This window comes from Schistocerca gregaria, chromosome 2, assembly GCF_023897955.1.
Source record: "Schistocerca gregaria isolate iqSchGreg1 chromosome 2, iqSchGreg1.2, whole genome shotgun sequence".
NCBI classification, from domain to species: Eukaryota; Metazoa; Arthropoda; class Insecta; order Orthoptera; family Acrididae; genus Schistocerca; species Schistocerca gregaria.
Window position 1 is genome coordinate 143,668,420 of NC_064921.1, and position 72,089 is coordinate 143,740,508.

The 72,089-nt window shown below is 43.6% G+C and overlaps 2 protein-coding genes and 1 non-coding gene across 3 annotated transcripts in view; all 3 read left to right on the plus strand.

Moving 5' to 3' along the window:
* The first annotated feature begins 5,050 nt into the window (after positions 1-5,050).
* LOC126336549 (uncharacterized) lies at positions 5,051-16,391 on the plus strand. The gene is made up of 3 exons (XM_050000382.1): positions 5,051-5,144; positions 10,450-10,642; positions 15,933-16,391. The coding sequence occupies exons 1-3, from the start codon at positions 5,127-5,129 to the stop codon at positions 16,052-16,054; spliced, it is 333 nt and encodes a 110-aa protein (XP_049856339.1). The 5' UTR covers positions 5,051-5,126; the 3' UTR covers positions 16,055-16,391.
* Positions 16,392-45,675: 29,284 nt separating this feature from the next.
* Trnas-cga (transfer RNA serine (anticodon CGA)) lies at positions 45,676-45,750 on the plus strand. Its single transcript has one exon. It is a non-coding gene; the product is annotated as a tRNA-Ser (tRNA).
* Positions 45,751-59,725: 13,975 nt separating this feature from the next.
* The window catches only part of LOC126336550 (uncharacterized), a 15,953-nt gene continuing 3,589 nt past the window's right edge, over positions 59,726-72,089 (plus strand). Inside the window, exons 1-2 of the mRNA XM_050000383.1 lie at positions 59,726-59,754; positions 68,231-68,423. Of these exons, the coding sequence (XP_049856340.1) occupies positions 68,231-68,423 (193 nt within the window). The 5' untranslated portion in view covers positions 59,726-59,754. The remainder of the gene's footprint in view (positions 59,755-68,230; positions 68,424-72,089) is intronic.

Genomic DNA, 72,089 nt, shown 5'->3' on the forward strand with positions numbered 1-72,089 from the left:
GTGTGTGGTTGGAGCAGCGTGCTTATTATAGCGCCCTCTCAGTTCTCGCAAGAACAGTTAACCAAATTGGCTGGTTAATTTCTCCACAGTTGGAGCAAAATGTTGCTACAGCTAATTTCTAGCTGAAGTGCAGCCGCTGTGAACACAGCGTTCACACAAATTTCTTCTCTGCATCGTACAGCGCGTTAAGCTGCATTTGCAGCCAGTTTAGAGAAGAGTCTCCCAGAAAATTTCTTTCTTGTCCTACTCATGGCAGAACTGCCTCCCTCCTCTTGTGTTTCTTTTTCACGTCACAGCGTTTTTGACCAATAGGAATGTTCCTCTCATTTTGTAGAAATTCTCTCTACCAATCGAAATGTCCCTTCTATTAAACTGCGTCAAAACTTCAGTATTTTTCTCCTTCCTAGTGCGTTTCCGTCAATCGGGCGTTTTGTGTCAGTTCTAGACACCTAAAGTACATTGATCTTTTTGTGTGTCACACCCGCCAGACAAAATACATCACTGACTTTTGTTCGCATCCCGTTGGAATTCCAAAACACTGCATCCTAAAGATTTTTTCTATGTCCCTTGTGCAGTCCACCAGACCGAATCACCTGGCCTGGAGCCACTGACCTTCCTCCTACCATCCCTTTAAGTGGTTTTTATCATAACCCCTGCAGCGCGTCTTTGCTACGCTGTTGTACAGCTGGCTTTTCAAAACTAAAAGCGACTTGCGTTGCCTGTTCCACCTTCTGCTAAAAGACATGCATTATATAGGAACGGTGTATTAATTACCGTCCCTTTTTGCATTAAATACTGATAGGCAAATCTTATCATACCGCCAAATTACGTTAGGTATCTTCACTTTCGCATTGCGATGTGCGAAGGTCTCATGTAAGGTGCAAATCTGACCATTTATTCTGCCACCTTACACATTCACCTGAACTTACAGCGCTGCGCAATGAGTTCCCACATACAACTTTTGTTGTTGCTGTCATTACCGAAACTGTTTAGTTGCAGCTCTCCACTCTGCTCAGTCTTGCACTTGTTGTTTCACGTCTATGAAACCACTAAAACCTACATCCATTTAAAGCTCCTTACAGTGTGCAAGTGTTGATGTCCATCTACAGCTTTTACCTCCAACATTTCCCTCAAATACCAGGTTAACCATTCTTTGATGTCATTGGATACTCTATCAAAAAAATTTCTTTTTTAATTCAAATTATGCCCTAAATTTCTTTTTCTCCGTAGATTTGTTAGTTGCTCGGTCTACCCACCTAATCTTCAGCATCCTTCTGTAGCACCACATTTTAAAATCTTATATTCTCTTCTTATGTGCACTGTTGTTCGGCCACATTCTGCTTCAATATAAGGTCACATCCAAGACAACTACTTTCAGAAAATACACGGTCCAGGCACATTAATCTGGCCATCGCCCATGTTCGACATCAAAATGCAGTGGCCACTTATAGATGGCACGTAGCAGGACTAGCAGAGGATGGCACAGAAGCGGAAAACGATGCAGTAGTTGTCGTAAAACGGAAACCGAATTTATCTGACGTGCCTGGATTACAGGCGCACGTTATATGGCAATGCTTCGGCATCTCTTCTAAGCAAAGTTAATACTCTGCAGTACCGTGTCACTCCTGTGAATGCGCTTTTGGTGGAAGCAAGGAAGATGCGTGTCCTAAAAGACTTTCTCACTCCTACATTTAGTTTGTAGTATAACGTACTACACTACCAGCCCACAATCTTCTATCAGCCCAGAGGGTGTGATCGAACTTTCACTGCTTCTACTGGCGTTTCCGATTTCATTGCATCAATGTAGCCCTCATTGGTCAAAATAATCACTGACGGCCCCAAAACAAGAAAGGGTACAGGCTTTGTTTACTTCTGCGGAGTTCCACTATCTTGGGCTATGTTTAAGCTAACAATGGAAGCCAGCATCTTCACTGCCAAAGTCCTTGCAATTGAGGAAGCCCTACAATATGCGGCGAATCAGTTCAATGACATCCTTATTGTCACGGATTCAGTGCACTCGAAAACCTGGAAAAGCAGCAGTGTTGCTCCAATGGTAACCGCCATGCTCTCGATGTAATTTACTCTGTCAGTGTGAAAGTCAATACAAACTTGTCCAGTTATTATGGATCAAGGGACACTCTGGCATCTCATGTGACGAGATGGCTGTCCACCTGGTAAAACAAAGTGTGACTGATGGCCAACCTTACTACACCTGCCTCCTACATACAGATTTTGTTGCTGGCTTGAAAAAAAGGTTCATCAAAAATGGTCACACACGCAGGAAATCTGCGAAAAACATTGTTCTCCCAAATAAAGCTAGCTAGATGTCATACCGCTACCATGACTCGAATCCAGCTGCATCACGACTGTCACATTAATTGACTGGAGAATGTACTTCCTAATGTTTAAGTGTATGGTCCCTTCCCTACTCTTTAAACCAACAAACGACCTTAAGTTTATGTTCTTAGTGTGCCCTTCAATACTTGCATTACGTGAATTTCAGTTCCAGGTTTGCTTGCATCACCCATATTCTCGAAACCAGATTGTGCATACGTGCATCAGATTGCCAGCTCCGCCTCACGTACTGGTATGCCTTGCGGTAGAAGCAAGGTCAAGTTTGGTGGTCTTTGCAAGCCACACACTTGGACAGTAGTCGGGTGTTCCCCGCGATCCAGATAGACACCCGTCCCAGGCAGCTGTCCGGTATAGCAGGCTACAGAACAGCACCAGACCCCTGTGGTCGCGTAAATTAGCGACATGGGAATAACCGAGAACTGACATGTCCCTTTGTATCTGCGAGCCATTAGCCATCGCGAGTGTATGTGAAGGGTAAGAGGAAAGACGGTAGCAGGTCAGTTTTTCTCTTAATCCAGTGAAACACATTTTCAACTTCACTATTTCATGTAGAAGCAACGTACAGCTGCAATGACATAAAATACAGAATAACTGAGTGCTTCTACACCGACGGAAATGGGGAGTGTTACCTTATGAACACCTTATAATGCTTATCACATGGGTGCATAATGAACAGAAATAAAACATCTTCATTCGAAATAACATACTCCAACACGCATGCTAGTGAATCGTTGCATTTTCCACAACGAAATTTGGTCGTCATCACTTCAAATAATCAATATTAGGTAGCTTCTAATCACACAATATTTCCTCAATCACGGAAATAAATATGTTCTCAAAGGCAGCTTAGATCATGGCTAAAAACAACCCATCCTAGCACTTCGTCATTGCTGTGTTGTTGGTTCCATATGGGCTGTGACTTTGTAGAAATGGAGGACAGACCGGCTGACGTGACGTAGTAGATAAAAGTCACTGGACGATTAATTGGCAGGACTTTGGTTAAAATCCCCTTCCAGTTATCGAGATTTAGGATTTCCGTGATTTCCCTAAAACGCTTAAGGCAGATGCCTGAATGGTTCCTTTGAAACCGGCCGACTTCCTTCCCCAATCCGAGCACGTGCACCATCTTTAATAATACCTTTGTCGACGGGTCGGAAACCCCTAGCTTTTCCTTTTTACATCGAAAGACTCGATTTAGTTAAGAACGACAACGTCGTTTAAGTTCCTGATCGATATTTGTAGGATTATCGCTTGGTCCACTACGCCTAACATTTCTAATTCTTTTTCTCGGAAATGGAGGTCAACTTTGGCTGTGATATACGCAGGATAATGGCTTCCCACATTATTATCCTTGAACTTATGGGATATTGCTGATATTTCCAACCTTGACGTTCATCATAGTACGTCAAATGTTGATGTTCCTGCGAAACTATTGCTGATCGCTTAAGTGGTCTCTTTGGTGCACAGGAAACAATTATACCAACCTGGTATATGGTTTATGTACTCATGATCATGAAAATTAACTCGAAATAATCGATCTAGCAAAAGCGTACCCAAGACGTGAACTAGTGGAAGGGGATGATACTTCATATTAGTTTTGTACGAGGTGGAAAGGCGGAGGAAACAATGCACCATTTCTTACACAATTATTGAAAACTTTGTGTCCAATGCACCATTTCTTACACAATTATTGAAAACTTTGTGTCCAAAGATACTAATGCCACCACTTTATTACAGGTACCTATTGCCTACAATGTAGGGTCAGAGATTTTCTCTGCCTCGTAATGACTGGGTGTTGTGTGGTGTCCTTAGGTAAGTTAGGTTTAAGTAGTTCTAAGTTCTAGGGGACTGATGACCATAGACGTTAAGTCCCATAGTGCTCAGAGCCATTTGAACCTACAATGTAGTATACTTCATTGAGAGCGCATACAATATAAATCTTTCATTCTACGGCGGAGTATACACTGTATCGAAACTTCCCTACAGATTAAAAACGTGTGGCACGCCGTGACTCGAATTCGCAACCTTGCGTTTCGCGGGCAATGCCCTTACCGACTGAGCTACTAACGCACGACTCAGGACCCACCCACACATCTTTATTTCTGCTAGTACTTGTATCCCACACTCCAGACTTCACAGAAACGTGGGCGGCCAATCACTGCGTACATGTTTGCCCAACTCTTCAACTGTGGACAGCAAGTTCTCCGACTTTGCATGTAGTCCCTCTTCTAAGATACTCTTCTAAGCACCTAAAGCTGTCTAGGTTCCAGTATTGGCCCTGTATAGGCTGTGCTTAGATTAATTTTCAACGAGATGAACGCCAGTGTTTCTGGAACAGTATTTATTACAGCTGCTAGCAGCGGTTGTGTTACTCTTTCGCAATTGATTTGTGTGATGTTGTTCAGTTCGCGCGGAAGTAATCTTACGCCTACAGTTTGCTCCTTCCCCCCCCCCCCCCCCCCTCAAAAAAAAAAAAACTCCTTTGTTGCGAGCAACTGTTCACGTGTAGTCCGGAAAAGGAAAAAGTGCTTGGGAAGAAGAACGACTGAGAATTTCCTCGGACATGGTAGCCCAACGAACTCTGTCAAGGTCAACAAGACGGTGTAACAGGTAACGCAGCTGTTACAACGATTAGTGGTCTCGGTGTATATATACGCCAGCGTGCGCCGAGGACAAGCAGTTTTCGAGACGACTTCTTCAGGGTGAGTCAGCATTGGAGGTTTTCTTCACAGGGTCGCAAGTGTTCTATAGATTCAACAGTATGGCATTGCATGTTTAAAAATATGAAGGTACACTCGAGTTTCGAATACATTCGCTTTCCCTAATACCGATTTTAAGCTATCGTTCCATTTCACTTCGCCTTTTAGTATTACTTCTGAATACTTACATGAAGTTTTTTATTGTATTGTATGTAAATGGGGACCTAGAAACGACGGAGAGGCGTCGTCCCCGCCGTAGCTCTCAGCGGCCTCAGTGGTTCGCAACCCCACAACAGGTTACAGCAGTCCACTCACCCACCGCCGCCCCACGCCGAACCCAGCGTTACTGTGTGGTTCGGCCTCCAGTGGACCCCCCGGGAACGTCTCACACCAGACCAGTGTAACCTCAATGATTGCGTGGTAGAGTAATTATGGTGTACGCGTACGTGGAGAAAGTGTTTGCGCAGCAATCGCCGACATAGTGAAACTGAGGCGGAATAAGGAGAACCAGCCGGCATCTGCCGAGGCAGATAGAAAACCGCCTTAAGAACCATCCACAGACTGGCCGGCACACCGGACCTCGGATGTCGGGGACCGGCACTCCTTTCCGCCTGGAAGGCAGTGCATTAGACCGCACGGCTAACTGGGCAGGCTTACACTTACTTATTTAGTTATGTTCCATTTATCATTTAAAAAGATTAACACAGGGTATTCGAAAATTTACATTACAAACGTCTAGGATTTGTAGAGGGGAGTTAGTACACAATATTTTGAATAGGAACCCATATCCGTAAACTTATCGTTTCGGTTCAACGACGGTTTCAGTTCACTTGTTTACGTCATCCACTTGCGTTCGAGGAGCTGAACAAAGGCGTGACGCAGTACAATTGTTAGGTAACAATTGGAAAGGAAACGTAACGAACATCAATTTATCAATGAAGCAAAATTGTTTGTAATTACACTTAAAGATTGCGTGTTTTCATCATTCCAAAACAAAAAAGAACCAAGAATACTGTACGTACGGAGCAGTACTGATGTATTCCAACAGCGGCTCAGCGTGGCGACCACCAATGTTGTTACAGGCATGTTCTGGCACACGCTCTCCATCCCACCTGGTGTCTCTTCAGTTTCTAGTGCAGCGGCCAGAACTCGTGCCAGTAGATCTTCCTCTGTCTCTACAGGAGTCAGGGAAATTAAAGTCTGCATATGGCTGCACAAGAAGAAGTCCAAAGGAATTGAAACCGGCGATAGCGGTGGCCACGAGGTTGGACCAACTCGACCTGACCACATTTCACCATATCGGTTGTTGAGATGTCTCCGAACCGCACGTGAGAAATGGGGTGGTGCACCACCATGCTGACAACATATTTCCTGATGGATATTCAGCAACACAGCTTCCAAGAACGGATCCAATATCTGTTGTAAGAAAATGAAGTATGCAGGCAGGACCATTTAGCTTGAGTGGAAGAAGGTATGCCGGCCGTTGTGACCGAGCGGTTCTAGGTGCTTCAGTCCGCTGCTGCTACGGTCGCAGGTTCGAGACCTGCCTCGGGCATAGATCTGTGTGATGTCCTTAGGTTAGTTAGGTTTAAGTAGCTCTAAGTCTAGGGGACTCAGATGTTAAGTCCCATAGTGCTCATAGCCATTTGAACAATTTTTTTGAAGAAGGTATGGCCAAATCACATGACAGTCGAGAACACAGTTCTTAGTGAATTTACATTCACCTGTGAAGACAACTCGCCATGAACAGGGGTGTGCCGGTGCATTGGTGCAGGGACCATGTGCTGCAAGCAACGCGTTGTGTAAAATCGGGTGGACCCATAGCGTGTACCCCTTGTAAGTGGTACTGATGTAACTGTTACTCACATAGAACGTCCTAGGCGATACTATGACGAACACCCATTGCCTGTGCAATTGTTCGAGTAATCCTTGAAAGGCTCGCTTCATCTCGATGCAGTACATCTTCGTATCCTCGGGTGCGGCGTTGCCGTGAGGCACCTCACTCCTGCCTCCTCACGGTGACGGCACCTGTTTCTCGGAGCCGCTGCGTAACTTGGGCAAAAGATTTGTGCAGTGGCGTGCTACGTTGCGGAAAACGTCCGTGATACAGCCGGCTAGTAGCTTTTCCTCTACCTCGAGCTTTTCTATGCACAAGCAGCAAGTCTGTGGATTCCGAAAACGTGTACCGAATCCTGTTTACTGTGTCGGAGATGCACAGGCATTGAAGAAGTCTCGCGGGAAGGCATACGTTAAGTGACATCAGGTGACCATCTGACGTAGTACACGCCCTCCTGTCTGCCCTATAGCATGCCAGGACAAGCAACTCGGAGACTCTAATCTAGGATTCTTTCCCTCAGCTGGTGTAGACGCGTTACACATCTGAGTTTGTAGGATTAAAAAAAGTAACAGCTCCTCACTTCCTTCGAATACAGAGAAAATCTTCATAACGGAATACGTTTTAGCCAAAAAGTCGCAAATAAGTAGTGAAGAGGGAGCATATGTATTAATGTGGTGCAGTTGGAATGAATCGTTTATCACAGATACGAATGTCTCCTTAAGCCTCCATCGTAGCCTTGCAGTTTTTCAACCTATTCCTATATTAACGATATCTCTGCACGAGACAGATTAGAGTTGCATTTACTATAACCCGATGTTCATTGAGAAGTCCAGCAAAGTGCTTGGACATTTATAATTTTACTGTTACTGGTTTTTCAATTGAGGAGATTGACAGTGAGAGGAAATACAATCCTGGAAATTGAAATAAGAACACCGTGAATTCATTGTCCCAGGAAGGGGAAACTTTATTGACACATTCCTGGGGTCAGATACATCACATGATCACACTGACAGAACCACAGGCACATAGACACAGGCAACAGAGCATGCACAATGTCGGCACTAGTACAGTGTATATCCACCTTTCGCAGCATTGCAGGCTGCTATTCTCCCATGGAGACGATCGTAGAGATGCTGGATGTAGTCCTGTGGAACGGCTTGCCATGCCATTTCCACCTGGCGCCTCAGTTGGACCAGCGTTCGTGCTGGACGTGCAGACCGCGTGAGACGACGCTTCATCCAGTCCCAAACATGCTCAATGGGGGACAGATCCGGAGATCTTGCTGGCCAGGGTAGTTGACTTACACCTTCTAGAGCACGTTGTGTGGCACGGGATAAATACGGACGTGCATTGTCCTGTTGGATCAGCAAGTTCCCTTGCCGGTCTAGGAATGGTAGAACGATGGGTTCGATGACGGTTTGGATGTACCGTGCAATATTCAGTGTCCCCTCGACGATCGCCAGAGGTGTACGGCCAGTGTAGGAGATCGCTCCCCACACCATGATGCCGGGTGTTGGCCCTGTGTGCCTCGGTCGTATGTAGTCCTGATTGTGGCGCTCACCTGCACGGCGCCAAACACGCATACGACCATCATTGGCACCAAGGCAGAAGCGACTCTCATCGCTGAAGACGACACGTCTCCATTCGTCCCTCCATTCACGCCTGTCGCGACACCACTGGAGGCGGGCTGCACGATGTTGGGGCGTGAGCGGAAGACGGCCTAACGGTGTGCGGGACCGTAGCCCAGCTTCATGGAGACGGTTGCGAATGGTCCTCGCCGATACCCCAGGAGCAACAGTGTCCCTAATTTGCTGGGAAGTGGCGGTGCGGTCCCCTACGGCACTGCGTAGGATCCTACGGTCTTGGCGTGCATCCGTGCGTCGCTGCGGTCCGGTCCCAGGTCGACGGGCACGTGCACCTTCCGCCGACCACTGGCGACAACATTGATGTACTGTGGAGACCTCACGCCCCACGTGTTGAGCAATACGGCGGTACGTCCACCCGGCCTCCCGCATGCCCACTATACGCCCTCGCTCAAAGTCCGTCAACTGCACATATGGTTCACGTCCACGCTGTCGCGGCATGCTACCAGTGTTAAAGACTGCGATGGAGCTCCGTATGCCACGGCAAACTGGCTGACACTGACGGCGGCGGTGCACAAATGCTGCGCAGCTAGCGCCATTCGACGGCCAACACCGCGGTTCCTGGTGTGTCCGCTGTGCCATGCGTGTGATCATTGCTTGTACAGCCCTCTCGCAGTGTCCGGAGCAAGTATGGTGGGTCTGACACACCGGTGTCAATGTGTTCTTTTTTCCATTTCCAGGAGTGTATATCTAAGGTAACTTGACGTAAATTAGAGTTTGTGCTACTGCTATTATAAGTGTTTTCGAAATGAAACAACTAGAGCATTATATACTTTTGCCATAAGCTTATTAAATTTTAAGCTGATTTGCTTATTACTTAGGACTGTAATTTTATTTGGGCGTTATAAGGTCACGGGAGTTTCGAGATATAGGATGGTGTCTAGCAATAACGCGAAATTGCTTTGAAGTATATCTCATGAAACTTTGGCTGTATGTCCCAGCGGTTCCAAATTGAAACAATCTCCTTGAAATAATCAGTTGCTCATTTTCGTTGCTTACTATGATAATAAAAGTCAATCTTGCGAAAAATTCAAAAATTAATATTTTTGTGTTGTTGGGAGTCAAAGAGTTACATAACCTCAGCTCGAAGGATCATTTGAACAATGCAGCACTTAACCATGGACCTTAGGACCGTCAGTGGATAAGTTTTAGGCTACCAGCACAAAGGTCTCAGGTTTTCTCATTAGCTCGTCCTACGATATATTAATTATTGCCTCTTTATCTAACAATGAACACTAAATACGAAAATGCTAAGTTGCACTGTTGTTGAATTCGGAGGTCGAAGGACGACAAGGGCACACCACCTGAAAAATGACCACGCCCTAGGAAAGAGCTACTGAGTTGGAACATACTTTCGGATTAGGGAGAGATTTCCTTTACAGACATTTGTCAGAATGTCTTACCAGTTAATTTTAAAAAATTCCTAACAGTAAAAGTTTTCATAGTTGATCCCTTGTCGGTATACAATAACTACCAGTCCAGTGATAATATTATCTGAAACAATATGTCCAACATGTCCCAGTGATCGAACGAAGTTGAACCACCGTTTCACTTATACTTTATACGATAAACAAGATACTTCAAATGGCTCCAAGCACTATGGGACTTAACATCTGAAGTCATCAGTCCCCTAGACTTAGAAATACGTAAAGTTAACTAACCTAAGGCTACCACACACGTCCATGCCCGAGGAAGGATTCGAACCTGCGACCGTAGCAGCAGTGCGGTTCGGGACTGAAGCGCCTAGAACCGCTCGGCCACAACGACCAGCCAAGAAAGATGTTTCCAGTCATATCCCTCTACAGTCCTCCCAATATCTGAAATTTTGGTTTACCAGATTAATGTTGTTTGCAGATTTCATACTTGTTGTCCACGAAGATACCGGTTTGGTTCCTTCACTATTATTTTGTTCCAGATGTTCGGGAAGCTGTTTGCAGCGCTAGTAGTGGTGGCGCTTGCTCAGTATGCGAGAGCCGCCGACGTGAATTGCGACGACATACGCGTGAACTGCCTGCAGATAGACCCCAAAGTGTGCAGTGCGCGCGGTGGCGTCTTCATACCCAGGGGCGGTTTCTGCGGCTTCTGCGACATCTGCCCCAAATACGTCGGCAAGTTCTCCACATTTCCTTCATCTCCGTTTCCTAATCACATTTCACCCTCTGGGCTAGTGAATACTTTTTGTAACATATCACATCCTTGGCTGTGCTCGTCCATGCAGTTATTGTGAGAGTCGGGGGTCAACTTCCGGGGAAGTAATCTATTACTCTTCATGGAGAGAACGGGGCAGTCATTCCTTAATCCTGCTAAATCGGTCCCGGGAAGCCTCGGAAAGATTCAGCTCTTTGCTACGTTCTAGTAGAAGAAACTAGAAATGGCCACTGGAAATGTTTGAATTTTATTCCTGAGGGTAGTTAGCCCGAGAGGCCCGAATATTGAAATACACTGTAAGAGAAAAAAAAGACCCACGCACCAATAAGGAGTTATCCAGATTGGATGGGACTAGGTAGATGTGATGTACATGGGCAGACAAACAAATGGTTATAGTTTCAGAAAAATTGGTTGATTTGCTCAAGAGAAAGAGCTTCATAAACTGAGCGAGTCAATAACGCGTTGGTCTACCTCCGGCTGTTATGCAAGCAATTATTAGGCTTAGCATTGGCTGATGCAGTTGTTGGATGTCCTCCTAAGGGCTATCATGCCGAATTCTAGATTTCCGGAAAGCTTTTGACACCGTTCCTCATAAGCGACTTCTAATCAAGCTGCGGGCCTATGGGTATCGTCTCAGTTGTGCGACTGGATTCGTGATTTCCTATCAGGAAGGTCGCAGTTCATAGTAATAGACGACAAATCATCGAGTAAAACTGAAGTGATATCAGGTGTTCCCCAGGGAAGCGTCCTGGGACCTCTTCTGTTCCTGATCTATATAAATGACCTGGGTGACAATCTGAGCAGTTCTCTTAGACTGTTCGCAGATGATGCTGCAATTTACTGTCTAGTAAGGTCATCCGAAGACCAGTATCAGTTGCAAAGCGATTTAGAAAAGATGGCTGTATGGTGTGGCAGGTGGCAGTTGACGCTAAATAACGAAAAGTGTCAGGTGATCCACATGAGTTCCAAAAGAAATCCGTTGGAATTCGATTACTCGATAAATAGTACAATTCTCTAGGCTGTCAATTCAACTAAGTACCTGGGTGTTAAAATTACGAACAACTTCAGTTGGAAAGACCACATAGATAATATTGTGGGGGAGGTGAGCCAAAGGTTACGTTTCATGGGCGGGACACTTAGAAGATGCAACAAGTCCACTAAAGAGACAGCTTACACTATACTCGTTCGTCCTCTGTTAGAATATTGCTGCGCGGTGTGGGATCCTTACCAGGTGGGATTGACGGAGGACATCGAAAGGGTGCAAAAAACGGCAGCTCGTTTTGTATTATCACGTAATAGGGGAGAGAGTGTGGCAGATATGATACGCGACTTGGGATGGAGATCATTAGAGCAAAGACGTTTTTCGTCGCGGCGAGATCTATTTACGAAATTTCAGTCACCAACTTTCTCTTCCGAATGCGAAAATATTTTGTTGAGCCCTACCTACATAGGTAGGAATGATCATCAAAATAAAATAAGAGAAATCAGAGCTCGAACAGAAAGGTTTATGTGTTCGTTTTTCCCGCGCGCTGTTCGGGAGTGGAATGGTAGAGAAATAGTATGACTGTGGTTCGATGAACCCTCTGCCAAGCACTTAAATGTGAATTGCAGAGTAATCATGTAGATGTAGATGTATAATTCTGTCCAGCTGGCATGTTAGAAGGTCAAAATCCCGCACTGGTTGGAGGGACCTGCCCACAATGTTCCATACGTTCTTAAGTGGGCAGAAATTCGGAGACCTTGCTGGACAAAGTACGGTTTGGTAAGCACGAAGAAACACAGTGGAAATACTCACCGTGTGCTTGCTGACATTATATTGCTGAAATATAAGCCCAGGATGGTCTTTACTGTAGATACGTCCAGCTTGTTGCTCGAAGACTGCTGTCGGAATTAAGAGCTCAAAACTCTCTTATTTACGGGCTACAAGACATTTTCTCCAGATCTCTACCATAGGTAGCTACCACCTTACCCTGTCTACTTATGTGCAATCTTTCAGTTCCCAGCAGCTCCCTGTTATGTCGTAATTTGCGTTGCATCTGTCAGTTTGGTAGTTTTTTATTTTCTCTTTGTTTCCTGCCAATGAAGACTGGTTTGAAGAAGTTTTTCACAAAAGTCTGTATTGTAGAAGTTTTATCCATATCTGCATAAATACTGCATACTACATTTATTTGAATTTGATTTATAATGAAGCAGTCATATCCGTCTACTATTTTTATTTCCCCACATTACCAATATAACTTCCGCTTGATTCTTTTGGATGTGACATATCAGTCTATATCTTCTTTTAGTCCAGTTGCGCTTTTAGTTCTTTTCTATAGATTTGTTTCAGTACAGCCTCATTAGTTATCTGAGCTGCCCCCTAATCTTCAGCATTCATTTGACCCACCACATCTCAAAACTTTCTGCCCTCTTCTTACTTGTACTGCTTATTGTCCGCATTTCATTCCCACGAGCTAGAGAAGTACTATCTGATAAGACTTCCTAACACGTAAATTTATTCTCAACCAGATGCTACCCACAGCTGCGTTCGTGTATCAGTAGTTTTGTTTTGATGAGTGATGGCAAGTAAAGCAAGCATGCTACAGTATGTGCCATAACATCAGCTACCTTCATGTGTCTGCCTGTTTGGATAAGCATGGATTGCAATGTGCGCCCCACTCTCCCCCCCCCCCCCCCTCCCAAGTTGTCCCAACACACGATGCGTTGGCATGCGCAGCGTCACTTCCGAGCAGTGCCTACAGAGGACGTGGGCAGGAGTACACATCTATGCACTGTGCTACTGAAGCAGCTACACGTTATACACCATGTACTTTATGCAACAAAGAGTGTGGAAGTATGAATTAAACACAGTGAAGATTAATAACCTTTACATTCATTAGTTTGAACAGTGTCATGTAGCACATATGAACCAATAAAAGCATTTTCACAAATGTGACAAAGAGCAAAAGTCTTAGCGTAAAAGTCTTTTTCAAAGTCTTAATATCTTCCCTGTTTCGCGTAATATTTTTCAAATCAACACGTATCTCGTACCAGACACTTCTCATAGTAGTCTATATTCTCCCCCAGAGTTCATCTACCTGCAAACCATATTTCATGGAGATCGAATCAGTGGATTACTGATAAAAATGTAACGAAGAGTTACTTTCTCAATTATACTATTAGTAAGGATACCGATAAAACTTTTAGTTAGAATATCTTTTTTCTGTGATCCGGTTTTAATGAAATAAATCCTACTCATGAAAATTCCATGAAGGAGATTATCGTGTTCAAACAAACAGGCAGACACGACGATTTCATACGAAACTTTAAATCACGATAACCTTTTTTCCGTAATCTTTTTTTGATTAAATAAAACCTACAAGGCGCCCAAGCTATGCCAAAGATACCTACGAAAAATCCATGAAAATTCGTCCAGTAGTTTTGGAGATTAGCGTGTTCAAACAGAGACTCAGAGAGACACGAAGGTTTTAAGTAAAAGTTTAAATTACGGTATACTTTTTTTCTTGATCCTATTTTGATGAAATAAAGTCTGTATGGTGCCCCAAGCTATGTTCGAGCTACCTGCGGAAACCGCATAAAAATTCATCTAGCAGTTTTTGAGAATCGTGTTCAAACAGACACGACAATTTTTACAGATTTATTTTTAGTATAAATCTTAATGTATTTATTTCTCAGAAAAGTTTAACTTGTTATTGGCAGTTTACATTTTATATCTTATGCCGTCGTTAATAAGTTTACTACTGCTTTCAGTTTCTCTTTTAGGTATCTCACTGCCTCGAAATGACTTAATTCGACGACATTCAAATAGATTTATTTCAATTTTATCGATGTTCTTATAATCACATCTTTTTTGGGCACTATCTTTCCGTTGTTCGAAGACTTTTGCCTTATCTTACTTAGGCCACCCGTAGGATCTCGTTTATCTCCTTTGGTTCTTACACAGCAGGGAGTGGACAAAAATTTGAGTACACCATAAACACATTACCATGCCTAACACGGTGTACGAAAATCGTTGGCATCGAAAACAGCTTAAATTCGTCTCTGATAAATAAAGGTCCCGTGAAACAGTGGCAAACCCAGGTTATTATGATGGAGATACATAGCGATGACGCACCCTTCTCTCCAAAGTGGAACACGAAAACTCAGTGACATTGACAATGCTCAGGAAACCGGCTCTGGACGATGCAAGTTGTGTGAACAGAGGCCCTGCCGTCTTGGAACACAACATCACCATTGGAGAAAAAACATCTTACCATGGGATGGGCCTAATCAGCTGAAATAGGTCAAATAAGCCTTGGCAGACCAAGGAGCCCTTTGAATAATACAATGTGGCTATCCAGATCATCATCAAACCAACGTCACGTTTCACTTTCGGTACGTAAACTCGGCCAGAAGCTCTAAACAAACAAGACTCATCCATTGCATGACATTATTCCGTTGCTCCGTAGTCCAGATTTTTGGATTTGGCAGCAAGTGTTTTCATTGTGGGCATGGTATCACTGATGTGTTGTTTTGGAATTCAAGCTCGCCTTTTAATTCCCCACATCTGGAGCTCCATTCGTGTTGTTTTCGTGCTGGCAGGGTTTACGAGTTCGACATTCAGTTCTGCAGCGACTTCTGTAGCTGTCTTCATCTCAGTTTTTGTCACAATCCCCTTCCATGACTGGGTGTGTCACGATTACTCAACATACACTTTCGTCCACGTTGTACTTTCCCTGTATGCGGTATAAATCTTCAGTATGGTATCTCTTGGACACCAAACATTCGGATCACTTCGTTACGGAAGCTCCAACAATGATCCTATTTTCTAATTCACTTACCTCCGACATACTGCTCTCATAACTAAATACAACACTGTTATGAACACTGCTGAAACTTGCAACGCATTGAGGACATTGCAGAGATTCTGTTCATTGTAAACTGCAGGCTTGGCTGTCTTCTGTATTTATGATCAAGCATGCATGTTTCCATATTTCTGTCCAGCCCCTTCAACTGCCATCTTTATTCTGTAGACGTTATAGTTAACATTCTTTTCGCTGCAATTTTCCCCTGACAACTCTTGAATTTCAAATAGTCTATTCGAACATCTTTCTTGTAAATCTGCTAATTTTCTTTCTCCAAAGTATCTCCTAAGATGAGTCATAATGTAACTAGATACTTTATTTGGAATCCACTGCGCACATATCTTGATAAGAGATTAGAACTTAGTAGCTTATCGCAGATGTAAACCAGAAATCGTCATTTGTTTAGATGTGGGGCAGTCTTGCAAAGACGACGACCCGTATCTGCCACCAACGCCCACGTGCAAAGAGCCCTTAATCTGCGATCCAGCCAGCAAGAAATGCGTGGCAGCGCCTGCAGGTGGCAAGTAAAGTGACTACGCGTCGCATCTCAGCTCTACGGTTATTGTGCCTGAAGCAGCACTGCATACCAAGGTGGTGTCGTCATCGAACTGACATTCTGAATTTTTACACTTAAGCTAAAGAGAATCAACACTTAAAATTAAATAAAAAAATTAAATTAAATTAAATTAAACACTTAAAATTAAATTACCGTAGGTCAAATCATGAACATGTTATTAATTTGTGTTATAGAAATTCAATACATGTTGCTGAATGAGTGTAGAATGTACTGCTAAAGGAAACAGTGTACTTATTACATGCCAAGAGAGGTCAAATTCCACCAATTTTCGCTTGAAAAATAAAGGTTTCACGCAAATTAAACAGTGTGGTATTTTTTTGTAATAGCTTTCCGCTATCTTTCTTAAGAAAAACATAAGAGCATAAACTGTTAGATATTCCCACACAATAATTGGTTTGCTGATTCTAATTACTGCTGATGGCGTAATAAAGATTTGTGGCTTATTTTACATTAAGCTACAAGAAACAAAACACTTTGTACACTCTAATGAGGAACTGGAATAGAGACTGTTCTTGTGTTGGAGAGACAGAGCTGTTGACTCCGTTGCATGTGGAATAGTACTGTTTGTCATGTGGATGGTATGACGTCAGACCTTGCACTGACCTACAATGCGAAAGTCGAGTCCAGAGTGGGCAAGACGCACAGTGTCGTCGAGTTTTATGGGTGAGAGATCCTGGATACACGGCGTAAGGGGCGCTCTGTTTCCATGCAGGCACTGAGATTCTCACATGTCATTGTGTCAAGGGAGCAGAGCTTGGCCCATACCTGTGCAGATGGTATGGTGGGATAGGGGACATTGGAAAGTAGTGGTGGGGGTTGCATTTCACGTGGCCACTGCTCAGTAGGGGAGGTGCAGTTCAACAGCTGAAACCTGTTCACATGCAAAACTTATCAGTTATAAGCTAGTGAGTCTGCACATGTCAACACGTTATGACACTAAGACCGACAATTCAACAAGTCAGTAAGTGACTCTCTGAAATGGAGTCACTCAGTGCTCAGAACGGCACAGCGTTTCTGCGCAGTGTCCAGATTAATTTGTACGACCTCTGTCACAAGAACCTCAACTCGGCAAAACCCTATGCTGTACGGTACAACTGTTGTGGACAACAACATGTTGATGAAAAGCGTTGACGTTGACTAACGTGAATAGTAATAATTGATAGTGCTGCAAATTTCTCACCAATAGACTTTTGGGCCACTGCAAGTAGCCAACAATTACGTCTTCCAGAAACACATACTGTGTGGCTTCCATACCACCACCCTGTACGTCTGCCTCACTTCACCACACAAGGCATGGAGTTTACGATGAAGAGAGGATCAGTTCGATGTATTTAAGATTGCCATGACTGAATAGTTTCGGTACACAGATATGGCAGGGTATGAGTACTTCGCAAACGATACATGTATGCAGAGGTATTTGTGTGTGCCACCTCTCATTCGCTATCGATACTGGAATGTATTGTCAGACCATGTGTGTCCATTTGTTCGCCTTGAATACCTTGCAGCTGTACCGCCAACAAGACAAATGCAACACTCCATCGCTCTAGAGTTCACCAAAGTACTTTTAGAAACATTCCACAGACGTGAGTATTGTTTTTATTTAGCCCCTCCCTGATACCTAGGACGCCTTCAGACGATATTGTGTGAGCCAGCCCAGACCAGAATCTATGAGTCTATGACGCAATTCTAGCGAATTCACCAACTTTAAACGTCGCTCTATATATGTAAAAGACTACTTCAGACGATAGCCTCTTTGTTTATCATAAGTTTTCGCTTGATAAAAGTGCTCCTGAGGCAACAGACATTTTCGGCTAATACACAAAAATTGCTGCAAATTATCTGTCTCTTTTCATATCAACCTTTTCCTGTATACTTGATTTATCAGCTTTCTTCGTGTAAGTGTAGTTCTCGCAATTTGTTTCCCTTTTAGAAATTATCCGCAACATTATTAACATGTCCCGGAAGTCAGAACCATCTCTTAATTCGCAATGATATAATAAGATTTTTGGGGGATAGCTTCCGTGATATGATCCTTCGCCTAAAAATCATTCTGAAGAAAATGAAGTAACGAGTCAGTGTACAAGGTAATGATATGATTTGACATGTAGTTTGCCCCGACTGAAATAAGATTTTCGAATTAAGATTAATTAATTAAAGCATCAGTAAAATGTACCGATAGCTTTCGAAATACTTTGCCCTTGCATAGCAATCTATGAATCAAATGCCGTCTTCGGATGTACAGAGTAGTTGTATATCTACAACGACTTAGATATACTTTGGAATGTAAGTAATGCAATTCTATGACGTCAGAACGCCCGGCCCCCTCGTCAGTGATGTCATCACTCTTGTCAGTGACGCCATCAGCATTTCAATAAGATCATCACCATCATGATCGCCATCACCATGTCACAGCCGCCTCCCTCTTTCCTAGTCCGCTTCCCTCCCTCCTCCCTACAAGTCTCCTTGAATCACATTCTAGTACTTTACAAGCCATTACAATGAAACAGCCAATTACAATGTACATCTAGAACAACCGTCTAGACCATGCTCAGAAGTATCTAAGCGATCTGATTGTTTTCCCTTCATGTTCAAAAGTATTTATGTAACAATTACACACAGAGTGTAACTCGCATTATTTCCACAGCTAAAATAGGCACTGGGTGCACCCGACTGAAAATTGTTGCTCATGTCAGCACCAATGACTCCTGCCGTCTGGGTTCAGAGGACATCCTCAGTTCGTACAGGCGGTTGGCGAAATTGGTGAAGGGGGAAAGCCTCGCTCGGGGGGTGGAATCAGAGCTAACTATTTGTAGTATCGTTCCCAGAACCGATCGCGGTCCTCTGCTTTGGAGCCGAGTGGAAGGCTTAAACCAGAGGCTCAGACGATTCTGCGGAGAGCTGGGGTGCAAATTTCTCGACCTCCGCTATCGGGTGGAGAAATGTAGGGTCCCCCTGAATAGGTCAGGGGTGCACTACACGCCGGAAGCGGCTACATGGGTAGCGGAGTACGTGTGCAGTGCACATGGGGGTTTTTTAGGTTAGAGAACACCCTCCCTAGGCCCGACAAGACGCCTCCTGAGACGCGGCAAGGTAGGAGTAGGCAAAATGCAACAGGGAATAACAATATAAATGTGCTAATAGTAAACCGCAGGAGCGTCTATAGAAAGGTCCCAGAACTGCTCTCATTAATAAACGGTCACAACGCCCATATAGTACAGGGACAGAAAGTTGCTGAAACCAGACGTAAACAGTAATGAAATCCTAAACTCAGATTGGAATGTATACCGCAGAGACAAGCTGGACAGTGAAGGGGGAGGCGTGTTTATAGCGATAAGAAGTGCAATAGTATCGAAGGAAATTGACGGAGATCCGAATTGTGAAATGATTTGGGTGAAGGTCACGGTTAAAGCAGGCTCAGACATGGTAATTGGATGTCTCTATAGGCCCCCGGGCTCAGCAGCTGTTGTGGCTGAGCACCTGAAGAATAATTTGGAAATTATTTCGAGTAGATATCCCCACCATGTTATAGTTCTGGGTGGAGATTTTAATTTGCCGGATGTAGACTGGGAGACTCAAACGTTCATAACGGGTGGCAGGGAAAAAGAATCCAGTGAAATTTTTTTAAGTGCTTTATCTGAAAACTACCTTGAGCAGTTAAACAGAGAACCGACTCGTGGCGATAACATATTAGACCTTCTGGTGACAAACAGACCCGAACTATTTGAATCAGTTAATGCAGAACAAGGAATCAGCGATCATAAAGTGGTTACTGCATCGATGATTTCAGCCGTAAACAGAAATATTAAAAAAGGTAGGAAGATTTTTCTGTTTAGCAAAAGTGACAAAAAGCAGATTTTAGAGTACTTGATGGCTCAACACAAAAGTTTTGTCTCAAGTATAGATAGTGTTGAGGATCAGTGGACAAAGTTCAAAACCATCGTACAATATGCGTTAGATGAGTATGTGCCAAGCAAGATCGTAAGAGATGGAAAAGAGCCACCGTGGTACAACAACCGAGTTAGAAAACTGCTGCGGAAGCAAAGGGAACTTCACAGCAAACATAAACATAGCCAAAGCCTTGCAGACAAACAAAAATTACGCGAAGCGAAATGTAGTGTGAGGAGGGCTATGCGAGAGGCGTTCAATGAATTCGAAAGTAAAGTTCTATGTACTGACTTGGCAGAAAATCCTAACAAATTTTGGCCCTATGTCAAAGCGGTAGGTGGATCAAAACAAAATGTCCAGACACTCTGTGACCAAAATGGTACTGAAACAGAGGATGACAGACTAAAGGCCGAAATACTAAATGTCTTCTTCCAAAGCTGTTTCACAGAGGAAGACTGCACTGTAGTTCCTTCTCTAGATTGTCGCACAGATGACAAAATGGTAGATATCGAAATAGACGACAGAGGGATAGAGAAACAATTAAAATCGCTCAAAAGAGGAAAGGCCACTGGACCTGATGGGATACCAGTTCGATTTTACACAGAGTACGCGAAGGAACTTGCCCCCCCCCCCCCCCCACCCCCTTCTTGCAGCGGTGTACCGTAGGTCTCTAGAGCGAATCGTTCCAAAGGATTGGAAAAGGGCACAGGTCATCCCCGTTTTCAAGAAGGGACGTTGAACAGATGTGCAGAACTATAGACCTATATCTCTAACGTCGATCAGTTGTAGAATTTTGGAACACGTATTATGTTCGAGTATAATGACTTTTCTGGAGACTAGAAATCTAATCTGTAGGAATCAGCATGGGTTTCGAAAAAGACGATCGTGTGAAACCCAGCTCGCGCTATTCGTCCACGAGACTCAGAGGGCCATAGACACGGGTTCACAGGTAGATGCCGTGTTTCTTGACTTCCGCAAGGCGTTTGACACAGTTCCCCACAGTCATTTAATGAACAAAGTAAGAGCATACGGACTATCAGACCAATTGTGTGATTGGATTGAGTAGTTCCTAGATAACAGAACGCAGCATGTCATTCTCAATGGAGAGAAGTCTTCCGAAGTAAGAGTGATTTCATGTGTGCCGCAGGGGAGTGTCATAGGACCGTTGCTATTCACAATATACATAAATGACCTGGTGGATGACATCGGAAGTTCACTGAGGCTTTTTGCAGATGATGCTGTGGTGTATCGAGAGGTTGCAACAATGAAAAATTGTACTGAAATGCAGGAGGATCTGCAACGAATTGACGCATGGTGCAGGGAATGGCAATTGAATCTAGACAAGTGTAGTGTGCCGCGAATACATAGAAAGATAGATCCCTTATCATTTAGCTACAAAATAGCAGGTCAGCAACTGGAAGCAGTTAATTCCATAAATTATCTGGGAGTACGCATTAGGAGTGATTTAAAATGGAATGATCATATAAAGTTGATCGTCGGTAAATCAGATGACAGACAGAGATTCATTGGAAGAATCCTAAGGAAATGCAATCCGAAAACAAAGGAAGTAGGTTACAGTACGCTTGTTCGCCCACTGCTTGAATACTGCTCAACAGTGTGGGATCCGTACCAGATAGGGTTGATAGAAGAGATAGAGAAGATCCAACGGAGAGCAGTGCGCTTTGTTACAGGATCATTTACTAATCGCGAAAGCGTTACGGAGATGATAGATAAACTCCAGTGGAAGACTCTGCAGGAGAGACGCTCATTAGCTCAGTACGGGCTTTTGTTAAAGTTTCGAGAACATACCTTCACCGAAGAGTCAAGCAGTATATTGCTCCCTACTACGTATATCTCGCGAAGCGACCATGAGGATAAAATCAGAGTGATTAGAGCCCACACAGAAGCATACCGACAATCCTTCTTTCCACGAACAATACGAGACTGGAATAGAAGGGAGAACCGATAGAGGTACTCAGGGTACCCTCCGCCATACACCGTCAGGTTGCTTGCGGAGTATGGATGTAGATGTAGATGCGTCAGTAATTCATACACACACACACACATACACTGTAAAAATACGTAACCGTCGCTGATATGCGTCAAATGTTGTTGTTGTTGTGGTCTTAGTCCTGAGACTGGTTTGATGCAGCTCTCCAAGCTACTCTATCTTGTGCCAGCTTCTTCATCTCCCAGTACCTACTGCAACCTACATCCTTCTGAATCTGCTTAGTGTAGTCATCTGTTGGTCTCCCTATACGATTTTTACCCTCCATGCTGCCCTTCAGCACTAAATTGGTGATCCCTTGATGCCTCGGAACATGTCCTACCAACCGATCCCTTCTTCTGGTCAAGTTGTGCCACAAACTTCTCTTCTCCCCAACCCTATTCAATACTTCCTAATTAGTTATGTGATCTACCCCTCTAAACTTCAGCATTCTTCTGTACCACCACATTTCGAAAGCTTCTATTCTCTTCTTGTCCAAACTATTTATCGTCCATGTTTCACTTCCATACATGGCTACACTCCATACAAAAACTTTCAGAAATGACTTCCTGACACTTAAATCTATACTCGATGTTAACAAATTTCTCTTCTTCAGAAACGCTTTCCTTGCCATTGCAAGTCAACATTTTATATCCTCTCTACTACGACCATCATCAGTTATTTTGCTCCCCAAATAGCAAAACTCCTTTACTACTTTAAGTGTCTCTTTTCCTAATCTAATTCCCTCAGCATCACCCGACTTAATTCGACTACATTCCATTATCCTCGTTTTGATTTTGTTGATGTTCATCTTATATCCTCCTTTCAAGACACTGCCCATTCCTTTCAACTGCTCTTCCAAGTCCTCTGCTGTCTCTGACAGAATTACAATGTCATCAGCGAACCTCAAAGTTTTTATTTCTTCTCCATGTATTTTAATACCTACTCCGAATTTTTCTTTTGTTTCCTTTACTGCTTGTTCAATATACAGATTGAATACCATTGGGGAGAGGCTACAACCCTGTCTCACTCCCTTCCCAACCACTGCTTCCCTATCATGTCCCTCGACTCTTATAACTACCATCTGGTTTCTGTACAAATTGTAAATAGTCTTTCGCTCCCTGTATTTTACCCCTGCCACCTTCAGAATTTGAAAGAGAGTGTTCCAGTCAACATTGTCAAAAGCTTTCTCTAAGTCTACAAATGCTAGAAACGTAGGTTTGCCCTTCCTTAATCTATCTTCTAAGATAAGTCGTAGGGTCAGTATTGCCTCACGTGTTCCAACATTTCTACGGAATCCAAACTGATCTTCCCCGAGGTCGGCTTCTACTAGTTTTTCCATTCGTCTATAAAGAATCCGCGTTAGTATTTTGCAGCTGTGACTTATTAAACTAATAGTTCGGTAATTTTCACATCTGTCAACACCTGCTTTCTTTGGGATTGGAATTATTATATTCTTCTTGAAGTCTGCGTAAAATAGCGTCACATTAAAAAAGTGATATTGCCATCTCTGTTTCTATTCTTCACTACAGACAATTTTCACATACTGTACTGTTTCGTCAGTAACTTCCCATATCACATCTGTAAATTTCTTTGGAAACTATATAGCATTCTGCATGGATTATGGCTACGAGTATAAAACGCACTTTCCACAAATAGTTAAAAACCAATGTTCACTTATAATGTGTAATTAACGAATTATAAATACTGGGTGACTCAAAACGGACATGATAAAAAGAAAGTAATCGTAGGACTGCAGTAATGACTTTATTTCAGAAATACACATTTAGGCTCAAATGTTAACTCTGGCAACAATGGATCACTGGAGAGCCGCCATTGTTGTTCATCTATTCATAATAGTGGTATCCACGATAGGAAAGTTGTATTGTGTCATAGGATGTGCAAAAACGTCAACAATAGTCGTCGTTCAAAGATGTTTTTGGACGAATTTGGTCAAGTGGCGTCACACTCTCACAACAGTGCTATATGGGCAAAGCAATTCGAGGACACAAAACGCATATGCAAGAATAAAACCACAAGACAGCCAGGGAGGACTGGAAAATATTCTTACGATCTGCGAAAGGAGTCCCAGAAAATCCACGATTTGTGCCAGCAGAGAAGTGATTGCGTCACAGTCAAAGGTGTGGCGTGTGTTGCGCAAGCGTTTGCAGAATAAGGCGTATAGAATTCAAATGTTGCAGAAACTAAAACCATCCAATAAACCAAAAAGGAAGCAATTACTTACTTATTTTCAAGCACAGATGAAGGTGGATGGTTTCCCATAGAGACTTGTGTTTCCTAACAAAGCCATATTCCACTTAAGTGGTGGAGTGAACAAGCGTAATTTGAGAATACGGGGTACACAAAATCCGCATACCTCTCTAGAACACGAACGTCATTTCCCGAAACTATCTGCGCCATTAACAATCGCAGAGTCTTTCGTCCTTTCTTCTTCACAAAATGTACCGCTACAGCCAGCCACAACTTTCTTGATATGCCTTCTCTCTGGATGTTGTCTCAGCTGACAGAAGTACCCAACTTCATTTTCAGCGGGTCAGAGCTCCAGCACATTGGCACAACTTCCTATGTAGTCACTAAAAAGCATCTTCTACGGTGATGGACTGGTCACACTGTTTTGAATGATTGCCATTTATTTCGCGGCCGCTCAGGTTGGCTTACCTTACACCAATAGATTTCTTATTTTGTGAACGTCTGAAGGACGTAGTGTACGTATACTCATACCTCCATATCCCTAGGACTTACGGCAGCTAAGGCACTGGATTATGAGCGTAGCTAATTCCACTCCTCGGGCTTTGTTACAATGGGTCTGGCAGGAAATACAATACCGGACAGACATGCGCCATGCCACAAATGGAGCCGATATCGAACATCTGTGAATGTCTATAGGAACTCTGATAGTTAAGTATTCAATCTACATGTGTATTTCTGAAATAATGTCATTAATGTAGTCACAGGAATACTTTCTTTCTATCCCATTCATTTTGAATCATAGTTGGCTGAGATAAGTTTTTACTTCAACTAATGTGCCACAAAAATTCAAAACATGGAATGAAAATCAACTACTGTTTTATGCTTCTTTTGCTTGTTTTCTACAACAGATGGTTGTGTTCATATTTCAAAAAAATGGTTCAAAGGGCTCTGAGCACTATGGGACTTAACTTCTTAGGTCATCAGTCCCCTAGAACTTAGAAATAATTAAACCTAACTAACCTAAGGACATCACACACATCCATGCTCGAGGCAGGATTCGAACCTGCGACCGTCGCGGTAGCGCCGTTCCAGAATGGAGCGCCTAGAACCGCTCGGCCACTTCGACCCGCGTTCATATTTCAGTAAGAATCTCAAATTAATTATTCTCCATGGCTAAATTATTCTACTGATGTCTGTCAAGCGTCACTACGTTTTTTTCAAGCCCAAAATATCTGCAAAAATACGCCAGCTGCACAACAAAATTTTTATTGTTGTAATATTATTTTTCTCAGACGCATACTCAAAAACAAACGCGAACACAAATGCAAACGCTGTTTTACTACCAACTTACAGGTACGAAACGCTAGTGATTGTTCAAATTTCGATCTGTGTACCACACATGGTGTGAGACACAGTAGACCCTCAAATTAAATATTTTCCACTTCTTTATTTTTCTATCATGTTATTCAAGTATCACAATATTCTTTCGCAATCTAAAATGTCTGCGAAATACATCAGGAACACGAGAAGTAGAATGTTCACAATGTGAAACCAGCTTGTCCTTACCTCACATGATATCCTGAGAAAGGGCAACAGGCAGATTCTATGTCCCCAGTATTCCGAAACGTGTTGGACACAGTGTCGAACTGCACATTGTTAACAAACATACGAGCGTACAGAATAGGTTCCGAGACATGTTTAACGTTTGATGGGAAGGTGTCATCACTGAGTGACTGTAGGAGGATGCAAGATGACTTAGACAAATTTTATAGTTCGTGTGACAAATAGCAGCTCGTTCTAGATGTAGAAAAATGTAATCAGTGCTTATGATTAGCAAAAACAATCCTATTATGTTTGAATATATTATTTGTAATATAGTGCCCGACACAGTCACGCCAAGTAAATATCAACGTATAGCGCTGCAAAGCGATATGAAACGGAACGAGGATGTAAGGACTGTAGTAGGAAAATTTTATGGCGAGAATTGTAGTAAAGTGCGGTTCATCTGTGGAGGAGGCTGCATATAGAACACGAATTCCCCACATTTCTGTCACAGTCTTTTAAGAGGAACCTATTCCCTTTTTGTACTCTGATAGGAACACTTTCCCTCTAGTTCCCTTCTTTTCCCTGCAGAACAGTTAAATTTTGAAAGTTTATTTATATACATTGAGGTTACAAAAGTCATGGGATATCGATATACACATATACAGATGGAAGAAGTGTCGCGTTTTCAAGGTATAAAAGGGCCGTGGGAGTAATTTGTACTCAGATGATTTATGTAAAGAGATTTCTGACGTGATTATGGTTGCACGACGGGAATTAACAGACTTCGAACGGAATGGTTTTTGGAACTAGACGCATGAGACATTCCACTTTGGAAATCGGTCGGCAATTCAATATTCCGAGAAACACATTGTCAAGAGTGTGCCGAGAATACCAAATTTTAGGCATTAGGTCTCACACGGACAACGCAGTGGTCGACGGCCTTCACTTAAAGGCCAAGTTATTTGAGGAAAAATAGGAAAGCCGATAGTTTAGGAACAAAAAAAACAGAGGATTTCATCCAAATTTCCAGAAATAAAGCACACTAGAGCTGAGTTAATTAAAAATTTTCTGATAGAGGCTGTTTCAGAGGAACAGCTGTCAGCTGGATTCAAATGTTTGCTTTCAAATGAATCGAAAACTGACTTTAAAACTGTCTGTGTTGTGTGGAAGCCAGTGATAATGAAGTTTTCGATAAACAAAAAGGAAAAAAATAGCGGCGAAAGTCTTACAGTGTTCGATCCTCCAGTTACGATAATACAATTACAGTTCGCGCGGAGAAGAGGAAGGACGAATGAGGAGACACCCTCTATTCTGTCGGGGATCTACACACTGCAGACGCAAGATATCACGAGAACTGCGAAAGTGTGTGTAATACTTCTAAACTCGTGTTTGTAAGTCCTGGTCGGTAACTGAGAAATGTATACAACTTATTATTATATCGAAATACGTGAATCTCGGTGTTGAGCTACCGAACTATGTAAAAATTAAATTTTGAACCGAAAATATGTGGACCACACGCTACACGATGCAGAGGCCAGACCAGCCTGTACGGCAAACAATTCTCTGCAAGAAAGCAATCCAGTTCAACGAAATTTACAAATGTCGTCTGCCTGCAAAACAAAACGGTTCAGATTAAAATATTGGCCCTGAATATCGCTAATCTCTATCTTAATCCTGTAAGGAATCACTGCACCAAAGCTGTTATTATAATTACAGAGCAAATTAACGTAAAAATTAACGCATCTGACTTCCTGATCGAACCGTTTGAAAATTCACATCCGATAGCGCTCTACTGAAACCTTCTAGTGTTATTAAGCCTCTGAACTGATATGATATTATTTTCACAAATAACACTCTGACAAACACTGCATATTACAATGGACACGAACTTTAATGATAATTAAATTTATTGGTCAACCTGCGCTCACGGAAAACTCATCTGTTCTGCAACCTGTTAGTATTAAGATAATGATGAGACCGTCAAAAATCAGATTTCATTTAGCGTACTTGCTGTGTGCAATGCAAGACGGTATATTACCAACTTTCACAAAATGCTCCTCAGTTCATAACTCGCGATTTGGAATGCGAGTATACAAGTATGGTCATGACAGTAAAGAATGAAAAACGAGGAACTGCATTTAACGACTGATAAATGACAAAGACTCAAATTATAACTATGCTTCATTACGCCATGACAGCAATACACCCTTCTCACATTTAGACAAGTCAGCAAAATGTTACTCAATAACTTTCCTGTGTACAGTTACTTTCCTTGACACTTATTTCAACTGTAAGAGAAAACCATATTATGCGTTATAAAATTTCAGCAACGATCTTCAATCGTATGCAATGTTCTAACAATAAGAATTTACACAATTATAAATATAAAAAAACTAGATTACCTTAAAAATTTCCCTTTTGACATTCTTGCATTCGTATCATCTCATTTCCACAAAAGGTTATCTCAAAGTATATTATTACAAAATCCTTATTAAATGATGCTGCTTCCACTATAGGACAAACCAGCTTCCATCCTTTTCAAACCAAGCATATAGCCGTACTGTCTAACACACACTGCCTGTTCCTCTCTTCAAAAGAAGTAACCTCTCTGACCAAAATCTTTGGTCTCAAGAACAGGCTTACAAAGAATGGTTATAACGATACTACTGTATTTATCAAATACACAACTTCCTTCACCATTAAGGCCAAAACGTCTTGAAAATGGTAAGTAGAACAGTCCTTATTCAACTGCTATGAAAGCTCTTCATACACTCAGCACCTCAATGTAGAACAAGTGGACGCCCTGAGGATAAAGGACTTAATGCGTCAATGGAGGAAATATGTAACTATATAGAGGGCAGTGACGATTGAGAGTTCACCTTAAACGAGTTGTTGAAGCAAGTTTCGGGAACATTACATCATATAAAGACAGTCAAGAATGGACTAAGGGAGAAAAAGTATGGGTACCATATGGTTTTCAGCTAAAGCTTCACGAGAAAAACTGTTGTGTACTTCCGTAGTTGAAGTGAAAAAAATTTGAATTATGCAAGGTATTCTTCCAAGTGCATAAAGGAACAATGGGGAAGAACCGTAAAAGCAGCTGTGATTGTAATCTTAGAAGATACATTGAGTCACTGGCATATGATAGTTATGTTTTTCCACACAGTAGAAAACTCTGTAGTGGGACTGAGGAAATGGTATCTCATACACTCTGTGTCTTCATGGACTGCATTGCAGGGAAGAGAAAGGTGAAATAGAAAACTGAAAGGAAGCTGACATCCGCAACCCACCCCCTCACTGCTGGCACTCGCCTTCGAACGTTCGTATCACTTAAACTACATGCAGTCGCTCTCTTCCTTGACAGGAACGATGGATTGCTGCACCCCGTAACAAAGCAGCGTCTGAAGCTGCACTGAGCATTACCTTTTTCGGATATTCTGCTGCGTGTGGGGGATGATGTGGATGCTGAAAAGCTGGCATTTCATGTTCCGTGGTTTGCTGCAAGTGTCATAATACGTGTATGAATGGTGCATCGTTACTCAATAAGCGACATGACGACGGCAGAATTGTTGATTTTTTAAATGTATCCATACAAGATATTATTTTATAATAATTAACGTATATTTTCTGTTTCTTCTAAATTCCGTGGGAATACTATTTTAACGATTTATGATGTTTTCACCCCCTGCAACATGGAAACTATTAGTTCTAGAAAAAAAATAAATAGGACCTTTTTGCAGTAAATTCAATGTAGATTAATTATGTACTGGGAAACATTTTCGATAGAAATCGCGGTTTTCGTGTTATTCAAGAAAAACTAAAGCCCCCATCCCAACCCGACCTCAACACCCACACTCCACAGGTGGGGATTTTTTTATGTTGTTCGTGACACTCTCCCCTACTACTGTACAAAAATTTGCCACTAGACCAATTTTTTCCCTAATTTTCCTTCGTTGATTGGACTAATATAATACCTTCATTTCCAGGTACCTTACATCGTGAATTATTAAATCATTGCATTGACATCTACTAGTGAATCACGAATCCTCTGCACTTTTGATAGAGAAAAAACAACCTATTTACCTTAATAGTGTTCGAAAGTTATTATATATATCAGTTCATGACATCCAATCTTACAAATTTCCTTTTTCTGACGGACACACGTACAGATCGTCCGTTCATAGTAACCTCTCAAAACTCTGGAATCTCTCGCCCCACATCCACCGCTGCTAGCGTCTCACCTCCAACTGCCCGACGCTACGCGCTATTCACATCCAACTGCCCAGCACTACACTAGCTAATAATCCAACAATGAGTCCAACCAGCCGCAGATTGCACACAGCACAGTCAGCGATTTTCATACAGAGCACTGCGTGGCGTTACCAACATAAAAACCTAAACAGCCTACTTAACAATGCACGTTCCAGCACAGAGTGAATTTTAGTTTGCCTTTTTCGTCGCAACGCCAATCTCCTGCAGATATTTTGTCAAGATTTCAGCACCGGTCTTTTAAGAATAATCTTTCGTCCAATGAATCTGAGAGGTTTGTTGACAACTGCTATGTTCCCTCATCTGCTGAGCCAATTATAAGTAAGCGTATCTATTTCTACTTCTGCTCACATATACCAAATGATCTCAAACACAAATATAGTTATGGGAATTCAAATGGTGTCATTCACACAGACTGTTTGAAAAACGAAACGTGTTGGAATGAAATGAAACGGATCAGAAGAGATTGGAACTGAACAGAATGGAATGGAACGAATAGAAATGATCAGAATGTAATGGATTAGAATGGAAAACGCCGGAACACGCAGACCGTTAAAGAAAAAGAAAAAAAACAGAACGGGACATACCAATTAAATAACCTACTTAGCACTATACCGATTTCTTGCCCATGACTTGGGTTGAAGGCTCTTGAGTTTTGCTGCTTGGTTGACATATGTTGTTGTACATACTTTGTAATGATGTTTAATGGTTTATTTCAGAGAATAGGACAGTTCTTTTGTAATCGTTTGAGGACTGGGGGTGCTGTGATGTCACATGTCAGTTATGAGTAGAACTCATTATTTAACGATTATGTGACTTAGTTGTTCCTGTTGCCATATCTTTCTCTTTCTCATTTTCTTATTGTTCCCAACGATCCCTTCACTTATAATGTATAGTTTATGATTATAAATCCAAAACATTATTTTGCATCACCGTATGTGTGCAACTGTGCCTATGAACCAAGTTATCTTAAGTATAAGTTATGGGACAAGATTAATTTATTTTATGTGTACACTTACTATGAGTGTACTAACCAACGATTTATGTTTGTTTATGTGTGACAGATGATGTGGCTGTGCTCAAGAACCAACCAATTTTGTGTATACATTTATTGTAATCTATATGTTTCATGTGTCTTGTGTAACATGTTGAAAGCAAGTGATTCAAAGTAGGTGATTTGCATACTGTGGAGAAGGAGATACACCAAGACTGGAGCATGCAAAAAGAAGAAACGTTTTCATGTGGCTGTTTGCCTTATTTGTGTTTTAACCAATATACGTGAACCTACTTACTAGGAAGTTTGTCGGGAGCTGAGGGGAAAACTATGTATGAATTTTGTCCATTTCTTACAAACGAATAACAACTCTCTCATCTTGTATATGAAATTTATTTTGTTGATATCCCTCTCAGTGTGAAGAGATCAAGTCATTAATTAACATCAGTATTATTTAATGTTTAGAATTTTTTCGATTATGTGTTTTTCCGTCTTGATTTGTGTCAGTCGTTTTAATGAATGAAGATATGTATACCTGACAGCACAAATGCCCGTAGCTGAAATTTGAATTACCTGCCATGTTACACAATGTCCAGTCACATTATGGAGTGTTTCGATCTGCTCACAAAAAATAAAGAACACTTGTAATTGGTGTGGAGTAGTGTAATTGGTGTGCAGTAGAGGATTAACAACTTTGCGACACTTGGCATAAGGACGAGCCCTTGTAAAACATCAAGAAAACAGCGTCGTGTCAATTGTAGCTTTGCAGACATAATAAAGGCACTTTATTTCGTTATGTGAATCATGAGTAGTACGACATATCTAAATGTCGACAACCGCAGCACAATCGATTCATAGCTCAGTGACTAGCCGGCACGGTAGCAGGCAGCAGTCGGCTCTCGGCCGTGGCAGCGTGCGGACGGCCCCACGCACCGTCCACTGCTCCGCTACAGACAGGCGTTGTTTACTTCCGCGTCGTAGCTTTAAGGCTTGTGTCCGTCCTCTGTGAACATGTCGAGCGCTTACCGCAGTGCGACCCTTAAACTTTCCTTCCCAGATGAACATGCGCGACCTCGTGCACATGAAGCTGAAACGTTCATACGTGAAGAAGTTCGTTTAGATCCTAACCACGTTAACGGAACCCATTTTTCGATCACGAGTAGTGTCGTTTATATTAAAATGACAAACACCGAGGTGTGTGAAGATTATTATTCGCCGCCATGCCAATGGACTTAAGTTCAAATACTCTGATGGTCACGTCGGAGCTGTAACACTTGAACAACGATTAGGGCGTTTGAACTACCTTTTGAAGTGCCGAAGGACGAAGTTGTCTCTGCGTTACAACCATACGGCAACGTCATCGGTTACGTAGAAAAAAAATGGCAAACCTTCACGACCTACCACGTCCTTAATGGTGTGCGTCAGGTCAAAACTGAACTGAAAAAACATATTCCATCATACCTGACAATTGGCGGGGTGCGAGCCATTGTCATGTACGACGGCCAACCCCGAACATGTGCAGGTGGTGGACAAGAAGGCCACGTCAGATCCGCCTGCATGCGACGTCGCCTGATCCAGACGCCGGTCGGCGAGGAAGCGTCTCCAGCGGTGATAACTCAGATCCCTGTCACATATGCCAAGGTTGCTAAGGAAGGTATCACCTCTACACAGGGTCTTCCTGCTCGCTGACGTCGTCTGATCAGGTAGATGCAACCGCTACTGAGATTCCTTCTGAGGTGCCACAGACGCCAGATCCTGACCTGTCGAATCTTCACAGCACTGTGACTGAAAATGCTACTGACATGGACGTTGATTCGGGAGTGGTACCTACTTCTGCTTTCCTTCTGACTGGTCCGGAGTCAGACGAAAGCCACCCGCAATCAGACTCTGAACGACATGTTCGAAAACAAGGGTTGTCGCGAAAGAGAAAGAAACGTAGCCGTACGCCCCCTGATGAATCCATTCTACGGATGGATACGAGGGATGCAGACCCGAAGATGGACGATAAACCGCTCTTTGCTGACCAAAAGTCTGATGCGAACGACCCGCCACAGGCGACCACTGGCAACGAACACCCCTCCTTACTGGCGCCGTCGCCCCACAGGTCGACGTTGAGGAGAGCCTATCCGCTGAGCCGAAAACTACGTCTCCTCCCCACGTGGATGATGTGCACAGCCGATGCCCTACAGCAATATCGGTCTCCTGGCCAGACGACGTGGAGATCGAAGGGACTGGGGTGGACGGTGCTGATGATGGGGCGCCCCCATAGGTTGCGCCCGCGCCCGCAAACTCTCCACAATAGCAACCTCTTCCGCGGACCGGCAAGATCGACGACCTCTCGCTCCTGAAGAAGCAGCCCCACCTGTGCCTGTGGGACTTCAACACCAGCATTATCGTGTCGCAACGCTTAACCTCGCGACCATTCGTGCGCCCCACAAACTAGCGCTGCTCCGCGATATGATTTATGATGCGGACATTGATATTGCGCTTTTTCAGGAAGTGCATGTCGCCGATTTTTCACCACCACATGGCTTCACGGCGCAACTTTCTCCCGCTTCGGACACCGGTAGTGGTGTTGCCATCATCTTACGAGAAGGTCTTCCTGCCGAAGATGTCCTATACCTCCCCGACAGCAGAGGTATGGCCCTTACGCTCTTTGGTGTACGCATCGTCAACATTTATGCGCCGTCGGGCTCCAGCCACAATGCCTTCTTCGCGAATGAAGTTACACCCCTTTTTATGAGACCACACGATGACTGGGTCTTGGGTGGAGACTTCAACTGCACCCAGCGACCTCAGGATCAACTGCCGCGTCACTCACCATGCTCAGCTTTGGAAACAGTCGTGACGCGGCTACAATTTGTCGACACGTGGAGACATGTTCACAGTGATCTTGTGGGCTTTACGTACTACACTGCGCACTCCTCTAGCCGACTGGATCGCATTTACATCTCGAGATCCTTAATTCGACACACTCGACAGGCTGAAATCTGGCCTGTTGCTTTCTCAGATCATGAGGCTTACTTCTGTGATGTTGTTCTCACGAGACAGGCAGTATGGCACGGACGTGGATTATGGAAACTGAACACGGCTCTTCTTCATTCACCTCACTATCAACTTCTAATAGAAGACACTTGGATCACATGTAATAGACGCCGTCCTACGTATCCGTCTACCATACCCTGGTGGATCCAGTGTGCAAAACCTGCTCTTCGAAAAACTTTGATCCGGTATGGCAAAGATGTTGTAGCCTGGAGGGAGAGCACTATGGGTTTTTACTACATGATCCTACGAGAATGCTCCACGATGGCAGCCTCCCCTGAGCGCCATACAAGGATGAACCATGCTAAGGCCCAAATCTCCAGTCTCATGCAGAGGCATTTGGAAGGAGCGATAGTACGATCTCGTACTACTGATCACATGCCTCATGAACATCCGTCGATGTACCATATCATCCAAGAATGCAAAATCGAGGCCGAAAATTGATTCACGTCCTAACAGACCAAGAAGGGCGTCGCTACGTAACCCAATCTGCAATAGGGAATGTGCTTCACGCCCACTACCAGCAGCTCTATGCCGCAATTCCACATTCCCCAGAGTTGATCGAGGAAGTCTCACAGCTCAACTTCGGTGGTATCCCAGGAGATGCGGCGATTGATTTGATGTCAGAGGTGACTGATGATGAAGTCCGCGATGCGATCCGGGCAGGAACCGTCAATCGCTCCCCAGGTCCCGACGGTCTTCCCCTCGAATTTTATCGCACCTTCCGTGATTTGTTAGATTCCACCTTCACCTCCATCTGTTGGGAACTGATGTCTCCGGAAGTACCTGTGCCGGACGCTTTCATGGAAGGAATTATTATTCCTGTACATAAACCGCATGGTGGCAACAATATCAGTGATTATCGGCCGAACACCCTTCTTAACAGTGATATGAAAATCTTCACTCGCCTTTTGGCGGCACGACTTAAAAACGTTGCCCGATACGTTGTGTCGCCAGACCAAGCATCATTGGGAGGGCATAATAATATCCGCACGGCTTTATGCCGCTACAGGGATATGATCGCCGTAACCCAGGCACAACGCCTCTCTGGGGCACTTGCGTCTTTGGTCTTTAGTCAAACTTTTGATAGGGTTGACCATTCGTTCCTTACGGCCGTTCTCCACCATATGGGTTTCCCAGTCGCCGTTATCACGGTAGTGATGCGCCTACTGCGGGGTGCCTCTTCCAGGATTATGTACAATGGCAGATTCACTCCTCCGATAACAATAGGTCGATCCGCACGTCAAGGTTGCCCTCTATCAGCGATTTTGTACACCTTTTCCTTGGAATCCTTGCTATGTGGTCTAAGACAACATTTGGTAGGGTTGTCCATAGATCGCTACCGATTCTTTGCACGGCCTATGCTGACGATGTAGTCATCTGTTTACGTAATGCCGACGAGGTTAGAGCTGTTTTGACGTGGGTAGCGACTTATGGTGAGGCTTCGGGTAGCTCTTTAAACGTAAGTAAGTCACAAGTTATGTTCATTGGCACGGGACTTCCCGTGGAGTGCTTTACATCTCTCACCACCGTTGATACAATTCGCTGTTTGGGAATAGATTTTTCATCTGATCTCCGGCGTTCAGCCACCATCAACTGCCGACGCCTCCTTTTAATGATCAGAGCAGGTCTTATGGACCATCGCCTTCGATCCCTAGATATTCTCCAACGAGCTCAATATGTCAATATATATATATCGCATCCCGAGTTCCCCAAGTAGCACAAGTTCTACCTTTCCCGCTTACTGTGGCATGTCGCATGTTGGCAGCGATGGCATCTTTCGTCAGCTCTGGGTTGTTGTTCAAAGTTAACTATGCAACCCTTACTCTTCCCCGTGAACGAGGTGGGATAGGTCTGTTTCACGTTCCGGATAGAGCTCGCGCCCTGTTTGTCAACTCCCAGATGACGGTATGGACACGTTGCCCAACGAGCCTCACTGGTCTCCTCCTGTCGGCATATTCGCCGGTCTCACTCTCAGCCCCAGTGATGATCTCGGATGTTCCAGCCCAGTTCCGTTATATACGATACTTCTTTCTTGAACTCAGTTATCTACGCCTCACCTTACCAAGACAGCTTCGATGCCTCCATGGCTGACGACGTTTTAAATTTTATCCGTGGTAGTCCTTTTTATGGTTCCATTTAGGGGGTCCTGCCGCTTTCCTTTTCTGTGTCTCTTGTACTAGAGTCTCTCATTGGTTGCAGATTTTAGTGTGTATTCGGATGGTTGACTCTTTCCTTTTTTTTTTTGTTCTCATGGTCAGTCAACCAGTCTCCGGCCCTCATCTTTTCTTCCGTTTCTTTCTGTCCGGTGTTCGACTGTACTCTTCTTGTCTCTAGCGTTCGCTGCCACATTGGTGTTCTTTCAGTGACTGGGGGGAGGGGCATCTCCTCCCCCCTTGGGGTTTTACCTGCTCCGTAAATTTTCGTCTCACCTGTTTTTGGAATGGGGGACTGATGACCTTAGCTGTTTAGTCCCCCTTAAACATCCCAACAACCACCACCACAGCTTTTACTCAAGACAAAGGCAGTATACAATGTCCTCCAATTAGATTGTCCACCTAACACGATTGAACAAAATTCCCCAGGTTGACTGGCGTCATGTATAGCGCGCGGTGTTCACTTGTTACCTTTACACGAATCTTGAATCTGTCTGGTACCTAACTGTCAATGGTAAGCAAATCAACCAGTTTCGCCTTCATCGTATCCACCTCGCCCAATCACCTCCACGTTGCACGTGTGGAGTGCCAGACAATGATAAACATCGGTTTGTTTGTGGACCGGCGGCGGAGGTTTGGCACTTGGTTCATCGTATTTTGGCTTTTCTAACGCGGGATATTCCGGAACGGATTACTCCCCTTTCATTATCATTTCCGGAACGTGACTATTTTCGTCGGACAAAGACCAATGCTGTGAATTGGATTCGCGGACATGCCATTCACTATCTATTTGGACAAACTGTAGACTCTGTACTCGATTTTTGGACATACCTCAATGACCGTCATTCTGTCGTTGCCCGTCACCCATAATATAAACAATTTTTCTCGAACTTCCTTGGGAGTGCTTTCCACGAACCGCCTCGCAGCTGGAATGTGTTAAGCCAAGAGAGAAGACGTTTTTCTGTTTGATGATCATGTTATATCCTCCTTTCAAGACACTATCCATTGCGTTCAACTGCTCTTCCAAGTCCTTTGCTGTCTCTGACAGAATTACGATGTCATCGGCGAACCTCAAAGTTTTTATTTCTTCTCCATGGACTTTAATACCTACTCCGAATTTTTCTTTTCTTTCCTTCACTGCTTGCTCAATATACAGATTGAATAACATCGGGGAGAGACTACAGCCCTATCTCACTCCCTTCCCAACTACTGCTTCCCTTTCATGTCCCTCGACTCTTATAACTGCCATCTGTTTTCTGTACAAATTGTAAATAGCCTTTCGCTTCCTGTATTTTATCCGTGCCACCTTCAGAATTTGAAAGAGAGTATTCCAATCAACATTGTCAAAAGCTTTCTCTAAGTCTACAAATGCTAGAAATGTAGGTTTGCCATTCCTTAATCTAGCTTCTAAGACAAGTCGTAGAGTCAGTATTGCCTCACGTGTTCCAACATTTCTACGGAATCCAAACTGATCTTCCCCGAGGTCGGCTTCTACTAGTTTTTCCATTCGTCTGTAAAGAATTCGCGTTAGTATTTTGCAGCTGTGACTTATTAAACTGATAGTTCGGTAATTTTCACATCTGTCATCACCTGCTTTCTTTGGGATTGGAATTATTATATTCTTCTTGAAGTCTGAGGGTATTTCGCCTGTCTCATACATCTTGCTCACCAGATGGTAGAGTTTTGTCAGGACTGGCTCTCCCAAGGCCGTCAGTAGTTCCAATGGAATGTTGTCTACTGCGGGGGCCTTGTTTCTACTCAGGGCTTTCAGTGCTCTGTCAAACTCTTCACGCAGTATCGTATCTCCCATTTAATCTTCATCTACATCCTCTTCCATTTCCATAATATTGTCCTCAAGTACATCGCCCTTGTGTGGACCCTCTATATACTCCTTCCACCTTTCTGCTTTCCCTTCTTTGCTTAGAACTGGGTTTCCATCTGAGCTCTTAATATTCATACAAGTGGTCCTCTTTTCACCAAAGGTCTCTTTAATTTTCCGGTAGGCAGTATCTATCTTACCCCTAGTGAGATAAGCCTCTACATCCTTACATTTGTCCTCTAGCCATCCGTGCTTAGCCATTTTGCACTTCCTGTCGATCTCATTTTTGAGACGTTTGTATTCCTTTTTGCCTGCTTCATTTACTGCATTTTTATATCTTCTCCTGTCATCAATTAAATTCAATATTTCTTCTGTTACCCAAGGATTTCTACTAGCCTTTGTCTTTTTACCTACTTGATCCTCTGCTTCCTTCACTACTTCATCCCTCAAAGCTACCCATTCTTCTTCTATTGTATTTCTTTCCCCCATTCCTATCAATTGCTCCCTTATGCTCTCCCTGAAACTCTGTACAACCTCTGGTTCTTTTAGTTTATCCAGGTCCCATCTCCTTAAATTCCCACCTTTTTGCAGTTTCTTCAGTTTTAATCTACAGTTCATAACAAATAGATAGTGACCACAGTCCACATCTGCCCCTGGAAATGTCTTACAATTTAAAACCTGCTTCCTAAATCTCTGCCGTACCATTATATAATCTATCTGAAACTTTTCAGTATCTCCAGTCTTCTTCCATGTATACAGCCTTCTTTTATGATTCTTGAACCAAGTGTTAGCTGTAATTAAGTTGTGCTCTGTCCAAAATTCAACCAGGCGGCTTCCTCTTTCATTTCTTTGCCCCAGTCCATATTCACCTACTACGTTTCCATCTCTCCCTTTTCCTACTACCGAATTCCAGTCACCCATAACTATTAAATTTTCGTCATCCTTCACTATCTGAATAATTGTTTTTATTTGATCATACATTTCTTCAATTTCTTCGTCATCTGCAGAGCTAGTTGGCATATAAACTTGTACTACTGTAGTAGGTGTGGGCTTCGAATCTATCTTGGCCACAATAATGCGTTCACTATGTTGTTTGTAGTAGCTTACCCGCATTCCTATTTTCCTATTCATTATTAAACCTACTCCTGCATTACCCCTATTTTATTTTGTGGTTATAACCTTGTAGTACCTGACCAGAAGTCTTGTTCCTCCTGCCACCGAACTTCACTAATTCCACTATATCTAACTTTAACCTATCCATTTCCCTTTTTAAATTTTCTAACCTACCTACCCGATTAAGGGATCTGACATTCCACTCTCCGATCCGTAGAACGCCAGTTTTCTTTCTCCTGATAACGACGTCCTCTTGAGTAGTCCCCGCCTTGAGATCCAAATGGGGGACTATTTTACCTCCGGAATATTTTACCCAAGAGGACGCCATCATCATTTAATCATACAGTAAAGCTGCATGCCCTCGGGAAAATTTACGGCCGTAGTTTCCCCTTGCTTTCAGCCGTTCGCAGTACCAGCACAGCAAGGCCGTTTTGGTTAGTGTTACAAGGCCAGATCAGTCAATCATCCAGACTGTTGCCCTTGTAACTACTGAAAAGGCTGCTGCCCCTCTTCAGGAACCACACATTTGTCTGGCCTCTCAACAGATACCCCTCCGTTGTGGTTGCACCTACGCTATCTGTATCGCTGAGGCACGCAAGCCTCCCCACCAACGGCAAGGTTCATGGTTCATAATAAGACCTGCACCAAGGCGGTGGAACCTGCCCCGTAAGGGGCCTCCCGCCCAATGACGCCAAACGCTCGTTTCCATAGATAGTACTTGGTTACAGACAGACATACTTTTGTGGTCAATTAGATCTGCAAGCGCTCCATTCGTCCTACAATAGTCAATGACAGTAGACGAGTAAGGTTAGATACATTCACCACATCGCTTAAGTCGAGTGACATTATTCATACGCCATGCATCATCGTGAACAAGTTATTCTTGTTGTGATTTTTCATGCCTTCCCGACGGATCTGTTGCAAAACGCTTCTCGGGCTTGCCGTCGGATCGTATTGTGGAACTCACACAATATTTCATCGACGCAACTGCTCGACATCTTCAGGTGGTGGTAGCTGCTGCTGTCACTGCTGCAAGGCAGCGACTGATGACTGATGATAATCGCGCGGCGGCGGCGGCGTTGAAATTCATCATGCCGGGAGGAGGCAATACGGGTGCGCGGGAAGACGCTCGTAGTTGGAGGAAAGCGGCGCTCCTGGTGCCCCCTGCTGGGAGCCGCGAAAAGGCCATCCGCGCGTGCGCTATGGGCAATGACTGTGCTGCCGGGCGCTCCTGCAGTTAAAGGCTGAGCTAAATCTCAGTAGCGCGTTGCGTCACGTGATGAATCGGAAGTTCTCGTTTGCTCTGTTTTGATTTAATGGCAGCCAGTGCTGGATCCCAGGCGGCGCTTAGTTGAAAAGGCTGTCCGCCTTACGGATATGTATGGCCTCCTTAACAACACAGTCTCAGAAAGATGACGCTGGGGATACAGTTTCCGTCTGTTCTTAAAGCATACGATGTCCCGTGTCCAGGCAGGTTGCCCCAGGCGTGTATGATGATGGTGTTCAACGCAACGTTCTTGCACGGTTCGGCATGTGTGTCCAATATAAGATTTTCCACATTAGCATGGGATTTTATACAATCCACGTTTCCTAAGCCCAAGGACGTCTTTGACCGAGGACAGTAAATTCCTGAATTTTGCTGGTGGCCGAAAAACACAATTCATGTCGGGCTTTTTTGAGGATTCTTTCTACTCTCGAAGGCATGCCGCCAAAATTTGGCAAGAACGCCGTTGCAGTGGGTGCCCCCGTATCTTCATTTACATCCCTGCTTCGAGTTTGCTTACAACGGAATGCATGGCGTATCTGCCTGTTGGAACAGCTATTCTGTTGCAAGTTATTCTTGATCGCCTCGTTGCTCTTGTCGAGGAAGAGAATGTGACAGCGAAAGAGAGAGGGGTACGGTCTTCCTGAGCTCACTGTGCAGCGATGGAGAAGTTACTGGATAGTCCAGTAGGCGTTTGGGAAGTGGTATTTGGCGTGTAGAAGCACCTGTACAGTATAATAAACTTTGCAACATGTCACTGGCGGAACATGATATTTTCGCACTAATCAGTACTACAGTCAGCGAACGACGGACAGTACGATATACAGGGAGCAGGATGTCATTTCCGAGCCCAAAAACAGTTATCTCACAGTGACCGTGCGTCTGTGACGGTTTACCGCTGGATGTGTTCCCGTGGACTTGGAATGCTTCATTAGATAGATGGTCGACTTAATGCTGCCCAGTGTACTCAGATTATGTTTATTATTATAGTGCACTAAGTATAGTCCGTGAACGACTAGATAGGTTGTTCATATTCACAGGACACCTACATTAATATGTTCTGCAGAAATGATCAGCATTTCAGTCATCTTGATTTAGCATGTGTCCTGTTTCCTAGTAGGCACAGGTTGCCATAGTCCCTAATAACTTGTTCCGTGTATGATGGTATCGTCGCGCATGAGGTGCGAATGGCGTCCTGTGGTGTAGCCATCCATGCCGGATTCACCTGGTTCCAAAGGTCATCTGTCATGGTTGGCATCGGGACACAGTGCTGCACAGTTCCTATTGGTGACAAGTCTGGTGACCTAGCGGGCCAGGGCAACGTTTACATCCTCTGATACCACGAAGACACGTGGTCGCGCAGCAACGTGTGGTCATGCATTGTCTTGCTAAAAATGTTATCTGGGGTGTTGCAGAGAAAGGATATGGATACGGGTTGTAGGACGCCATTCACGTAGGTCACACTGCTCACAATGCCCTGGTCAAGCACCAACTGTGATTTTTGGTTCTACTCCCCACTCCCTCCAATAGTACCACCCCACTCCACAAGGACTTGAGCTGGCGGTGTATGTATTGCGTGAATACAGTCACTGTAATGTTGCTCTCCCTGTCTGCGGGAAACCAAAATGCGGCCATAATTTTCAAACAAACAGAACCTGAATTCGCCCGGAAACACTATCGGAAGCTATTCCTGTTCCAAGTGACGTCGTTCCATACACCATTTTCATCTAGCTTTATTTTGCACATTCGTCGAAGGTAGAAGGGGGAAGTGGACGATACGCACGTAACCCATGTCGTAATAACACATGTCGTAATAAACGGCGACAGTTTCCCACCCCTGATACTGTACGATATGTTACACTTCTCCTCTGTTGCAACTGAGCCGAGGAGGACGCAGATCTGTCCTGCGATACCTCTCGGGTGAACCATTCTGCACACGCCCGTTGCACTGCCGGAACACTTCGTCTCACATCCTTTCCCAGATGGATGCATCACATTCTCGCATGCCAATAATGCGCCCTCTTTCAACCTCACTGGTCTGACGGTACGGTTCGCTCGTATGTCTGCCAGGCATCTTTCACGCCTGCTCAAGTCACGCTGATCCACTACCTTCGGTTTATGGCACCAACGAGAGCCACAGGCACATTTTACCAGTAGGTGGAGTTGCGCCGCGATGTTGATGTTGACCTGCGAGCCGATGTAGTTCAAATGCTAATTATTTCTACAGAACGTTCTAATGTACATGTCATGTGAATATGAACGTCCTACCTAGTCGTTCAACGTGTTCTGTCTCTTCTTCTGAGAATGAGAGTGTATTCTGAGAGAGTAATATGTTTCCAGCGGAAACGTTCTCCTGTACACAGGGTGTCAGCGGTGGTGAAGGAGTGGTTTGCGAAAAGAATGTGATTTCTCTTCTCCATTGGTCTCCTTCTGCCCCAGACATAAGGCCTGTTGAAAACGTATAGTCAAATACGAACGGACGGTACGAGAAAATCGGCCCGAACCCGAGCCAACAATACTTGATGACGTATGTAGCTTCACTCTGGTTTCCTGCAACGAGATGCTACAAAGCGATAGATTTATTATCCACTTCATAGACTCCCTTCCCAAGAGGTTGCTGACATTCATTGAATTTGAAGATGTTTGGACGGGATGCAAAGAAGGCAAGTGCTATACCCTTTTGAGGGCCGAAAAATTCATAATAAGAACCATGAACTACTAGTTCTACTACTTTCGTGATTTCTACCGATTAAACAGATCGACGGAGTAATGCAAAAATATTGCCCTAAGCCAGGTGTGAACCGAACCTTCTTACCAGGTGGCTGCTTATTAGGGTGCTGACTAAGTCACTTTTTTTTTAAACCTCATGTTGTTCGCTTTAGTTCGTTGCATTGGCTCGCGGCGGACGCCGTAAGACATCAGTTTCAGTTCGTTGTTGATCGGTGAACTCAGTTTTTTTTTATTACAGAGGGCAGCTAACCCTCTCACCGAACACGCTTTTTTGGTCTTCTTTTGTCTTTTTTTAAACCGTTACTCTTTTTTTTATTTTTAGAAACTCCCTTAGTAATATGTAAAATGGAACGAAAAAAAAACCTTAAGTGCCACCGCCGCTTTTCATCCTATAACAAAAAAATCTGGTCCACTTCAGGCGTTGGCTCCTGACTAAAGCTACTGCAGAGAGCTACCCTATATACCAGGGGAAATATGGAAAATCAAGGTTAGGGCTATCCTTACAAACAAAACAAAATTTTCCTTTTTCTGAATTTTATTTTTATTGTTTTTATTTAAGTTTTTTTATTTGTTTATTTTTGTTGTTGTTGCGTAATTGATCAGAGGCCTTCTGCGCCCCCCTGGTAATACACTCCTTGAAATTGAAATAAGAACACCGTGAATTCATTGTCCCAGGAAGGGGAAACTTTATTGACACATTCCTGGGGTCAGATACATCACATGATCACACTGACAGGACCACAGGCACATAGACACAAGCAACAGAGCATGCACAATGTCGGAACTAGTACAGTGTATACAGAATGAGATTTTCACTCTGCAGCGGAGTGTGCGCTGATATGAAACTTCCTGGCAGATTAAAACTGTGTGCCCGACCGAGACTCGAAGTCGGCACCTTTGCCTTTCGCGGGCAAGTGCTCTACCAACTGAGCTACCGAAGCACGACTCACGTCCGGTACTCACAGCTGCAAGTTTCACAGAAGAGCTTCTGTAAAGTTTGGAAGGTAGGAGACGGATACTGGCAGAAGTAAAGCTGTGAGTACCGGACGTGAGTCATGCTTCGGTAGCTCAGTTGGTAGAGCACTTGCCCGCGAAAGGCAAAAGTCCCGAGTTCGAGTCTCGGTCGGGCACACAGTTTTAATCTGCCAGGAAGTTTCATATCAGCGCACACTCCGCTGCAGAGTGAAAATCTCATTCTGGAAACATCCCCCAGGCTGTGGCTAAGCCATGTCTCCGCAATATCCTTTCTTTCAGGAGTGCTAGTTCTGCAAGTTTCGCAGAAGAGCTTCTGTAAAGTTTGGAAGGTAGGAGACGGATACTGGCAGAAGTAAAGCTGTGAGTACCGGACGTGAGTCGTGCTTCGGTAGCTCAGTTGGTAGAGCACTTGCCCGCGAAAGGCAAAGGTGCCGAGTTCGAGTCTCGGTCGGGCACACAGTTTTAATCTGCCAGGAAGTTTCATATCAGCGCACACTCCGCTGCAGAGTGAAAATCTCATTCTGGAAACATCCCCCAGGCTGTGGCTAAGCCATGTCTCCGCAATATCCTTTCTTTCAGGAGTGCTAGTTCTGCAAGTTTCGCAGAAGAGCTTCTGTAAAGTTTGGAAGGTAGGAGACGGATACTGGCAGAAGTAAAGCTGTGAGTACCGGACGTGAGTCGTGCTTCGGTAGCTCAGTTGGTAGAGCACTTGCCCGCGAAAGGCAAAGGTCCCGAGTTCGAGTCTCGGTCGGGCACACAGTTTTAATCTGCCAGGAAGTTTCATATCAGCGCACACTCCGCTGCAGAGTGAAAATCTCATTCTGGAAACATCCCCCAGGCTGTGGCTAAGCCATGTCTCCGCAATATCCTTTCTTTCAGGAGTGCTAGTTCTGCAAGTTTCGCAGAAGAGCTTCTGTAAAGTTTGGAAGGTAGGAGACGGATACTGGCAGAAGTAAAGCTGTGAGTACCGGACGTGAGTCGTGCTTCGGTAGCTCAGTTGGTAGAGCACTTGCCCGCGAAAGGCAAAGGTGCCGAGTTCGAGTCTCGGTCGGGCATACAGTTTTAATCTGCCAGGAAGTTTCATATCAGCGCACACTCCGCTGCAGAGTGAAAATCTCATTCTGGAAACATCCCCCAGGCTGTGGCTAAGCCATGTCTCCGCAATATCCTTTCTTTCAGGAGTGCTAGTTCTGCAAGTTTCGCAGAAGAGCTTCTGTAAAGTTTGGAAGGTAGGAGACGGATACTGGCAGAAGTAAAGCTGTGAGTACCGGACGTGAGTCGTGCTTCGGTAGCTCAGTTGGTAGAGCACTTGCCCGCGAAAGGCAAAGGTCCCGAGTTCGAGTCTCGGTCGGGCACACAGTTTTAATCTGCCAGGAAGTTTCATATCAGCGCACACTCCGCTGCAGAGTGAAAATCTCATTCTGGAAACATCCCCCAGGCTGTGGCTAAGCCATGTCTCCGCAATATCCTTTCTTTCAGGAGTGCTAGTTCTGCAAGTTTCGCAGAAGAGCTTCTGTAAAGTTTGGAAGGTAGGAGACGGATACTGGCAGAAGTAAAGCTGTGAGTACCGGACGTGAGTCGTGCTTCGGTAGCTCAGTTGGTAGAGCACTTGCCCGCGAAAGGCAAAGGTCCCGAGTTCGAGTCTCGGTCGGACACACAGTTTTAATCTGCCAGGAAGTTTCATATTAGTACAGTGTATATCCACCTTTCGCAGCAATGCAGGCTGCTATTCTCCCATGGAGACGATCGTAGAGACGCTGGATGTAGTCCTGTGGAACGGCTTGCCATGCCATTTCCACCTGGCGCCTCAGTTGGACCAGCGTTCGTGCTGGACGTGCAGACCGCGTGAGACGACGCTTCATCCAGTCCCAAACATGCTCAATGGGGGACAGATCCGGAGATCTTGCTGGCCAGGGTAGTTGACTTACACCTTCTAGAGCACGTTGGGTGGCACGGGATACATGCGGACATGCATTGTCCTGTTGCAACAGCAAGTTCCCTTGCCGGTCTAGGAATGGTAGAACGATGGGTTCGATGGCGGTTTGGATGTACCGTGCACTATTCAGTGTCCCCTCGACGATCACCAGATGTGTACCGCCAGTGTAGGAGATCGCTCCCCGCACCATGATGCCGGGTGTTGGCCCTGTGTGCCTCGGTCGTATGCAGTCCTGATTGTGGCGCTCACCTGCACGGCGCCAAACACGCATACGACCATCATTGGCACCAAGGCAGAAGCGGCTCTCATCGCTGAAGACGACACGTCTCCATTCGTCCCTCCATTCACGCCTGTCGCGACACCACTGGAGGCGGGCTGCACGATGTTGGGGCGTGAGTGGAAGACGGCCTAACGGTGTGCGGGACCGTAGCCCAGCTTCATGGAGACGGTTGCGAATGGTCCTCGCCAATACCCCAGGAGCAACAGTGTCCCTAATTTGCCAGGAAGTGGTGGTGCGGTCCTCTACGGCACTGCGTAGGATCCTACGGTCTTGGCGTGTACCCGTGCGTCGCTGCGGTCCGGTCCCAGGTCGACGGGCACGTGCACCTTCCGCCGACCACTGGCGACAACATCGATGTACTGTGGAGACCTCACGCCCCACGTGTTGAGCAATTCGGCGGTACGTCCACCCGGCCTCCCGCATGCCCACTATACGCCCTCGCTCAAAGTCCGTCAACTGCACATACGGTTCACGTCCACGCTGTCGCGGCATGCTACCAGTGTTAAGACTGCGATGGAGCTCCGTATGCCACGGCAAACTGGCTGACACTGACGGCAGCGGTGCACAAATGCTGCGCAGCTAGCGCCATTCGACGGCCGACACCGCGGTTCCTGGTGTGTCCGCTGTGCCGAGCGTGTGATCATTGCTTGCACAGCCCTCTCGCGGTGTCCGGAGCAAGTATGGTGGGTCTGACACACCGGTGTCAATGTGTTCTTTTTTCCATTTCCAGGAGTGTATATAGAATCATCTAGCGTAGGTGTGGTCGTGTGATTCTGTATGCAGGGAAATAGAAGCAAAAATCGTTTATTTGGAGGTTGATTAGTACATTACACACTGCGTATTTCACTTCTTATTATTAGAAATTCAAGCTGTTAACTCTCCGGAAGTGTAAAGATTAATTTTCTCAGAGATTTGTAATTGAAATAAACGTTATTCAGAAACCCGCTAAGTGCGCTGTGTGAAACATTCGGGAAGCCAAAGAAAACATTCTGTTGTTGATAATAACACATTATTTGGCTTCAAGAAATTTTTAGTAGTGGTTAACATCCCTTAGAGGAAGATATTAAATGTAGCTAAATTATAATAATTATTTCTTAATTTTCTAAAAGTACACAATTACTTCAATGAGATGGTCATGCAATAAGGATTGTTTTTCTGAGAAAAACATGTTTAGAGAGCTAAAGGACTGATTTAGTTGTTGTATGTTTTTTAGAAAACAAAACACAAAGTTATAAATAATTCTTAGAGGTTCTTTTATTTTCGTGTGAAGTTTCAGTTGCAACAAAGTGACCTTGTCCTTTGTTACAAGTCTGCTATATATTTCTTTTACGTCTATTAATGTTTGCAGATAAGAACCTTGACTGTTTTTAGTATCTAATCCATAAAAATAGCTCCGAGTCGTATGTTTTACTTCGACATCAATTCATACAGTTCATTTACGTGGACAGTGGCACATAATTTCATCAGGAACAATTTTCATTTACGCCATTTTACCGTTGAATTTCGTATAACATCTCGTTTCTAATTGTCTATATTAATATACATGACGTTTCCTTTTTGTTTGAAGTTCATCATCACAACTATTACTAGACAGTGTAAACAAACTGTGAGACAATACAAAATCAGAGTACACTAGTTATTATGAAAGCACTAGTATATATATATATATATATATATATATATATATATATATATATATATGTTATGTGATAATATATATATATATATGTTATGTGATATCACTTGACAAGTTTGTGCACTAAGCTCAATCTTTGATTTGTGTAATAACCCATAAGAAACAGTGACAGCTGAGAAGTTTCTCCACTAAATGTGGGCTTACAGTATGAGTTACTGATTCTACAAAAACACTATTGGAAGGGTTTTGTTAAATAATTGTTCTTTTAACTAACAATTTTCTGCATTTCCTATTTACATATACAGGGCTTCAGAGACTGCAACGTTGCACAGCTAGACGCTACAACTGGAAGGCTGCCACACGTTCAAAATATTCAGTGTCATTTACGAAGTAATTCATTCGTGTACTACATGAAATATCTTGATATGCGTGTCCTCATTTCTCTCCGTTGTGACGAATTTAGGAAAGAGTGTGGTTCGTGATTATTTTATGCTCCATATTCGAGTCTCTCATGGGCCCTACATATTTTATTCTGCCTACCTTCGGAATAACAAGGCTTATATCTCACTACCTATGAGTGCAGTAAATGTTTCTTTTCGAACAAACATAAAACCTTAAGATATGGCGGTGTTTTTCGTGGTTATGTTACGGTCCCCGTATTGCACTTAAAAAAACGATAAATGTATAAGTATAAAAACTTATTTCAGAGCATTTTATAATGCGTACAATAGGAGCCTGCCCAGAATCCCCACATGAACCCATTGAAACAACATCGACATCGAAAAAGACTCCAGAGTTCAACATCATTACTTTCTCTGATTTCGGTTGTGGGCGAAGAACAGGATGCCATCCCTCCACAGACATTCAGGCACATTAAAAGTGTCGCTAGCAGAGTTCACTCCGCCACAAAGGCGAAGGGTGAACACACTACTCGTTAACGTCTACTAATACACTAGTGGCCATTAAAATTGCTACACCACGAAGGTGACGTGCTACAGACGCGAAATTTAACCGACAGGAAAAACATGCTGTGATATGAAAATGATTAGCTTTTCAGAGCATTCTCACAAGACTGGCGCCGGTGGCGACACCTACAACGTGCTCACATGAGGAAAGTTTCCAACCGATTTCTCATACACAAACAGCAGTTGAACGGCGTTGCCTGGTGAAACGTTGTTCTGATGCCTCGTGTAAGGAGGAGAAATGCGTACCATTACGTTCCCGGTAAAGGTCGGATTGTAGCCTATCGCGATTGCGGTTTATCGTATAGTGACATTGCTGTTCGCGTTGGTCGAGATCCAATGACTGTTAGCAGAATATGGAATCGGTGGGTTCATGAGGGTAATACGGAACGCCGTGCTGGATCCCAACGGCCTCGTTTCACTAGCAGTCGAGATGGCAGGCATCTTATCCGCATGGCTGTAACGGATCGTGCAGCCACGTCTCGATCCCTGAGTCAACAGATGGGGACGTTTGCAAGACAACAACCATCTGCACGAACAGTTCCACGCCGTTTGCAGCAGCATGGACTATCAGCTCGGAGACCGTGGCTGGGGTTACCCCTGACGCTGCATCACAGACAGGAGCGCCTGCGATGGTGTACTCAAGGACAAACCTGGGTGCACGAATGGCAAAACGTCATTTTTTCAGATGAATCCAGGTTCTGTTTACAGCATCATGACGGTCGGATCCGTGTTTGCCGACATCGCGGTGAACTCACATTGCAAGAGTGTATTCGTCATCGTCACCCGGCGTATCACCCGGCATTATGGTTTGGGGTGCCATTGTTTACATGCCTCGGTCACCTCTTGTTCGCATTGACGGCACTTTGAACAGTGGACATTACATTCCAGATGTGTTACAACCCGTGGCTCCACCCTTCATTCCATTCCTGCGAAACCCTACATTTCAGCAGGATAATGCACGACCGCATGTTGCAGGTCCTGTACGGGCCTTTCTGGATACAGAAAATGTTCGACTGCTGCCCTGGACAGCACATTCTCCAGATCTCTCACCAACTGAAAACGTCTGGTCAATGGTGGCCGAGCAACTGGCTCGTCATAAAACGCCAGTCACTACTCTTGATGAACTGTGGTATCGTGTTGAAGCTGCATGGCAGATGTTCCTGTACACGCCATGCAATCTCTATTTGACTCAATGCCCAGGCGTACCAAGGTCGTTATTACGGCCAGAGGTGGTAGTGATTTCTCAGGATCTATGCACCCAAATTGCGTGATAATGCAATCACATGTTAGTTCAAGTATAATATATTTGTCCAGTGAATACCGTTAATCATCTGCATTTCTTCTTGGTGTGGCAGTTTTAATGGCCAGTAGTGTAGGTGTCCAGATACGTCGGATAGTGCACCAATATCACAACTCTGTAACTGTTACTATCTACTTACAGTGTAGCCTACTTATCTGAGAGCGAATACAGTAAGAATCTTTGGTTCTGTAGCAGAGCAACCCTGTTTTTAAACTTCCTGGCCTGTTAACATGGTGAGCATTGATCTAATGCTAGCGCTGTATATGTTTTCCTTACAGTAATTTTGTACCATAAGACGACCAATACTTGTGTACGAATTTGGTGGGACTATGCATACCACAAATGTTGATGCTGCCAACAGTGATGTTACTTGCCTTCATCTGCATTGTGTGATTGAGTCCAGCTCGTACGAGAGCCATCCTACCTTTTTAGATATTATTAGTTTGCTCCCTCATTTGTTCACCCATCCCCCGTCCCCCCACCCTCCACAAATTACTATAAACTTTTCATTTGCAGTCAGAAAAACGGAAACGGTGGTTCGGAAGAGGAACGACTAGGAATTTCCCTGGCATCTACCAAGGTGAACAAGATGCGATAATAGAGAACGCATCTACCATATCAAATAATGGGATCGGTACATAGACGCTAGTGTGCGCAAAAGATAAAGCAGTTTGCGAGACGACTTGTTGCAGATCAGCGTGTGCCTACACTGCAGTTTCTCATCACGGGCTCCCGGCTGGCCTAATTTCCTCAATAATACGGGAATGGCAATTCAAATATAGGTAAAAATACACTCTACCATCGAACGAAACGTACTCTAGCTAAAGTAAAACCCAACTTGTAATCACTAAAAATATTAAATAAACGTAGCTGCAAGACAATCTTTCCCAGCAGGTGTGTCGAAAAGGCTTCCTCGGGCATCTCGTCGGACGCAAACATCGAAATGCTCTTCCGAGCACCTGGTAGTAGCATGTCGACACAACGTCAAAGTATCGTGTCAGTTTGCCACTTTTATGCCTGAGGATTCCGTCTTGCCACTTGCGGCAGCTGCAGTGGTAGATAATAGATCTATATTTTTATTGTTAGAGACTAAATGCGTATTTTGTAAGTAAGGCTTTAATTGTAATCAGATTTTCATCCACATAAATACTCCGTGACTTACTGCACAGTGGATGACGGAGGATACATCGTACCTGTGGTATCAACGTTCGATACCACAGCTGTTAGGCGTTGCAGATATCGACCGCGGTCCGTATTGGAATCGTTGGACCCGCGAGTCGTGAGCAGCGCCGCTCCGCGGCTTGTATAAAGTTTCTAGGGAGCTCTCGTCCAGTCTTGCTCGGGACGTCAAGTAGTAAAGTAGCACAGCCTTCGGCTGATAGGAAGCAACCTCTAACAAGGCGCTAATTAACATATGGCGTAAGTGAGACCTCAATAGCTATCTGTTTATAATTATATGTATGCAGCTAAGAAGAATCCTGTACAACCAGTTAAGTACAATGCATATTATCTTTTACCAATGACTTCTAATTATTTTAGTCGTTGCAGATCCAGACCATGCAGCCAGCACCTATCGACGTTACTAAAAGACCTGCTGTGATTTATTTGTTTCTGTTCAGCATTGGCCACCAGTCAACATCGACGACGACTCGTTCGTTGTCGTCATAACAGTACCAACATTATCGACGTTCTTTCCTATTCCTTTTGCGTACTGAGAGATAAAATGTCTGTACATCTCTGTACGTGCCCTAATCCCTGGCTCCTATTCTCATGAACCCTACGTGAGCAATGATGTTGCTGGCATAATTGTTGCACATTCTCCTTGAATACAAGTTCTGTAAATGCGTCGTCCTTCCCCAAAGGACTGCCATACGATTTCCCCAAGCGTTTCTGTTACGCTCTGGTATGGACTCTGCCAATATGCTATGATCCTAACAACGCCACACTGAAATTGTTACACGTCTGTTGTCATGCTTACTTGATAAGGACTCGAAATACTGGAACAATAGTCAAGAACTGTTCGCACTAACGTCTTGTAATTACCTTCTAGATGCGTTGCATCCTCCCAGGACCCTTCCTTTGACTTTCCATAATGGAGATACAAGCTCTATCATTTGAATTTTCTTTTCCTTCAAGTCTAACAATTTGAAATGGCCTTGCAGTAGTTACAACATGCACTGAAAATTAGGTTTAAAAGTTACGTCGATAACGCGCTCATTAGGGACGATGCGCAGACTCACACTGAGGGAAAATGAGGAAGGAATCCCTTATATGTTTTTCAAGGGAATCGTTCCTCAATTCGCCTAGGATGATTAGGGACAGCATTGACAAAAGTGACTGGCCTGGCCGGGATTTGAATCACCACCTTTCCGAAAAAAATGTTCAAATGTGCGTGAAATCTTATGGGACTTAACTGCTAAGGTCATCAGTCCCTAAGCTTACACACTACTTAACTTAAATTATCCTAAGGACAAACACACACACATATGCCCGAGGGAGGACTCGAACCTCCGCCGGGACCAGCCGCATAGTCCGTGACTGCAGCGCCTTAAACCGCTCGGCTAATGCCACGCGGCTTTCCGAAAAGGAACTCAGTGTGATAACCACTGCACAACCTGGTTCGGTTCCTGCAGAAATAGCCAATTATTCCCGTAACATTGAGGTGATATTCTATAGACAAATGTTTGCTATCCGAAACTTTCTCAGCTACTGAACTCATTCACGTGCCAATTACGTCATCCCAGTTTCCCGCAGATGACTATTTTTCAAGCAAAATATTTTCTGCGCTATACACTGTGCATCGGTTCTGACAGTATAATTATTTTTTCCCTTTATCCGAGTTCCAGCTTACTATTGCTATTTACTTTTACAGCTGGCGACTACTGTGAAAATTACCTTGTTGCTTCTAGAATAAGTGGATTTCACTGTATGATGATATGCTGAATCCCGGTTTCTTCTCACATAATCATTCATTCTATAGTATGTAACCCCCCCACAAAATAAAATATTGTAACCTCCCCACAAAATAAAATAATAATATGAATAATACTCTCATTTAGCGTAACTACCCAACAGTGAAAATATACAATGTGACAAACCTATAACCTTTCAATAATTGACAGTCAAGTTAACCTGGTAAATTTTGGACGTCAGGAACGCTGCGTCATGGCCCTGATACATCATTCTGAATAAGCTGAAAAGTCTTACCTTAATTAGGTCGCCGGATAACGCGTATATATCTGCTCCTATAAGATATTTTTCCTGGCGCAGCTAAGTACAATGCTGGCCGATAGATTTGTCTTATATAAAAGGGAAGAACTGATTTTTCTTTTCAGTAATCGGATGGCCAAGGATTGGAGAAATTATTGAATTGAGATTAATGTCAAAAGTTACTTTTTATGAGAAAGATTATTATTAACAGATCTTTTTTTAAAATATTTACATGGGACTTGATTAACAATACTACATATGCGCGAGGCTGCTTTTACCTTATCCTTCAACGCTCAGGCTCTGCCATCGCTGCACACGACCGGCCCAGCCAACACGATACACCAGACACGACTGCTCGCTACCAACAACTTACTCCTACTGCTACACAGTTCCTACTGCAGTCAATACTACTCTTTGGTCTCAGATTCTCTTCTAGCTTACATATCGCAGGCAGCGCATGAGCAATACATCGAAATTACATCAGCTCGAGTGCGCTAGCAACAAGTTCTCTAATTATGGACCTCTTACAAGTATTACGACCTATTCAAAGTACTCCCCATAGCTTAAAGCAGTAGCAATTTTTTTTCAATTGTGTGGCATTTTGCAACAATTTTGTACGTACTTCAACGTTTACTTTATCTGTCCTCTTATGTGTCGACACAGGAGCCACTTGCGTCGAATACACTGACTTACGCATCACGACTTACACAAGGGACCTAAAGAGAAGCAAAAGAGTGATAACTGTCAAGGGCATGGGAGATGCTGTGCCCTGGTGAGAGACAGTGTTATTACCACATGACAAAGTTTGGAAGGGGCCTCATAGTTGCTCTCCATTTGGCCGGCTGGCCGAATCGTGGAATATCCAGATTTGTGTGGCATTCGAATGCAGCAGTGTTGGACTGTTGGAAACGAAAGGGCAGGCATACTGGTTGTCAAGGTTCTGGTCGGCCACTTGCGACCACCACATTCGACGACCGTCCAGTACACCAAACACATCGTAACCCCTTCACATTTGCCTTTGTCATCTGAGAACAAGTAGTGGGATTCTGCACCATTATGTATCATCCAGCACCTTTGGTCACAGGCTTGCGGAAACTAGATCACGGAATTATCGTCCCAAGCGTAGATTATCATTAACTCCACAACACAAAACGATTGCGTTTGGAGTTGCGCCATGAACGGGAAGCATGGTGTGCTGATGATTGGGCTGTATTCTTTTCAGTAACTGCACTACCCCAGATGACCATCGTCGACAGCTATGGTGACAAGCTGGGGAGAGATCCCATTCTTCCGATTTTTTCGTGGGTTACAATGATGTCACTCCCAGCATCATGTTGTTGGTAGATATCACTGGTGGTGATAGAGGGAAGCCAAGTGGCACCACAGTATGTCACAGACATCTTGCATTCTTATGTGTTACCTCTCATGTGACACTTTCATATTGTGATTTTTGAACAGGGCAGTGTCGTCTACACATAGCACATTTTGCTATGAGCAGTCTGTTCATGGCAACAAGATCCCCAGGTCTGTCCCCTGTAGAACATGTGTGGGACTAGCTAGGACGTGAATTCGATCCCACTTTCAGTACTCAGGATATCAAGGATCAGTTACAACAGTTGTAGGCCAGCTTGCATCAGGAAATGCACGCATACTAACCGAATCAGCGTACACATCCAGACCACAGGGTTTGGTAAACCGTTCTGATGAGTGTACTCATGCTACCTAGTTCTTTGTTAATTGGACTCGATTTTGTAGTTACTAAAATAAAATTATGTTTCCTCTCAAGCTGCGAAGTTCAATTTCGTTTCCCCCTCCCCTCCTGAGTGTTTACCTTTTTCTGTCAAGCAGTCTACAAACTTGATAACAGAACGTGAATCGCGCAAAGTGCTTGGGTATCAGTAATAGTATTGCTACAACTATTTTTAAAATTTAATAAAAAGAGCTTCGAACGAATTTAGGTAAAGTAAAGCTGACATCAAATCGACGTATGGTTTAGTAAGAGTATTGAATAGTAAGTGGTAGGAAATTAAATTTTTTTGTAAAAACTCGTTAAATTGACACAGGCAAAGTCAAGTCTTGCCAGAGACAGAAGTAGAAGTAAGAATTAAGCCGATATGTTGCAAGTGGTTCAGGCCCTCGACACAATATGGCAACATTTGCTGAGTGAGCACATGCATCCAGCAGAAGGAAGACTGTCACACAAAACCAAAGAAAGTGAGACAAACATTTTCATTAGCTCGTAAAATACGGCGCAATAAAATCTATATCTTATGTAAAAGCATGTAGCAGGGAACTGGCACAGCAGTGAAAAGCCTATTAAGTAAATATAGTAGAATAAGGAGGACATATGCAGCCATTATGAACTGAGCCTCACGTCATAGCCTTTAAATACTCTAGCTTTGCAGCACGCGAGTTAATCATTGGGATCGATGGTATACACAGTAATAGCACTCGATTCCATGATAACAACACTGTAGTGAATTTATGTCCTAGATGCTCCAGCATAGTCTGTGAACTGTGTACTTGAGAGGATCACTGCAACTGGTGAGTTTCATGCTCCTCACTGCTAGCCCTCTACTGATAGAGCTGCTGACTGTTTCCAACAACACCACATCGCAGGGTGCTGCAAGTATTGAATTTCAATGCGGTAGCCATCAACAGGGCTACTTGGTGGCAACATTCCCATTCAACACTCAAGTGCCTTCAGGTGCTGAGACCTACCAGGCAGTAAGGAGCTCAACCGAGCACACGACTATCGACGGAGGTACATCACGAATGGGCCATATAGAATTTGGAGTAGGACAAAGGACACTCTGGCAGTCAGCACAAGATTACTTCACGTTGGGCAACAGCCGCCCCAATTCACCGGCAACCTGCCACGGCACCAAGGTCGCAAACATCTTCTCATGGGCGTCCATTCGCTGTGCTGGCTGGACCAATGTCGAATAGAACCCAACACGTAACTGAATTAACAACAATCGAGGATGGTGTAGTAGAACGACGCCTTGTAAATATTGTTAATAAATGAACTCTAATAGTGTGTAGGACGTTTCACAGTTTCCCAACAACTACCCCGACTTCACGCGGAGGTGTCTCCTCTCGGCCCTCCGTAAATTGGCGAAGAAAGTGTGCACTCTGACGTCATTATCAGAGAATTTGGCATCGGAAGTTTTCGATTCCAACATCTTCAGTTCGGAGGCAGTGGTGTGCATCTACAATGTTCACACATCGCATTAGTAACCACAACGTGGTAAGCACAAAAGGTATTTTTCTCTCTCTGTTGTTGTGATATGGCAGAGTTAAGGCGTACTGATCAGATTTCCATGGCCAAAGCACCTTTCCTGATACCAGAATTCAGAGGAAATTGTAAACAGGCGCATTGGTACCGGTGAGATGTACAATTTGTAATTTAGCGGATCATAGTGAACTAAGTTTGTGCCAGCGAATTCGTATGCCTGTAGAGAGTTTGGTCATGCAGCACATGAGTGTAGTGAGTGTCGTTGGGCGATGATCAAGCAAAAGAAGAAGCTAACTCTAGTTTCACGCTTTGTAAGTCACAGTTTTCTTGTTTGGTATATGTTGCTCTGACGTAAATATTTTCAGTATAAATATAAAATAGTAGTGAATTCCGCAAGGATGCTAGAAACAAGGTCAGCTACTGCTAATGATAGTATAACCACTGTGATGGAGCAAGTGTCTCAATTATTAGAGGAAAATGCTGAACAGAAGTTACGCCATGAGGAAGTGATGGCTGGATCAGAGTCTTTGCTCGCTGCGCAGAAGCCACAATAGGTTTGGAATGCATTTAAATTGCCAGTAGCAGCGCCTCACTTTCCAGGAGATCCATCAGTAGCTAACTTAATCAAACACTTCTCCGACAGAACACCGAGGGCATAACGGTATTCATTAATGCTGTATTAGCTGCAGCTGGAATTAGTCATTGGTAAGATGAAATTACTCTGCGGGTGGCCAGTTTACGCCTTAAGGGTAACGCTAAGACATCGTGATGTGTCACGAAATGCTGAATAAGGGAAGAACGTTCGAACAATTAGCGGAAGGTTTGCGTCAGAGATATCGTAAGCAGAAGAGTGCTAGGTTTTTTAGAGAGTAATTGAGTGGGCTGACAGAAGAGTCAAGTGAGTCTGTGGAGACTTTTTCGGACAGTCCGTAAAGTAAATGCACAAACATACGAGTTGATAGAGAATCCAGAAGCCGATCGCGTCAAACTCAGGGAGGCAGAGAACAGAGCTGCCTATGTGTTCTTGGTAGGAATTCCTGCTTAGTTTTCGCGAAGAGTCTGAACGGAAAATGCAGATTTGGCTACAGCATTACGCGTTGCCTCGTATTTGCAGGAAATAGATATTGCTAAGCGAATACGCAATGAAAAGTGAATATTCGCTTTTTATGGAAAGAAAGGGTATTTGACGGAGCAATGAAATCAAACGCAATGTTACTGAAGTGGGCGTTTTGACCACAAGGCAAACGAATGTGACCACAAGCAAAGGAAAGTGGGAATGGAAAGCAGGGTAGCGGGAATATGCAGTGGAGAACGTTAAATATAAACGGCTGTGTTTTATCCGTCGTAAAACATTCCCAGTGAGTCAGACTGTTGCAGACGCTAATTAAGAGACGGGTTGTTGTTTTACGAGCTTAGTAAATGGTAACGAATGTAAATTTTGGTCGATTGCGGTGCACATGTATCTGTGAGGCTTTCGATTATTTTTTTATATTATCTATGGGCCAGATCCCCTTATTAGACTTATTCTCATGGCCATTTCGTATTTCATTCTGCATTACTTAAAAATAGAAGGGCTTATTTCTGACTACCTGTGAGTGTAGTCTATCCTTCTTGTCAAACCATACAAGTTTTCATGGTATGGTAGTGTTTGTCGTATATGGAATGTTGTCCCTTTATCACTCTAAATGCCCAAGGATATGAGCACATTTTGCAGCACTGTGTACTGCTTATTGTTGATGGGCAGTTCGGAGACGGTAACACTGACAGCATGGGAATGCACTCCTCATAAATAGCAAAAAATGGTTCAAATGGCTCTGAGCACTATGGGACTTAACATCTGTGGTCATCAGTCCCCTATAACTTAGAACTACTTAAACCTAATTAACCTAAGGACATCACAAACATCCATGCCCGAGGCAGGATTCGAACCTGCGACCGTAGCGGTCGCGCGGTTCCAGACTGAAGCGCCTAGAACCGCTCGGCCACCCAGGCCGGCCATAACTAGCACCTACGACGCAATGATTTATGGAGAATAACATTCCCAGATCGTTTGGTATGAGTTAGAGAACATACGCTTCATTTCAGACCCCGGTGTTACGGTTACGGTTGTTCGTGAAGACTGGGTTACCATTCCTCCACACACATTCAGACGTCTCATTCGAAGTGTCCCCACAACTTTCAATCCGTCTTAAAAGCGAAGGGTGGACACACAACATATCAGTATCTACTAATAAATGTCCAAATGCTTTTGACTACATAGTGTAGCAATGCCATCATGTTGTAACAGGTACCTATTGCATACACTGTATCCTGCTTAATTGAGAGCGTGTACAGTAAGAACCTTTCATTGTACAGCGGAATATGCCCTGTTTTGAAACTTTCTGGCTCAGTCCTACGTGAATCGAACCCAGAAGTTTTGTGTTCTGCGGACAATGCCCTCACCGACTCAGCTATCCAGACACGACTCACGGTTTGTCCACACAGCTTTACTCCAGTCAGTACCCTTCACCTACCTTCCAAACTTCATAGAAATCTGGGCAACCTATCACTGTGGTACATGTTTCCCCAGAACTAATAATTTCTCCGAGTTTCTAGGTAAACCCCACTTGAACCGACTTTCCCAAGTACCTGAAGGCGTCTAGGACCTAACACTGGGGTTGTATAGGTTGTGCTTATAGCACTCTTGTACCATGGGAATATCAGTATATCTGTACGCATTTAGTGGATCTGTATTTATTATAGCCTTTGATACTACCAGCAGTAATGTTACCGTTCTGAAAATAAATTTTGTCACTCACACCAGCTCGTACGAGAGTGATAACTCCCTTTCTGATACTAGGATGTTATTAGCTTGTCCCCTCCGTTGTGTATCAGCATTAAACGCCTCTCTTTCCATACCGGTTACGTGCAACTTTTCACGCACAGTCCGATAAACAGAAACGTTGGCCTGCAGTTGCAACCCAACAAACCCCGCCAAGGTGAGCAACACGTGATAACAGGGAAAGCAACTATCATATCGAGTAAGTGGTCTTGGTATATAGACGACAGAATGGGCCAAGAACAAGCAGTTTCCAAGACGACTTCTTCCAGATCAGGGTGAGTTAACAATGCAGTTTCTCATCACAGGCTCCCAACAGGCCTAGACTCTCCAACACCGCGGGAATGCCAATTTAAAAATAAAAAAATATATTCGGGCTTCGAACAAAAAGTGGTCCGGTTAAAGTAAAACCCAACTTCTAATCGTTGAAAATATTGAACAAATATATGCTGTGAGATTATAGTGTTTCCTACCGGAGATGTCGAAATAGTTTAGAGCGGGTATCTCGTCGGATGCGAAAGATGAAAGGCTCTCCTGAACACCTGGTAGTAGCATGCCGACACATTGTCAAAGTATCAAGTCATTTTGGCACTTTAATACCTTAAACTTCATTCTTACCACGTGATGCAGTCTCCATTGTAGTTAACTGATCTAAATTTTTATTTTTCGAGACTCTATGTGCATTTTGTAACTATGGCTCAGGTTATAATCAAATTTATTTCTACATGAATACTCCTTGAACCACGGCACAGTGCATGACGCAGGATACACCGAACCAGTATTATCGACTTTCTTTCCTCTTCCTTTCGCGTATTGAGCGGGAAAAAATGACTCTGTACAACTCTGTACGCACCCTGATTCCTTTCCCCTAATCTCATGAACTCCACGCGAGATAGCAATGGTGGCAGCTTGATGGTCGCACATGCTACTCGAAGTGTTAAGCGAGAACTTCGTCGTCTTTCTCCCAAGGATTGCCATTTGAGTTCTCCTAGCGCTTCTGTTACACTGTGGTATAGGCTATACCGATCTTCTACGGTCTCTGAAATTCTTTCCTGCTTACCAACGTGCTTACTTGATAAGGACACGAAATGATGGAACAATAGTGAACTAACATCTTGCAATTATTTTACAGATGGATTGCATTCTCCCAAAATCCTTCCATTCGCTTTCTCTATTGGAGCCAATACGTGTCGTGTTTAACGCATTCAGCACTAATCAGATACTATAGCGTTATTTCTCTTTGTTGTAGGCGTTGTTTTACATTTATCCACATTTAAATAGAGGTTCCATTCATTACACAAAATGGAAATTTTGTCCTATAATTCATTTAGAAGTGCACACTTCCTGTAATGATACTGAGAAGAACAAATCTACGAAAAATGATAAATCTGTATAATTTTCTTCATTCAAAAAACTGTGAGTTACAGATAAGAACGTCGCGTACTAATTTATCCTCTTTGTAATGCGTCACGTATCATCAACGGCGCTGGTATAATGAAACCCCGCAGTGAACTTCAGACTGTGATTTCTGCAGTACGCAGCGCTCAGTGACACTTCTAGACTTCGACAAACAGAAGGTACCATGTGAATATCCTTTTCGATCAAGCTTCACAATTTAAAATGGCTTCACACAAGTTATAGTATACAATGAAGATTAAGTTTTAACGTATCGTCGATGACGTGGTCATCAGAGACGATGCACATGCTCAGATAGAGGGAAAAATGAGAAAGAGAATCGCTTGTATTTTTTTAAAAGGAACCAATCCGGAAAAAGCTTAAGACGATTTAGACTGGCCTTACAGCGTTTGAATAACCCAACGTTCCGAACAGGAACTCTGTGTGCTAATCCCTGCACAGCCTCATAGACATGTGCACTTGCTATCCTAACATGTTGATGAATCAACGTACGCCGTTAGAAACTTTCTCATCTATAGAGCTAATGTACATCTGCGTCATCCCGACTTTCGTAGAGGCCTATTCTTCAGGCGCAGTTTTCTTCGTGCTATGTACGTTGGGTCGGTTTTGTCAATTCCACTTTTTTCCTTTATCTAAGACGCATGTTAATTTCACTGTTAAGTTTTCCAACTGACGACTTCTATGATAATTATCCTGTTGCTTCTAGAACCAGTGGAATACAATGTTTGATAATACGCTGAATCCTGGTTTCTTCTCACAGAATCTTTCGTTCAGTAATATTTTGTCCATTTCAAAGTACTGCTTCCAGCATAAAGCGCCAGTAAAAAGTACCTCAACTTTTTTCTTTATGTGTCTTATTAAGTCTCGGCTAAACTCCTCCTTTTATTGTTCTTTCCAATTTACAGAATGCAATGAAGTCACAAAGCAGCCACTTTCGTCGAATACGCTGGATTACAAATCACGACCTTTTTTTTTTTTTTTTTGCAAAAAGTAACAAACACACAAAATTATTTTTTTAGACACACATATGGGTATTTTCTTCGGATTGCATCATAGCACAATTTTTATGTTAACCTGTAGATTCCCTGAGAATCTTAATGTTCTTTACTTTCCTACTGCCTGATAAAAGGTGTAAAGCACACAAAAGACATGGTTGGCTGTCAGTGTAAATGTAAATGATTAGCAAAGCAATTCTCTGTGACAATGGTCTGCAGAGTGAATTAGTGTTGGAACTTCCTGGCAGATTAAAACTGTTTTAATCTGCCAGGAAGTTTCATATCAGCGCACACTCCGCTGCAGAGTGAAAATCTCATTCTGGAAACATCCCCCAGGCTGTGGCTAAGCCATGTCTCCGCAATATCCTTTCTTTCAGGAGTGCTAGTTCTGCAAGTTTCGCAGAAGAGCTTCTGTAAAGTTTGGAAGGTAGGAGATGGATACTGGCAGAAGTAAAGCTGTGAGTACCGGGCCTGAGTCATGCTTCGGTAGCTCAGATGGCAGAGCACTTGCCCGCGAAAGGCAAAGGTCCCGAGTTCGAGTCTCGGTCGGGCACACAGTTTTAATCTGCCGGGAAGTTTCATATCAGCGCACACTCCGCTGCAGAGTGAAAATCTCATTCTGAATTAGTGTTGTTCATGTTTAGTGTTGTTACCAGTCCTAGTTGGGTACACAGAGTGTGCCAGAAAGGCTGTGAGAAACTTTCTGGGATGGAGGTGGTAGCTTGAGGAACAAATCGAGGATAGGAACCTGTGGTCAGAAACGTTACCCGACGATGCTACAGAGTGTCAGAGTTATAGGTACCAGCGCCTGTCACTAGGCCACCCCTTCAGCAGCAAATGTGACTTTGTACACTGACAGATGTCAGCCACAACATCTCGCTATACTCTTTGTTATTCAGTCATCACAAATAACTGCACGATCGCCAGTGGAGAAGCTGCTGCACAGAAAGGCCTTCTCTCCTGTGAATGCGATGCTCAGTTGCCTTAATGGATGACGGTTCCACGGTTTTCTACCAGCAGTTTATTTATAAAATCTGCAGTGTTTTTCGGCATACAGGAGAAAAATAAACTGCAGATGGAAACCAGTGTCTAAAACCATCATCCACTAAGATCATTCATAGAAGACAAGGCCTGTCTACGCAACAGCTAGCTCCATCTTCTCCACTCGCTATGGTGGCAATTAGTCCCATTCACTTAACAACAAAAGATATTGCGAGACACTCCACCTACAGTCCATAAGTGTACAAAGTTATGTTTGCTGCTGAAGGGGCTACCTGGTGGTAGGTGTCGCAGTTTATAACACTGAAGCACTATAGAGCCATTGAATGATGTTTCCGGACATGGGTTCCTATCCTGAATTTCTTCTTCAAGACACCCTCTACAACCTCTCGCAGTTTGTCACAATATTTCTGGGTCACCCTGTGGAAGAGACCTGAAGAGCTACAGAACAGTGACCACTTAGTAGGACTTGGTGTCGTCACATACTCATGAAAGACAGCATCGTTATTACCTGCCAAAGTTTGGAAAGATCCTCATTGTGAGTCTCCATTAGGCCAGCTAGTCGATTTGTGGGTCATTCGGATGTGGCAGTGGCCTGATGACGGACTGTTTGGAATGTAAGAGCAGGCATAATCTTTGTGAAGATTCCAGTGGACCATGTCTGACAGCCACACTGGACGACCGTCACACTGTGCATGAAGTACACCTTAAACCCTTCACGTTTGCGCCTACAATCCAAGATCGGGTAATGGACTTTTTGTAATATTATGTGTCATCCTGCACCTTTGGTCATAGACTTGCAGCAGCTGGATTACGGAATTACCATCTCAAGTGTAGACTAATACCACAACATAAAACGACTGTGTCTGGAGTTGTGCTGTGACCAGGAAGCATGAGCTGCTGGTGATTGGCGCCACATTGTTTTCAGTGATGAATTACTGTTCTGCAGTACCGCAGACGATCATTGTCGACAGCCGAGGCAGCGAGCTGGGAGGATGTCCAATTCCTCAGATGTTTTGGAGAGTCACAGCTGTGTTACTCTGGGCATCATGTTGTGGGGAACCATCACCAGTGGTGATTGAGGGAAATTCTATGGCACAACGGTATGTCATAGACATCCTGCATCCTCATATGTTACCTCTCATGTGACAATATGTCCACACATGGTGCCTGTGTCTGTTAACTGTCTGCTAGGTGAAGAGTCTTTCACATGGCAGCAAGATCCCTAGATCTCTCCCCCACTGATTAGACGTGGGACTGGCTAGGACGTGAATTCCATCCAACTGCCAGTGCCCAGTATATCAAGGCCCAATAACAACAGCTGTGAGCCAGCTTGCATCAGGAGATGCACCCTTCCTAACCGAATCAGTGTATGCGACCACATCAGGGAGGTTCAATGTGATTAGTGGGCTTGCCGGCCGTTGTGGCCTAGCAGTTCTAGGCGCTTCAGTCCGGGACCGCGCTGCTGCTACGGTCTCAGGTTCGAATCCTGCCTCGGGCATGGATGTGTGTGACGTCCTTAGTTAGGTTTAAGTGGTTCTAAGTCTAGGGGACTGATGACCTCAGATGTTAAGTCCCTTCGTGCTCAGAGCGATGTGAACCAGATTTGTAAATCTGACTTTATTTTGTAATCACTAACGACACATACCCTCTCAACCTGTGAAGTTTCATTTTGTTTCCTCTTTACCCCCTGATTGCTTCATTCCTTCTGTCACGCATTGCACAAATTTGGTATTAGATTGTAAATCCCACAAAATGGTTAGGTATCAATAATTTTATTGTTATGTTTTTTTGGGTAAAAAGTGGTTCGTGGAAATTTCATTGCTTGGTAACAAGTAAACTATGAAAGATAAATATTTTGGCTTGAGATTTTATAGCAAACGGTGCAAGACTAAAAGGGTAATCAAGTGCCATCTAGACAACATTGTTTCAAACATTGTATTTACAGAAAATAAGAAGCTCTTGAATTGAAGTGGTCTTTAGTTTATTCAGATGAAACATGGATTCATTCACGTTGCATTTTGAACAAATATTGTCCGAGGAGTGTTGTCAAACAAATGTGACAACCAATATTTAATTGTTATGTTATGCAGGACATTGGCATATAGATCTGTGGCATGTGATAGAGCTCCAGGCATACGAATAGTATAGTATACGCTGTTACTGATTCCCCTCTCTGTTTCTATGGCGTCTCCATTGCCCTTAGCCCAATAACACAAATTATTTTGTTTACTGGTTCTGTACTTGTTGTTCACGATAGTAGTTATCAAGGGCTGGTAGAAACCTGGGGGCATTGCGGAGAGAAAACTCACATGTCCAGCTATATGATAAGTAGTAAGTTATCAGTGGGTATACTGGTCATGATGTGGTTTAGCCGCTTTCATGTCTTAAGTTCACTGCAGACTGTGTCATATAGGTACAATAAGGGAGTTGCTACACTTTCAGCTACATAGCTATTTTTCAAGCTGACTCAACTATGCAACCAAAGACAATATGTAGATAAATGTAAATAGGACTTAGGACTTTTAGTAAGATACCGCATAAGAAACAAATAATTGCACACAGAACTTCATTTTTTGCATATATATTTTCATACAGAAACACTCTTTATAATATTTGTTTTCTGAACTTCCAGTAACATCCAAAGTAATTTTTAACTTATATTTTAAATCTGCATTAGAATCACCTCCCTGTATCTTTTTCTACAATCAGCAAATCGACAAATAGAAAGAAGCAATATTCTCGAATTCTAATATGTATCTAATTTTCTTCCTGGAAAATATATTTTTATAGTTTTAACTATTAAACGTCTGTTCCTTCTTGTAGTTCTTCTAGGCGAAAGCATTCAAAAATTTTAATTTAAACATAACTGTTAAAGCACTTCACTTCTTGCTGAGTGTACGCTGGCAACTCGTTTGCTACAGATTCTTGCAGAATTTCCGAGCTGGACATAGAGTTTACAACTTTAAAAAATGAATGTTCATTAAATTTAAAAATAACACCAGTCTTAACCCCCGCAATATCAAGGAAGGTGGAGGACTTTGTGCCCACATTTTGAAAGTATTGTAGTCTAGCCAGTTACTTTTCATTTTAAAATTGTGAAAAAAATTGTTGTTTTAAATGAATTCTTCTACCAGATTCCATAAATGTTTTAAATTTTTCAGCTATACTTAACACAGAACTTTAAGTCTTAGTAGCAGAAGCACTTTCCCCTATAGAATGTCATATTCAATATTTTCGGTTTCAGGACCTTTCTTACACGTCAGTATTTCTTTAGAATGTATGTTGTGGATAAAAGTCAACAAAAGTTTGCGACTTTTGCATTTTAAATTTTCTTTAATGGTAGGCATGAAGTACTCTGTTCCCTGCCCCATTAGTATTATACGTTATTGAAAGGGCATTGAGATTGCTAAGAGTGTGCTGAAACATATTTTCAGGTTCTGGACCCTACTGACACATCAGCATCTGTTTAAAGACTATGTTTTTAATATACGTCAACATCAATTAAACAATTATTTTCATTCTTTGCATGGTGGGCATAAAGAACCGCCCTCCCTCCCCCCCTCCTTGGTAATATGCAGTATGAAAAATGCCTTTATACTGTTAGGGTTACAACTCTGCAACAGGTTGTTCTATTAGTAGGTGCACGTCGCCCACTGCTCCCCCTCTGGGTAGAATATAACCATCCTGTTCCATACAGATCCAAATGGGAATGGAGATAATATTTAAAAAAATCGTTTAGCCTTACTGTAGTAAACTTTCTCGTTTCCATTGATTTCAGACACTACTCTGACACGTGACTAATATGTAAAACTTGCTTGCACATCTGAAATAGCTTCTTCTTTTCCCAGTTGCAGTTTATATTCTTCCTTTGTGCCAGGTGTCTTCACCGTATACTCTAGTTTCCGACTTTTTATTTCGATGACCTCCATTTCTAGTTTTCTTTCTCGTACACACAACGTATCAACTGCACTTAGAGGCGTAAATTCTTCAGTGTGGAATGCCAGAAGTCTGTGCGATACATTTGTTCTTTTTCGTAGGACTTATGATAAATAAACTGCTGCAACTGTAAAAAGAAGATGCAAATGTGCAAGTAAGGTTCACATAATACTTCAGTCACACAGCATGAAAAAATGTGGCTACGACTGGGGAATATAAAACATCCGCAATCACAGTAAACATCGATGGAAATTAGGCATGTGTTGGAGTACTGTCCGAAAACAATGGAATCTAGAACATTTACTGCATCCAAGGATATAAGAAAAATTTTGTCGTAAGCCTCCTTTCCTGTTTGGATCTGCTTAAAAAGGATGATTATATTCTACACAAATATGGAGCACTGGACGCTGTGCATCTAAAAATAGAACAGCCGTTCGCAGAGTTTAAAACTGATAGAATAACTACATTTTTAACGTAAACTTGTTGTAAAACCTGTAAATTCAAAGTTCTGTATTGGAAATCTTGCAAGAATCTGTAGCAAAAGACTTGTCAGCGTACACCCATGAAGTTGTGCAGTGCTTCAACAGGAGTGTTATGCAGGTGAGAAGAGGCAAATTAAAAATTCCCAAAAGCTCTCGCAAACAAGAATTGCAGGAAGGAACAGAGATAATGGTTAAAACTATAAAACTGATACTTTACAAGGTAAAAATTAAATACGTGTTAGAATTCGAGAATATTGCTTCTTTATTCTTGTCATATTGCTGGGTGGAGAAAGAAATGCAGATATGTGATTGTAATGTAGATTTAAATTATAAGTTCAAAATTAAGTTGGATTTATCTAAAAGTTCAAAAAACGAACGGAAAGAAAGAGTTGCTTTCTGTATGTAAATGTATATGCAAAAAATTAATAAAGTGTTCTACACAATATTATTTGTTTCTTATTCACTAATCTAGCGACAATACTAAAAAGCTTCCTATTTACATTTCTCTACATGTGTGAGTTAAAAGAGTAATTGGGTAACCTTGAAAAGTAACCAAAGCTAGATATCTGAAAGCATACCGACCAACTTTTCGTAACTGTATGAACGTAACTTGCGTAGTTGGCTACAATGTGTGCGGTTTTTCTGGATGACCCTGATTGGTTGCCGGTCATTCCCCAGGAAGAGGGGGGCGGGAGAGGGAGGTAACTTTGATTATAAGTGACCCAAGTGTGACCTGACTCTAGAAGTTCTTGTCAGTAAGACAGTTATCTCAGTCATTGTGATAACCTAGTGCTTATGAGTTACGCATTATAACACCATAAGTGATGCGTCTCCCCGTGTTTACCTGCTATGGGACCGGCTCTTGATAACTACTCACAATGGTATCTGTGTGATTATTTGTTTCATAATGATTTTTCTTCCAGATGAATGGGAAGCTGGTTGTCGTGTTAGTAGTGCTCGCGCTTGCGCAGTACACAGGAGCTGAAAACGAGTTCTGCCGCTACTTCAGTGTGAGGTGCCTCTGGATCGACCCCGACCTGTGCAAAGCACGCGGCGGAGTTTTCATATACAGGGGCAGTTTCTGCGGCCTCTGTGACATCTGTCCCAAATACGTTGGCAAGTTCTCCGCATTTCTTACCTTTCCGCTTTCAAATTTATTCTCACCTTCTGCATTATTGAATAACGTTCACATTCTCGAACACCCTCTACAGTTTCCACTGATCCCTAATTGTTAATGAAAACTCGACACACACAAAACAGTTAGATCTGTCATGTTGCGTAAAGGGAGCAGACCTGAACATAAATAATAAATTGCCTCTAGTGACACTATAGCATTTTTACTTTGTTACACTACTGGCAATTACAATTGCTACCATGTTAACAGGCCAGGAAGTTTGAAAACAGGGCATGCTCTGCTACAGAACCAAAGATTCTTACTGTATTCGCTCTCAGATAAGTAGGCTACACTGTAAGTAGATAGTAACTGTTACAGAGTTGTGACATTGGTGCACTATCCGACGTATCTGGACACCTACACTACTGGCCATTAAAACTGCCACACCAAGAAGAAATGCAGATGATAAACGGGTATTGATTGGACAGATACATTATACTGGAACTAACACGTGATTACATTTTCACGCAATTTAGGTTCATAGATACTGAGAAATCAGTACCCAGAACAACCACCTCTGGCCGTAATCACGGCCTTGATACGCCTGGGCATTGAGGTAAACAGAGCTTGAATGCCTTGTACAGGTACAGCTGCCCATGCAGATTCAACACGATATCACACTTCATCAACAGTAGTGACTGGTCTATTGTGACGAGCCAGTTGCTCGGCCACCATTGATCAGACGTGTTCAGTTGGTGAGAGATCTGGAGAATGTGCTGGCCAGGGCAGCAGTCGAACATTTTCTGTATCCAGAGAGGCCCGTACAGGACCTGCAACATGCGGTCGTGCGTTATCCTGCTGAAATGTAGGGTTTCGCAGGGATCGAATGAAGGGTAGAGCCATGGGTCGTAACATATTTGAAATTTAACGTCCACTGTCCAAAGTGCCGTCAATGCGAACAAGAGGTGACCGAGACGTGTAACCAATGGCACCCCATTACCATCGCGCCGGGTGATACGCCAGTATGGGGATCACGAAAACACGCTTCCAATGTGCGTTTACCGCGATGTAGCCAAACACGGATTCGACCATCATGATGCTGTAAACAGAACCTGGATTCATCTGAAAAAATGACGTTTTGCCATAAATACACCCAGGTTCGTCGTTGAGTACACCATCGAAGGCACTCCTGTCTGTGATGCAGCGTCAGGGGTAACCCCAGCCATGGTCTCCGAGCTGATAGTCGGTGCTGCTGCAAACGTCGTCGAATTGTTCGTGCAAATGGTTGTTGTCATGCAAACGTCCCCATCTGTTGACTCAGGGATCGAGACGTGGCTGCACGATCCGTTACAGCCATGCGGATAATATGCCGTTCATCTCGACTGCTAGTGATACGAGGCCGTTGGGATCCAGCACGGCGTTCCGTATTACCCTCCTGAACCCACCGATTCCATATTCTGCTAACAGTTATTGGATCTCGACCAACGAGAGCATCAATGCCGCGATACGATAAACCGCAATCGCGATTAGCTACAATCCGACCTTTATCAAAGTCGGAAACGTGATGGTACGCATTTCTCCTCCTTACACGAGGCATCACAACAACGTTTCACCAGACAACCTCGGTCAACTGCTGTTTGTGTATGAGAAATCGGTTGGAAACTTTCATCATGTCAGCACGTAGTAGGTGTCGCCACCGGCGCCAACCTTGGGTGAATGCTCTGAAAAGCTAATCATTTGCATATCACAGCATCTTCTTCTTGGCGGTTAAATTTAGCGTCTGTAGCACGTCATCTTCGTTGTGTAGCAATTTTAATGGCCAGTAGTGTAGTTTATCTTTGGAACTTCACACACTCTTCATCAGGACCCTGTTGTTGTAGAAGAACCTTCGTTACAATTTCAATACACCATAAACATGTAGCTGTGAAGCTTACACTGTATTCTTCACTACTAATTGCGAAATTATGCTAGAATATATACATAGTTATGGCAGACTAAATGTAGAATCTTAATACACCATGGAAATTTTTTTATTTCTTTTTGTGTATAACATCAAAATGCGGAAGGTTCTGAACAAACTTAATTATGTATACAGACAGTTCATCCATTCTGGGAATCGAGAATCACTGCGATATTTACTTGGGGTCGACATTGATACTGACAAGATGTCGCTCCCAGGGATTCCAAGACTTTCGAGAATGTTTTAATTTTAAATTTGATGTCGAATAACAAATGACAAAAATATCTTTTTCATATCTTTACGTATTTTTTCCTTTACTTGAACTGTGAAACCTTGCTTTTTGCTAATGGGAAGTACCGTATAGGTGTCGACGAGTGAGTTTGCGAGTAGCGAAATATGTGAAACTAACGGCCGTATCTTTTGGCTGCATTGACTTAGGAGGTTGCATTTATTACATCGCCAAGGAGCTATAGGCCTTAGTGTAGGACATAATTTTCAATCTGTTACGCCTACCCGTTCCTGAGAAAACGCGGGCTTATCAGCCAGGCGGAGAGACAGGTAACAAATGACAATTTTTTTCGTGCAATACAATTACAAATTTCGGATTTGTTCCTTTACTTGTACAGTAGACCGGTCACTGTGGCCGAGCGGTTCTAGGCACTTCAGTCCGGAACCACGCTGCTGCTACGGTCGCAGGTTCGAATCCTGCCTCGGACATGGATGTATATCATGTCCTCAGGTTAGATAGGTTTAAGTATTTCCAAGTCTAGGGAACTGATGATCCCATACTGCTTAGAGCCATTTCAGTCATATGAACTAGTACAGTAAAATCTTGCTTCTTGGCAAATTTCATGGTTCTAGGTCAATGGGAAGTCCCAAAGAACAGACACCGCGCGTTCATATAATTGATTCGCCTAGATGGCCAATGGAGCCACTTTCGTCAGTGCAGACGCACAAGTACATCCCACGTCCACTGCGCGGGATTGGTCGAGCGGTCTTGTGCGCTCCAGTCATGGACTGTTCGGCTAGTCCCGGCGGAGGTTCGAGTCCTCCCTCGGGCATGGGTGTGTGTGTTTGTCCTTAGAATAATTTAGGTTACGTAGTGTGTAAACTTAGGGAATGATGACCTTAGCAATTAAGTCCCATAAGATTTCACACACATTTTTGAACATCCCACGTCCCGTGGGAACCTCAGAGTAGCGAGCATGGAGGAAGTGGACAGCGACTGCGGATAGATGACGCTCGGTAAACGAAATGATCGTATGGCATTGTTGGCCTGGAGGTCCCATTCGGGTTCTGCCGCCAAGGGCAAGTCTTATTTCAGTGGGCGCCACACTGAGCGACTTGCGGCCGATGATGGGGATGAAATGATGATGATGATGACAACATCAAGTGCGTGAGCGGAGAAAATCTCCACTCGGCCGGGGATCGAACCCGGGCGAAGTGCATGGGAGGCAAGCACGTTACCACCCAGCTAAGCACGCGGACATTGTGCTCGGTGGGAATGTGGGTCCTCGGTGAAACGTGCCGAGCAAGTCTGCGTGGTTGCGGTATTACTATGTCCCGGATGATGAAGTGGTTAGCACACCTGCCCAGTAGGCAAGAGATCCCAGGTTCCAATCCGGGTCCTGTATACAATTTCAGTCGTCACCACTGATTCTGCGTAATATTCCTGATGGAGCTGACATCAGTAACCCCTTCCCTCTCC

Coding starts and splice junctions, on each gene's coding strand:
- LOC126336549 (XM_050000382.1), top strand. Junction 10,643..15,932: donor CATCTGCCCCAAATACGTCG/GCAAGTTCTCCA, acceptor TCATTTGTTTAG/ATGTGGGGCAGTCTTGCAAA.